This window comes from Leptosomus discolor, unplaced genomic scaffold, assembly GCF_034619465.1.
Source record: "Leptosomus discolor isolate bLepDis1 unplaced genomic scaffold, bLepDis1.hap2 HAP2_SCAFFOLD_27, whole genome shotgun sequence".
Lineage (NCBI taxonomy): Eukaryota > Metazoa > Chordata > Aves > Leptosomiformes > Leptosomidae > Leptosomus > Leptosomus discolor.
This window is the reverse complement of record NW_028237782.1, coordinates 3,695,766-3,767,854: the sequence shown is the minus strand read 5'-3', so window position 1 is coordinate 3,767,854 and position 72,089 is coordinate 3,695,766.

Below are 72,089 nucleotides of genomic sequence, written 5' to 3'. Positions count from 1 at the left end.
GATTTAAAGCCCAACATCTAGATTTAAAGCCCAAAGTCTAGATATAAAGCCCAACATCTATTTGTAAATCCCAACATCTGGAGGTAAAGCCTAACATCTAGAGGTAAAGCCCAACATCTAGAGGTAAAGCCAAAAATTTAGATTTAAACCCCAAAATCTAGAGGTAAAGCCCAATATCTAGAAGTAAATCCCAAAATCTAGATGTAAAGCCCAACATCTAGGGGTAAAGCCCAAAATCTAGAGGTAAAGCAAAACTTCTGATGTAAAGCTCAACATCTAGTCGGAAAGCCAAACGTCTATAGGTAAAGCCCAACTTCTAGAGGTGAAGCCAAACATCTAGATATAAAACCCAAAATCGGGAGGAAAAGCCCAACATATAGAAGTATAGCCCAAATTCTAGAGATAAATTCCAAAGTCTAGATAAAAAGCCCAACATCTAGAGGTTAGAGCCCAACATCTAGAGGTGAAGCAAAACATATAGAGGTATATCCCAACATCTAGAGATAAAGCCCAACATCTAGAGCTAAAGGCAAACATCTAGACGTAAAACCCTACATCTATGGGTAAAGCCCAACCTCTAGAGGTAAAGCCCAACTTCTTCAGGAAAAGCCAAAAATCTGAATTTCAAAACCCAAAATCTGGAGGTAAACCCCAACATCTAGAGCTAAAGCCCAAATTAGAGATGTAAAGCCGAATTTCTAGATCTAAAGCCAAAGATCTAGAGGTAAAGCCCAACATCTAGAGGTAAAGCCAAACATCTAGAGGTGAATTCCAAAATCTAGTGTTAAAGCCCGACACCTACAGTTAAAGCCAAACACCTAGATGTAAAATCCAACTTCTAGAGATAAAGCCCAATATCTAGAGTTGAAGCGCATCATCTAGAGATAAAGCCGAAAATCTAGAGGTAAAGCTCAACATCTAGAGGTAAAGCCCAACATCTAGAGGTAAAGCCCAACATCTAGAGGTAAAGCCGAACATCTAGAGATAAAGGCAAATATCTAGATGTAAAACCCCAAATCTAGAGGTAAAGCCCAACATGTAGAGGTATAGCCCAATTTCTAGAGGTAAAGTCCAACATCTAGATGTAAAGCCCAACATCTAGAGGTAAAGCCCAACATCTAGAGGTAAAGCCCAACATCTAGATATAAAGCCCAATGTCTAGATGAGAAGCCAAACCTCTAGAGGTGTATCCCAAGATCTAGAGGAAAAAACCAACATCTAGAAATAAAACCCAACATCTAGAGGTAAAGCCCAATATCTAGAGATGAAGCCCAACATCTAGAGGTAACAACCAAGTGATGTAAGGCCCAAAATCTAGAGGTAAAGCAGAATGTATTGAGGGGAAGCCAAACATCTAGATGTAAAGCCCAACACCTAGAGGTAAAGCCAAAAATCTAGATGTAAAACCCAACATCTTGAGGTAAAGACAAACATCTAGAGGTAAAGCAGGACATCTAGAGGTAAAGACGAAGCAATGCAAAGCCCAAAATCTAGAGGTAAATCTCAACATCTAGAGATAAAGCCGAAAATCTAGATGTAATCCCAATTTCTAGATCTAAAGCCAAACATCTAGAGGTAAAGCCCAATATCTAGAGGTAAAGACCAAAATCTAGATGTAAAGCCCAACTTCTAGATCTAAAGCCCAACATCTCGAGGTAAAGACCAGCATCTAGAGGTAAAGCCTAACAACTAGAGGTGAATTCCAAAATCTAAATGTAAAGCAAAATATCTAGATGTAAACCCCTACATCTAGAGGTAAAGTCCAATATCTAGACTTAAAGACCAACATCTAGAGGTAAAGCCCAATGTCTAGAGGTAATGACCAACTTCTAGAGGAAAAGCCAAAAATCTAGAATTAAAACCCAAAATCAAAAGTTAAAGCCCAAAATCTAGATTTAAAGCCCACAATCTACATGTAAATCCCACCATCTAGAGGTAAAACCCACCATCCAGAGGTAAAACCCAATGTCTAGAGGTAAACCCCAACATCTAGAGGTAAAGCCCAACGTCTGGAGGTAAAGCCCAGCTTCTAGAGAGAAGCCAAAAATCCAGATGGAAAACCCAAAATCTAGAAGCAAAGCTCAACATCTAGAGGTAAAGCCCAAAATCTAGACGTAAAGCCTAACATCTAGAGGTGAATTCCAAAATCCAATGTTAAGGCCCAACATCTAAAGTTAAAGACAGACATCTAGATGTAAAGCCCAACATCTAGAGGTAAAGCCCAATATCTAGAGATAAAGCCCAACATCTAGAGGTAAATCGCAAAATCTAGAGGTAAAGCCCAACATCTAGATATAAAGCCCCACATCTAGAGGAGAAGACCAACCTCTAGATATGAATCCCACATCTAGAGGAAAAACCCAACATCTAGAAGTAAAACCCAACATCTAGGGGTAAAGCCCAATATCTAGAGATAAAGCCCAAGATCTAGAGTTAAAAACAAGGCATGTAAGGCCCAAAAACTAGAGATAAAGCAGAAAATCTAGATTTAAAGCCCAACCTCTAGAGGTAAAGCAGAATGTATTGAGGGAAAGCCAAACATCTAGATGTAAAGCCCAACATCTGGAGGTGAAGCCCAAAACCTAAATGTAAAGCAAAACATCTAGATGTAAACCCCTACATCTAGAGGTAAAGTCCAATATCTAGACTTAAAGACCAACATCTAGAGGTAAAGCCCTACGTCTAGAGGTAATGACCAACTTCTAGAGGAAAAGCCAAAAATCTAGATTTGAAACCCAAAATCAAAAGTTAAAGCCCAAAATCTAGATTTAAAGCCCACAATCTACGTGTAAATCCCACCATCTAGAGGTAAAACCCACCATCCAGAGGTAAAACCCAATGTCTAGAGGTAAACCCCAACATCTAGAGGTAAAGCCCAACGTCTGGAGGTACAGCCCAGCTTCTAGAGAGAAGCCAAAAATCCAGATGGAAAACCCAAAATCTAGAAGTCAAGCTCAACATCTAGAGGTAAAGCCCAAAATCTAGACGTAAAGCCTAACATCTAGAGGTGAATTCCAAAATCCAATGTTAAGGCCCAACATCTAAAGTTAAAGACAGACATCTAGATGTAAAGCCCAACATCTAGAGGTAAAGCCCAATATCTAGAGATAAAGCCCAACATCTAGAGGTAAATCGCAAAATCTAGAGGTAAAGCCCAACATCTAGATATAAAGCCCCACATCTAGAGGAGAAGCCCAACCTCTAGATATGAATCCCACATCTAGAGGAAAAACCCAACATCTACAAGTAAAACCCAACATCTAGAGGTAAAGCCCAATATCTAGAGATAAAGCCCAACATCTAGAGGTAAAAACCAAGCGATGTAAGGCCTAAAATCTGGAGGTAAAGCAGAAAATCTAGATTTAAAGCCCAACATCTAGAGGTAAAGCAGAATGTATTGAGGGAAAGCCAAACATCTAGATGTAAAGCCCAACATCTAGAGGTAAAGCCAAAAATCTAGATGTATAACTCAAAATCTTGAGGTAAAGACAAACATCTAGAGGTAAAGCAGGACATCTAGAGGTAAAGACGAAGCAGTGCAAAGCCCAAAATCTAGAGGTAAACCCCAACGTCTAGATTTAAAGCCCAAAGTCTAGATATAAAGCCCAACATCTGGAGGTTATGACAAACATCTAGAGGTAAAGAAGGACATCCAGAGGTAAAGCCAAAGCAATGTAAAGCCCAACATCTAGAGTTAAAGCCCAACATCTAGATTTAAAGCCCAAAGTCTAGATATAAAGCCCAACATCTATTTGTAAATCCCAACATCTGGAGGTAAAGCCTAACATCTAGAGGTAAAGCCCAACATCTAGAGGTAAAGCCAAAAATTTAGATTTAAACCCCAAAATCTAGAGGTAAAGCCCAATATCTAGAGGTAAATCCCAAAATCTAGATGTAAAGCCCAACATCTAGGGGTAAAGCCCAAAATCTAGAGGTAAAGCAAAACTTCTGATGTAAAGCTCAACATCTAGTCGGAAAGCCAAATGTCTATAGGTAAAGCCCAACTTCTAGAGGTGAAGCCAAACATCTAGATATAAAACCCAAAATCGGGAGGAAAAGCCCAACATATAGAAGTATAGCCCAAATTCTAGAGATAAATTCCGAAGTCTAGATAAAAAGCCCAACATCTAGAGGTTAGAGCCCAACATCTAGAGGTGAAGCAAAACATATAGAGGTATATCCCAACATCTAGAGATAAAGACCAACATCTAGAGCTAAAGGCAAACATCTAGACGTAAAACCCTACATCTATGGGTAAAGCCCAACCTCTAGAGGTAAAGCCCAACTTCTTCAGGAAAAGCCAAAAATCTGAATTTCAAAACCCAAAATCTGGAGGTAAACCCCAACATCTAGAGCTAAAGCCCAAATTAGAGATGTAAAGCCGAATTTCTAGATCTAAAGCCAAAGATCTAGAGGTAAAGCCCAACATCTAGAGGTAAAGCCAAACATCTAGAGGTGAATTCCAAAATCTAGTGTTAAAGCCCGACACCTACAGTTAAAGCCAAACACCTAGATGTAAAATCCAACTTCTAGAGATAAAGCCCAATATCTAGAGTTGAAGCGCATCATCTAGAGATAAAGCCGAAAATCTAGAGGTAAAGCCCAACATCTAGAGGTAAAGCCCAACATCTAGAGGTAAAGCCCAACATCTAGAGATAAAGGCAAATATCTAGATGTAAAACCCCAAATCTAGAGGTAAAGCCCAACATGTAGAGGTATAGCCCAATTTCTAGAGGTAAAGTCCAACATCTAGATGTAAAGCCCAACATCTAGAGGTAAAGCCCAACATCTAGATATAAAGCCCAATGTCTAGATGAGAAGCCAAACCTCTAGAGGTGTATCCCAAGATCTAGAGGAAAAAACCAACATCTAGAAGTAAAACCCAACATCTAGAGGTAAAGCCCAATATCTAGAGATGAAGCCCAACATCTAGAGGTAACAACCAAGTGATGTAAGGCCCAAAATCTAGAGGTAAAGCAGAATGTATTGAGGGGAAGCCAAACATCTAGATGTAAAGCCCAACACCTAGAGGTAAAGCCAAAAATCTAGATGTAAAACCCAACATCTTGAGGTAAAGACAAACATCTAGAGGTAAAGCAGGACATCTAGAGGTAAAGACGAAGCAATGCAAAGCCCAAAATCTAGAGGTAAATCTCAACATCTAGAGATAAAGCCGAAAATCTAGATGTAATCCCAATTTCTAGATGTAAAGCCCAACTTCTAGATCTAAAGCCCAACATCTCGAGGTAAAGACCAGCATCTAGAGGTAAAGCCTAACAACTAGAGGTGAATTCCAAAATCTAAATGTAAAGCAAAATATCTAGATGTAAACCCCTACATCTAGAGGTAAAGTCCAATATCTAGACTTAAAGACCAACATCTAGAGGTAAAGCCCAATGTCTAGAGGTAATGACCAACTTCTAGAGGAAAAGCCAAAAATCTAGAATTAAAACCCAAAATCAAAAGTTAAAGCCCAAAATCTAGATTTAAAGCCCACAATCTACATGTAAATCCCACCATCTAGAGGTAAAACCCACCATCCAGAGGTAAAACCCAATGTCTAGAGGTAAACCCCAACATCTAGAGGTAAAGCCCAACGTCTGGAGGTAAAGCCCAGCTTCTAGAGAGAAGCCAAAAATCCAGATGGAAAACCCAAAATCTAGAAGCAAAGCTCAACATCTAGAGGTAAAGCCCAAAATCTAGACGTAAAGCCTAACATCTAGAGGTGAATTCCAAAATCCAATGTTAAGGCCCAACATCTAAAGTTAAAGACAGACATCTAGATGTAAAGCCCAACATCTAGAGGTAAAGCCCAATATCTAGAGATAAAGCCCAACATCTAGAGGTAAATCGCAAAATCTAGAGGTAAAGCCCAACATCTAGATATAAAGCCCCACATCTAGAGGAGAAGACCAACCTCTAGATATGAATCCCACATCTAGAGGAAAAACCCAACATCTAGAAGTAAAACCCAACATCTAGGGGTAAAGCCCAATATCTAGAGATAAAGCCCAAGATCTAGAGTTAAAAACAAGGCATGTAAGGCCCAAAAACTAGAGATAAAGCAGAAAATCTAGATTTAAAGCCCAACCTCTAGAGGTAAAGCAGAATGTATTGAGGGAAAGCCAAACATCTAGATGTAAAGCCCAACATCTGGAGGTGAAGCCCAAAACCTAAATGTAAAGCAAAACATCTAGATGTAAACCCCTACATCTAGAGGTAAAGTCCAATATCTAGACTTAAAGACCAACATCTAGAGGTAAAGCCCTACGTCTAGAGGTAATGACCAACTTCTAGAGGAAAAGCCAAAAATCTAGATTTGAAACCCAAAATCAAAAGTTAAAGCCCAAAATCTAGATTTAAAGCCCACAATCTACGTGTAAATCCCACCATCTAGAGGTAAAACCCACCATCCAGAGGTAAAACCCAATGTCTAGAGGTAAACCCCAACATCTAGAGGTAAAGCCCAACGTCTGGAGGTACAGCCCAGCTTCTAGAGAGAAGCCAAAAATCCAGATGGAAAACCCAAAATCTAGAAGTCAAGCTCAACATCTAGAGGTAAAGCCCAAAATCTAGACGTAAAGCCTAACATCTAGAGGTGAATTCCAAAATCCAATGTTAAGGCCCAACATCTAAAGTTAAAGACAGACATCTAGATGTAAAGCCCAACATCTAGAGGTAAAGCCCAATATCTAGAGATAAAGCCCAACATCTAGAGGTAAATCGCAAAATCTAGAGGTAAAGCCCAACATCTAGATATAAAGCCCCACATCTAGAGGAGAAGCCCAACCTCTAGATATGAATCCCACATCTAGAGGAAAAACCCAACATCTACAAGTAAAACCCAACATCTAGAGGTAAAGCCCAATATCTAGAGATAAAGCCCAACATCTAGAGGTAAAAACCAAGCGATGTAAGGCCTAAAATCTGGAGGTAAAGCAGAAAATCTAGATTTAAAGCCCAACATCTAGAGGTAAAGCAGAATGTATTGAGGGAAAGCCAAACATCTAGATGTAAAGCCCAACATCTAGAGGTAAAGCCAAAAATCTAGATGTATAACTCAAAATCTTGAGGTAAAGACAAACATCTAGAGGTAAAGCAGGACATCTAGAGGTAAAGACGAAGCAGTGCAAAGCCCAAAATCTAGAGGTAAACCCCAACGTCTAGATTTAAAGCCCAAAGTCTAGATATAAAGCCCAACATCTGGAGGTTATGACAAACATCTAGAGGTAAAGAAGGACATCCAGAGGTAAAGCCAAAGCAATGTAAAGCCCAACATCTAGAGTTAAAGCCCAACATCTAGATTTAAAGCCCAAAGTCTAGATATAAAGCCCAACATCTATTTGTAAATCCCAACATCTGGAGGTAAAGCCTAACATCTAGAGGTAAAGCCCAACATCTAGAGGTAAAGCCAAAAATTTAGATTTAAACCCCAAAATCTAGAGGTAAAGCCCAATATCTAGAGGTAAATCCCAAAATCTAGATGTAAAGCCCAACATCTAGGGGTAAAGCCCAAAATCTAGAGGTAAAGCAAAACTTCTGATGTAAAGCTCAACATCTAGTCGGAAAGCCAAATGTCTATAGGTAAAGCCCAACTTCTAGAGGTGAAGCCAAACATCTAGATATAAAACCCAAAATCGGGAGGAAAAGCCCAACATATAGAAGTATAGCCCAAATTCTAGAGATAAATTCCGAAGTCTAGATAAAAAGCCCAACATCTAGAGGTTAGAGCCCAACATCTAGAGGTGAAGCAAAACATATAGAGGTATATCCCAACATCTAGAGATAAAGACCAACATCTAGAGCTAAAGGCAAACATCTAGACGTAAAACCCTACATCTATGGGTAAAGCCCAACCTCTAGAGGTAAAGCCCAACTTCTTCAGGAAAAGCCAAAAATCTGAATTTCAAAACCCAAAATCTGGAGGTAAACCCCAACATCTAGAGCTAAAGCCCAAATTAGAGATGTAAAGCCGAATTTCTAGATCTAAAGCCAAAGATCTAGAGGTAAAGCCCAACATCTAGAGGTAAAGCCAAACATCTAGAGGTGAATTCCAAAATCTAGTGTTAAAGCCCGACACCTACAGTTAAAGCCAAACACCTAGATGTAAAATCCAACTTCTAGAGATAAAGCCCAATATCTAGAGTTGAAGCGCATCATCTAGAGATAAAGCCGAAAATCTAGAGGTAAAGCCCAACATCTAGAGGTAAAGCCCAACATCTAGAGGTAAAGCCCAACATCTAGAGATAAAGGCAAATATCTAGATGTAAAACCCCAAATCTAGAGGTAAAGCCCAACATGTAGAGGTATAGCCCAATTTCTAGAGGTAAAGTCCAACATCTAGATGTAAAGCCCAACATCTAGAGGTAAAGCCCAACATCTAGATATAAAGCCCAATGTCTAGATGAGAAGCCAAACCTCTAGAGGTGTATCCCAAGATCTAGAGGAAAAAACCAACATCTAGAAGTAAAACCCAACATCTAGAGGTAAAGCCCAATATCTAGAGATGAAGCCCAACATCTAGAGGTAACAACCAAGTGATGTAAGGCCCAAAATCTAGAGGTAAAGCAGAATGTATTGAGGGGAAGCCAAACATCTAGATGTAAAGCCCAACACCTAGAGGTAAAGCCAAAAATCTAGATGTAAAACCCAACATCTTGAGGTAAAGACAAACATCTAGAGGTAAAGCAGGACATCTAGAGGTAAAGACGAAGCAATGCAAAGCCCAAAATCTAGAGGTAAATCTCAACATCTAGAGATAAAGCCGAAAATCTAGATGTAATCCCAATTTCTAGATGTAAAGCCCAACTTCTAGATCTAAAGCCCAACATCTCGAGGTAAAGACCAGCATCTAGAGGTAAAGCCTAACAACTAGAGGTGAATTCCAAAATCTAAATGTAAAGCAAAATATCTAGATGTAAACCCCTACATCTAGAGGTAAAGTCCAATATCTAGACTTAAAGACCGACATCTAGAGGTAAAGCCCAATGTCTAGAGGTAATGACCAACTTCTAGAGGAAAAGCCAAAAATCTAGAATTAAAACCCAAAATCAAAAGTTAAAGCCCAAAATCTAGATTTAAAGCCCACTATCTACATGTAAATCCCACAATCTAGAGGTAAAACCCACCATCCAGAGGTAAAACCCAATGTCTAGAGGTAAACCCCAACATCTAGAGGTAAAGCCCAACGTCTGGAGGTAAAGCCCAGCTTCTAGAGAGAAGCCAAAAATCCAGACGGAAAACCCAAAATCTAGAAGCAAAGCTCAACATCTAGAGGTAAAGCCCAGAATCTAGATGTAAAGCACAACTTCTAGATCTAAGCCCAACATCTAGAGGTGAAGCCCAAAATCTAGACGTAAAGCCTAACATCTAGAGGTGAATTCCAAAATCCAATGTTAAGGCCCAACATCTAGATATAAAGCCCCACATCTAGAGGAGAAGCCCAACCTCTAGATATGAATCCCACATCTAGAGGTAAACCCCAACATCTAGAGGTAAAGCCCAACGTCTGGAGGTAAAGCCCAGCTTCTAGAGAGAAGCCAAAAATCCAGATGGAAAACCCAAAATCTAGAAGCAAAGCTCAACATCTAGAGGTAAAGCCCAGAATCTAGATGTAAAGCACAACTTCTAGATCTAAGCCCAACATCTAGAGGTGAAGCCCAAAATCTAGACGTAAAGCCTAACATCTAGAGGTGAATTCCAAAATCCAATGTTAAGGCCCAACATCTAGATATAAAGCCCCACATCTAGAGGAGAAGCCCAACCTCTAGATATGAATCCCACATCTAGAGGAAAAACCCAACATCTAGAAGTAAAACCCAACATCTAGGGGTAAAGCCCAATATCTAGAGATAAAGCCCAACATCTAGAGTTAAAAACAAGGCATGTAAGGCCCAAAATCTAGAGGTAAAGCAGAAAATCTAGATTTAAAGCCCAACATCTAGAGGTAAAGCAGAATGTATTGAGGGAAAGCCAAACATCTAGATGTAAAGCCCAACATCTAGAGGTGAAGCCCAAAATCTAAATGTAAAGCAAAACATCTAGATGTAAACCCCTACATCTAGAGGTAAAATCCAATATCTAGACTTAAAGACCAACATCTAGAGGTAAAGCCCTACGTCTAGAGGTAATGACCAACTTCTGGAGGAAAAGCCAAAAATCTAGATTTAAAACCCAAAATCAAAAGATAAAGCCCAAAATGTAGATTTAAAGCCCACAATCTACGTGTAAATCCCACCACCTAGAGGTAAAACCCACCATCTAGAGGTGAATTCCAAAATCCAATGTTAAGGCCCAACATCTAGATATAAAGCCCCACATCTAGAGGAGAAGCCCAACCTCTAGATATGAATCCCACATCTAGAGGAAAAACCCAACATCTAGAAGTAAAACCCAACATCTAGGGGTAAAGCCCAATATCTAGAGATAAAGCCCAACATCTAGAGTTAAAAACAAGGGATGTAAGGCCCAAAAACTAGAGGTAAAGCAGAAAATCTAGATTTAAAGCCCAACATCTAGAGGTAAAGCAGAATGTATTGAGGGAAAGCCAAACATCTAGATGTAAAGCCCAACATCTGGAGGTGAAGCCCAAAACCTAAATGTAAAGCAAAACATCTAGATGTAAACCCCTACATCTAGAGGTAAAGTCCAATATCTAGACTTAAAGACCAACATCTAGAGGTAAAGCCCTACGTCTAGAGGTAATGACCAACTTCTAGAGGAAAAGCCAAAAATCTAGATTTAAAACCCAAAATCAAAAGTTAAAGCCCAAAATCTAGATTTAAAGCCCACAATCTACATGTAAATCCCACCATCTAGAGGTAAAACCCACCATCCAGAGGTAAAAACCAATGTCTAGAGGTAAACCCCAACATCTAGAGGTAAAGCCCAACGTCTGGAGGTACAGCCCAGCTTCTAGAGAGAAGCCAAAAATCAGATGGAAAACCCAAAATCTAGAAGTCAAGCTCAACATCTAGAGGTAAAGCCCAAAATCTACACATAAAGCCTAACATCTAGAGGTGAATTCCAAAATCCAATGTTAAGGCCCAACATCTAAAGTTAAAGACAGACATCTAGATGTAAAGCCCAACATCTAGAGGTAAAGCCCAATATCTAGAGATAAAGCCCAACATCTAGAGGTAAATCGCAAAATCTAGAGGTAAAGCCCAACATCTAGATATAAAGCCCCACATCTAGAGGAGAAGCCCAACCTCTAGATATGAATCCCACATCTAGAGGAAAAACCCAACATCTAGAAGTAAAACCCAACATCTAGAGGTAAAGCCCAATATCTAGAGATAAAGCCCAACATCTAGAGGTAAAAACCAAGCCATGTAAGGCCTAAAATCTAGAGGTAAAGCAGAAAATCTAGATTTAAAGCCCAACATCTAGAGGTAAAGCAGAATGTATTGAGGGAAAGCCAAACATCTAGATGTAAAGCCCAACATCTAGAGGTAAAGCCAAAAATCTAGATGTATAACCCAAAATCTTGAGGTAAAGACAAACATCTAGAGGTAAAGCAGGACATCTAGAGGTAAAGACGAAGCAGTGCAAAGCCCAAAATCTAGAGGTAAACCCCAACGTCTAGATTTAAAGCCCAAAGTCTAGATATAAAGCCCAACATCTGGAGGTTATGACAAACATCTAGAGGTAAAGAAGGACATCCAGAGGTAAAGCCAAAGCAATGTAAAGCCCAACATCTAGAGTTAAAGCCCAACGTCTAGATTTAAAGCCCAAAGTCTAGATATAAAGCCCAACATCTATTTGTAAATCCCAACATCTGGAGGTAAAGCCTAACATCTAGAGGTAAAGCCCAACATCTAGAGGTAAAGCCAAAAATTTAGATTTAAACCCCAAAATCTAGAGGTAAAGCCCAATATCTAGAGGTAAATCCCAAAATCTAGAGGTAAAGCAAAACTTCTGATGTAAAGCTCAACATCTAGTCGGAAAGCCAAATGTCTATAGGTAAAGCCCAACTTCTAGAGGTGAAGCCAAACATCTAGATATAAAACCCAAAATCGGGAGGAAAAGCCCAACATATAGAAGTATAGCCCAAATTCTAGAGATAAATTCCAAAGTCTAGATAAAAAGCCCAACATCTAGAGGTTAGAGCCCAACATCTAGAGGTGAAGCAAAACATATAGAGGTATATCCCAACATCTAGAGATAAAGCCCAACATCTAGAGCTAAAGGCAAACATCTAGACGTAAAACCCTACATCTATGGGTAAAGCCCAACCTCTAGAGGTAAAGCCCAACTTCTTCAGGAAAAGCCAAAAATCTGAATTTCAAAACCCAAAATCTGGAGGTAAACCCCAACATCTAGAGCTAAAGCCCAAATTAGAGATGTAAAGCCGAATTTCTAGATCTAAAGCCAAAGATCTAGAGGTAAAGCCCAACATCTAGAGGTAAAGCCAAACATCTAGAGGTGAATTCCAAAATCTAGTGTTAAAGCCCGACACCTACAGTTAAAGCCAAACACCTAGATGTAAAATCCAACTTCTAGAGATAAAGCCCAATATCTAGAGTTGAAGCGCATCATCTAGAGATAAAGCCGAAAATCTAGAGGTAAAGCCCAACATCTAGAGGTAAAGCCCAACATCTAGAGGTAAAGCCCAAAATCTAGAGGTAAAGCCGAACATCTAGAGATAAAGGCAAATATCTAGATGTAAAACCCCAGATCTAGAGGTAAAGCCCAACATGTAGAGGTATAGCCCAATTTCTAGAGGTAAAGTCCAACATCTAGATGTAAAGCCCAACATCTAGAGGTAAAGCCCAACATCTAGAGGTAAAGCCCAACATCTAGATATAAAGCCCAATGTCTAGATGAGAAGCCAAACCTCTAGAGGTGTATCCCAAGATCTAGAGGAAAAAACCAACATCTAGAAGTAAAACCCAACATCTAGAGGTAAAGCCCAATATCTAGAGATGAAGCCAAACATCTAGAGGTAACAACCAAGTGATGTAAGGCCCAAAATCTAGAGGTAAAGCAGAATGTATTGAGGGGAAGCCAAACATCCAGATGTAAAGCCCAACACCTAGAGGTAAAGCCAAAAATCTAGATGTAAAACCCAACATCTTGAGGTAAAGACAAACATCTAGAGGTAAAGCAGGACATCTAGAGGTAAAGACGAAGCAATGCAAAGCCCAAAATCTAGAGGTAAATCTCAACATCTAGAGATAAAGCCGAAAATCTAGATGTAATCCCAATTTCTAGATCTAAAGCCAAACATCTAGAGGTAACGCCCAATATCTAGAGGTAAAGACCAAAATCTAGATGTAAAGCCCAACTTCTAGATCTAAAGCCCAACATCTCGAGGTAAAGACCAGCATCTAGAGGTAAAGCCTAACAACTAGAGGTGAATTCCAAAATCTAAATGTAAAGCAAAATATCTAGATGTAAACCCCTACATCTAGAGGTAAAGTCCAATATCTAGACTTAAAGACCAACATCTAGAGGTAAAGCCCAATGTCTAGAGGTAATGACCAACTTCTAGAGGAAAAGCCAAAAATCTAGATTTAAAACCCAAAATCAAAAGTTAAAGCCCAAAATCTAGATTTAAAGCCCACAATCTACATGTAAATCCCACCATCTAGAGGTAAAACCCACCATCCAGAGGTAAAACCCAATGTCTAGAGGTAAACCCCAACATCTAGAGGTAAAGCCCAACGTCTGGAGGTAAAGCCCAGCTTCTAGAGAGAAGCCAAAAATCCAGATGGAAAACCCAAAATCTAGAAGCAAAGCTCAACATCTAGAGGTAAAGCCCAGAATCTAGATGTAAAGCACAACTTCTAGATCTAAGCCCAACATCTAGAGGTGAAGCCCAAAATCTAGACGTAAAGCCTAACATCTAGAGGTGAATTCCAAAATCCAATGTTAAGGCCCAACATCTAGATATAAAGCCCCACATCTAGAGGAGAAGCCCAACCTCTAGATATGAATCCCACATCTAGAGGAAAAACCCAACATCTAGAAGTAAAACCCAACATCTAGGGGTAAAGCCCAATATCTAGAGATAAAGCCCAACATCTAGAGTTAAAAACAAGGCATGTAAGGCCCAAAATCTAGAGGTAAAGCAGAAAATCTAGATTTAAAGCCCAACATCTAGAGGTAAAGCAGAATGTATTGAGGGAAAGCCAAACATCTAGATGTAAAGCCCAACATCTGGAGGTGAAGCCCAAAACCTAAATGTAAAGCAAAACATCTAGATGTAAACCCCTACATCTAGAAGTAAAGTCCAATATCTAGACTTAAAGACCAACATCTAGAGGTAAAGCCCTACGTCTAGAGGTAATGACCAACTTCTAGAGGAAAAGCCAAAAATCTAGATTTAAAACCCAAAATCAAAAGTTAAAGCCCAAAATCTAGATTTAAAGCCCACAATCTACATGTAAATCCCACCATCTAGAGGTAAAACCCACCATCCAGAGGTAAAACCCAATGTCTAGAGGTAAACCCCAACATCTAGAGGTAAAGCCCAACGTCTGGAGGTACAGCCCAGCTTCTAGAGAGAAGCCAAAAATCAGATGGAAAACCCAAAATCTAGAAGTCAAGCTCAACATCTAGAGGTAAAGCCCAAAATCTAGACGTAAAGCCTAACATCTAGAGGTGAATTCCAAAATCCAATGTTAAGGCCCAACATCTAAAGTTAAAGACAGACATCTAGATGTAAAGCCCAACATCTAGAGGTAAAGCCCAATATCTAGAGATAAAGCCCAACATCTAGAGGTAAATCGCAAAATCTAGAGGTAAAGCCCAACATCTAGATATAAAGCCCCACATCTAGAGGAGAAGCCCAACCTCTAGATATGAATCCCACATCTAGAGGAAAAACCCAACATCTAGAAGTAAAACCCAACATCTAGAGGTAAAGCCCAATATCTAGAGATAAAGCCCAACATCTAGAGGTAAAAACCAAGCGATGTAAGGCCTAAAATCTGGAGGTAAAGCAGAAAATCTAGATTTAAAGCCCAACATCTAGAGGTAAAGCAGAATGTATTGAGGGAAAGCCAAACATCTAGATGTAAAGCCCAACATCTAGAGGTAAAGCCAAAAATCTAGATGTATAACTCAAAATCTTGAGGTAAAGACAAACATCTAGAGGTAAAGCAGGACATCTAGAGGTAAAGACGAAGCAGTGCAAAGCCCAAAATCTAGAGGTAAACCCCAACGTCTAGATTTAAAGCCCAAAGTCTAGATATAAAGCCCAACATCTGGAGGTTATGACAAACATCTAGAGGTAAAGAAGGACATCCAGAGGTAAAGCCAAAGCAATGTAAAGCCCAACATCTAGAGTTAAAGCCCAACATCTAGATTTAAAGCCCAAAGTCTAGATATAAAGCCCAACATCTATTTGTAAATCCCAACATCTGGAGGTAAAGCCTAACATCTAGAGGTAAAGCCCAACATCTAGAGGTAAAGCCAAAAATTTAGATTTAAACCCCAAAATCTAGAGGTAAAGCCCAATATCTAGAGGTAAATCCCAAAATCTAGATGTAAAGCCCAACATCTAGGGGTAAAGCCCAAAATCTAGAGGTAAAGCAAAACTTCTGATGTAAAGCTCAACATCTAGTCGGAAAGCCAAATGTCTATAGGTAAAGCCCAACTTCTAGAGGTGAAGCCAAACATCTAGATATAAAACCCAAAATCGGGAGGAAAAGCCCAACATATAGAAGTATAGCCCAAATTCTAGAGATAAATTCCAAAGTCTAGATAAAAAGCCCAACATCTAGAGGTTAGAGCCCAACATCTAGAGGTGAAGCAAAACATATAGAGGTATATCCCAACATCTAGAGATAAAGCCCAACATCTAGAGCTAAAGGCAAACATCTAGACGTAAAACCCTACATCTATGGGTAAAGCCCAACCTCTAGAGGTAAAGCCCAACTTCTTCAGGAAAAGCCAAAAATCTGAATTTCAAAACCCAAAATCTGGAGGTAAACCCCAACATCTAGAGCTAAAGCCCAAATTAGAGATGTAAAGCCGAATTTCTAGATCTAAAGCCAAAGATCTAGAGGTAAAGCCCAACATCTAGAGGTAAAGCCAAACATCTAGAGGTGAATTCCAAAATCTAGTGTTAAAGCCCGACACCTACAGTTAAAGCCAAACACCTAGATGTAAAATCCAACTTCTAGAGATAAAGCCCAATATCTAGAGTTGAAGCGCATCATCTAGAGATAAAGCCGAAAATCTAGAGGTAAAGCCCAACATCTAGAGGTAAAGCCCAACATCTAGAGGTAAAGCCCAAAATCTAGAGGTAAAGCCGAACATCTAGAGATAAAGGCAAATATCTAGATGTAAAACCCCAGATCTAGAGGTAAAGCCCAACATGTAGAGGTATAGCCCAATTTCTAGAGGTAAAGTCCAACATCTAGATGTAAAGCCCAACATCTAGAGGTAAAGCCCAACATCTAGAGGTAAAGCCCAACATCTAGATATAAAGCCCAATGTCTAGATGAGAAGCCAAACCTCTAGAGGTGTATCCCAAGATCTAGAGGAAAAAACCAACATCTAGAAGTAAAACCCAACATCTAGAGGTAAAGCCCAATATCTAGAGATGAAGCCAAACATCTAGAGGTAACAACCAAGTGATGTAAGGCCCAAAATCTAGAGGTAAAGCAGAATGTATTGAGGGGAAGCCAAACATCCAGATGTAAAGCCCAACACCTAGAGGTAAAGCCAAAAATCTAGATGTAAAACCCAACATCTTGAGGTAAAGACAAACATCTAGAGGTAAAGCAGGACATCTAGAGGTAAAGACGAAGCAATGCAAAGCCCAAAATCTAGAGGTAAATCTCAACATCTAGAGATAAAGCCGAAAATCTAGATGTAATCCCAATTTCTAGATCTAAAGCCAAACATCTAGAGGTAACGCCCAATATCTAGAGGTAAAGACCAAAATCTAGATGTAAAGCCCAACTTCTAGATCTAAAGCCCAACATCTCGAGGTAAAGACCAGCATCTAGAGGTAAAGCCTAACAACTAGAGGTGAATTCCAAAATCTAAATGTAAAGCAAAATATCTAGATGTAAACCCCTACATCTAGAGGTAAAGTCCAATATCTAGACTTAAAGACCAACATCTAGAGGTAAAGCCCAATGTCTAGAGGTAATGACCAACTTCTAGAGGAAAAGCCAAAAATCTAGATTTAAAACCCAAAATCAAAAGTTAAAGCCCAAAATCTAGATTTAAAGCCCACAATCTACATGTAAATCCCACCATCTAGAGGTAAAACCCACCATCCAGAGGTAAAACCCAATGTCTAGAGGTAAACCCCAACATCTAGAGGTAAAGCCCAACGTCTGGAGGTAAAGCCCAGCTTCTAGAGAGAAGCCAAAAATCCAGATGGAAAACCCAAAATCTAGAAGCAAAGCTCAACATCTAGAGGTAAAGCCCAGAATCTAGATGTAAAGCACAACTTCTAGATCTAAGCCCAACATCTAGAGGTGAAGCCCAAAATCTAGACGTAAAGCCTAACATCTAGAGGTGAATTCCAAAATCCAATGTTAAGGCCCAACATCTAGATATAAAGCCCCACATCTAGAGGAGAAGCCCAACCTCTAGATATGAATCCCACATCTAGAGGAAAAACCCAACATCTAGAAGTAAAACCCAACATCTAGGGGTAAAGCCCAATATCTAGAGATAAAGCCCAACATCTAGAGTTAAAAACAAGGCATGTAAGGCCCAAAATCTAGAGGTAAAGCAGAAAATCTAGATTTAAAGCCCAACATCTAGAGGTAAAGCAGAATGTATTGAGGGAAAGCCAAACATCTAGATGTAAAGCCCAACATCTGGAGGTGAAGCCCAAAACCTAAATGTAAAGCAAAACATCTAGATGTAAACCCCTACATCTAGAAGTAAAGTCCAATATCTAGACTTAAAGACCAACATCTAGAGGTAAAGCCCAATGTCTAGAGGTAATGACCAACTTCTAGAGGAAAAGCCAAAAATCTAGAATTAAAACCCAAAATCAAAAGTTAAAGCCCAAAATCTAGATTTAAAGCCCACAATCTACATGTAAATCCCACCATCTAGAGGTAAAACCCACCATCCAGAGGTAAAACCCAATGTCTAGAGGTAAACCCCAACATCTAGAGGTAAAGCCCAACGTCTGGAGGTAAAGCCCAGCTTCTAGAGAGAAGCCAAAAATCCAGACGGAAAACCCAAAATCTAGAAGCAAAGCTCAACATCTAGAGGTAAAGCCCAGAATCTAGATGTAAAGCACAACTTCTAGATCTAAGCCCAACATCTAGAGGTGAAGCCCAAAATCTAGACGTAAAGCCTAACATCTAGAGGTGAATTCCAAAATCCAATGTTAAGGCCCAACATCTAGATATAAAGCCCCACATCTAGAGGAGAAGCCCAACCTCTAGATATGAATCCCACATCTAGAGGAAAAACCCAACATCTAGAAGTAAAACCCAACATCTAGGGGTAAAGCCCAATATCTAGAGATAAAGCCCAACTTCGGATGTAAAGCTGAACATCTAGTCGTAAAGCCAAATGTCTATAGGGAAAGCCCAACTTCTAGAGGTAAAGGCAAACATCTAGATATAAAACCCAAAATCGAGAGGTAAAGCCTAACAATTAGAAGTATAGCCCAAATTCTAGAGATAAATTCCGAAGTCTAGATAAAAAGCCCAACATCTAGAGGTTAGAGCCCAACATCTAGAGGTGAAGCAAAACATATAGAGGTATATCCCAACATCTAGAGATAAAGCCCAAAAACTAAATGTAAATCAAAACATCTAGATGTAAACCCCTACATCTAGAGGTAAAGTCCGATATCTAGACTTAAAGACCAACATCTAGAGGTAAAGCCCAACGTCCAGAGGTAATGACCAACTTCTAGAGGAAAAGCCAAAAATCTAGATTTAAAACCCAAAATCAAAAGGTAAAGCCCAAAATCTAGATTTAAAGCCCACAATCTACATGTAAATCCCACCATCTAGAGGTAAAACCCACCATCCAGAGGTAAAACCCAACGTCTAGAGGTAAAACCCAACATCTAGAGGTAAAGCCCAGAATCTAGACGTAAAGCCTAACATCTAGAGGTGAATTCCAAATCCAATGTTAAGACCCAACATCTAAAGTTAAAGACAGACATCTAGATCTAAAACCCAACATCTAGAGGTAAAGCCCAACATCTAGACGTAAAGCCTTACATCTAGAGGTGAATTCCAAAATCTAACTTTAAGGCCCAACATCTAAAGATAAGACAGACATCTAGCGGTAAATCCCAAAATCTAGAGGTAAGGCCCAATATCTAGAGGAAAAACCCAACATCTAGAGGTAAATCCCAAAATCTAGAGGTAAAGCCCAACATCTAAATATAAAGCCCCACATCTAGAGGAGAAGCCCAACCTCTAGATATGAATCCCACATCTAGAGGAAAAAACCCAACATCTAGAAGGAAAACCCAACATCTAGAGGTAAAGCCCAATATCTAGAGATAAAGCCCAACATCTAGAGGTAACAACCAAGTGATGTAAGGCCCAAAGTCTAGAGCTAAAGCAGAAAGTCTAGATTTAAAGCCCAACATCTAGAGGTAAAGCAGAATGTATTGAGGGGAAGCCAAACATCTAGATGTAAAGCCCAACATCTAGAGGTAAAGCCAAAAATCTAGATGTAAAACCCAACATCTTGTGGTAAAGACAAACATCTAGAGGTAAAGCAGGACATCTAGAGGTAAAGACGAAGCAATGCAAAGCCCAAAATCTAGAGGTAAATCTCAACATCTAGAGATAAAGCCGAAAATCTAGATGTAATCCCAATTTCTAGATCTAATGCCAAACATCTAGAGGTAAAGACCAAAATCTAGATGTAAAGCCCAACTTCTAGATCTAAAGCCCAACATCTCGAGGTAAAGGCCAGCATCTAGAGGTAAAGCCTAACAACTAGAGGTGAATTCCAAAATCTAGTGTTAAAGCCCGACACCTACAGTTAAAGCCAAACACCTAGATGTAAAACCCAAACTTCTAGAGGTAAAGCCCAATATCTAAAGTTAAAGCGCATCATTTAGAGTTAAAGCCCAAAGTCTAGAGGTAAAGCTTAAAATCTAGAGGTAAAGCCCAAACATCTAGATGTAAAGCTCAACGTCTAGAGGTAAGGACCAACTTCTAGAGGAAAAGCCAAAGATTTATATTTAAAACCCAAAATCTAAAGGTAAAGCCCAAAATCTAGATTTAAAGCCCAACACCTAGAGTTAGAGCCCAAAATACAGAGGTAAAGCCCAACATCTAGAGGTAAAGACAGATATCTAGAGTTAAAGCGCAACATCTAGAGGAAAAGCCAAATATATAGATTTAAAAACCAAAATCTAGAGGTAAAGCCCAACATCTAGAGCTAAAGCCCACAATCTACATGTAAATCCCAAATTCTAGATCTAAAGCCAATATCTAGAGGTATAGCCCAACATCTAGACGTAAAGCCCAATGTCTACATATAAATATCAACTTCTAGAGGTAAAGTCCAACGTCTAGATGTAAAGCCCAACATCTAGAGGTGAAGCCCAAAATCTAAATGTAAAGCAAAACATCTAGATGTAAACCCCTACATCTAGCGGTAAAGTCCAATATTTAGACTTAAAGACCAACATCTAGAGGTAAAGCCCAATGTCCAGAGGTAATGACCAACTTCTAGAGGAAAAGCCAAAATCTAGATTTAAAACCCAAAATCAAAAGGTAAAGCCCAAAATCTAGATTTAAAGCCCACAATCTACATGTAAATCCCACCATCTAGAGGTAAAACCCACCATCCAGAGGTAAAACCCAACGTCTAGAGGTAAAACCCAACATCTAGAGGTAAAGCCCAACGTCTGGAGGTAAAGCCCAGCTTCTAGAGAGAAGCCAAAAATCCAGATGGAAAACCCAAAATCTAGAAGTAAAGCTCAACATCTAGAGGTAAAGCCCAGAATCTAGACGTAAAGCCTAACATCTAGAGGTGAATTCCAAATCCAATGTTAAGACCCAACACCTAAAGATAAGACAGACATCTAGAGGTAAATCCCAAAATCTAGAGGTAAGGCCCAATATCTAGAGGAAAAACCCAACATCTAGAGGTAAATCCCAAAATCTAGAGGTAAAGCCCAACATCTAAATATAAAGCCCCACATCTAGAGGAGAAGCCCAACCTCTAGATATGAATCCCACATCTAGAGGAAAAAACCCAACATCTAGAAGTAAAACCCAACATCTAGAGGTAAAGCCCAATATCTAGAGATAAAGCCCAACATCTAGAGGTAACAACCAAGCGATGTAAGGCCCAAAGTCTAGAGCTAAAGCAGAAAATCTAGATTTAAATCCCAACATCTAGAGGTAAAGTAGAATGTATTGAGGGAAAGCCAAACATCTAGATGTAAAGCCCAACATCTAGAGGTAAAGCCAAATATCTAGATGTATAACCCAAAAACTTGAGGTAAAGAAAAACATCAAGAGGTAAAGCAGGACATCTAGAGGTAAAGAAGAAGCAGTGCAATGCCCAAAATCTAGAGGTAAACCCCAACGTCTAGATTTAAAGCCCAAAGCCTAGATATAAAGCCCAACATCTGGAGGTTATGACAAACATCTAGAGGTAAAGAAGAACATGTAGAGCTAAAGCCGAAGCAATGTAAAGCCCAACATCTAGAGTTAAAGCCCTACGTCTAGATTTAAAGCCCAAAGTCTAGATATAAAGCCCAACATCTATTTGTAAATCCCAAAATCTGGAGGTAAAGCCTAACATCTATGTTTAAAGCCCAACATCTAGAGGTAAAGCCCAACTTCGGATGTAAAGCTGAACATCTAGTCGTAAAGCCAAATGTCTATAGGGAAAGCCCAACTTCTAGAGGTAAAGGCAAACATCTAGATATAAAACCCAAAATCGAGAGGTAAAGCCCAACATATAGAAGTATAGCCCAAATTGTAGAGATAAATTCCGAAGTCTAGATAAAAAGCCCAACATCTAGAGGTTAGAGCCCAACATCTAGAGGTGAAGCAAAACATATAGAGGTATATCCCAACATCTAGAGGTGAAGCCCAAAATCTAAATGTAAAGCAAAACATCTAGATGTAAACCCCTACATCTAGAGGTAAAGTCCAATATCTAGACTTAAAGACCAACATCTAGAGGTAAAGCCCAACGTCCAGAGGTAATGACCAACTTCTAGAGGAAAAGCCAAAAATCTAGATTTAAAACCCAAAATCAAAAGGTAAAGCCCAAAATCTAGTTTTAAAGCCCACAATCTACATGTAAATCCCACCATCTAGAGGTAAAACCCACCATCCAGAGGTAAAACCCAACATCTAGAGGTAAAGCCCAAGGTCTGGAGGTAAAGCCCAGCTTCTAGAGAGAAGCCAAAAATCCAGATGGAAAACCCAAAATCTAGAAGTAAAGCTCAACATCTAGAGGTAAAGCCCAGAATCTAGATGTAAAGCACAACTTCTAGATCTAAGCCCAACATCTAGAGGTGAAGCCCAAAATCTAGACCTAAATCCTAACATCTAGAGGTGAATTCCAAAATCCAATGTTAAGGCCCAACATCTAAACTTAAAGACAGACATCTAGATGTAAAACCCAACATCTAGAGGTAAAGCCCAACATCTAGACGTAAAGCCTTACATCTAGAGGTGAATTCCAAAATCTAACTTTAAGGCCCAACATCTAAAGATAAGACAGATATCTAGCGGTAAATCCCAAAATCTAGAGGTAAGGCCCAATATCTAGAGGAAAAACCCAACATCTAGAGGTAAATCCAAAAAACTAGAGGTAAAGCCCAACATCTAAATATAAAGCCCCACATCTAGAGGAGAAGCCCAACCTCTAGATATGAATCCCACATCTAGAGGAAAAAACCCAACATCTAGAAGTAAAACCCAACATCCAGAGGTAAAGCCCAATATCTAGAGATAAAGCCCAATATCTAGAGATGAAGCCCAACATCTAGAGGTAACAACCAAGTGATGTAAGGCCCAAAGTCTAGAGCTAAAGCAGAAAATCTAGATTTAAAGCCCAACATCTACAGGTAAAGCAGAATGTATTGAGGGCAAGCCAAACATCTAGATGTAAAGCCCAACATCTAGAGGTAAAGCCAAAAATCTAGATGTAAATCCCAACATCTTGAGGTAAAGACAAACATCTAGACGTAAAGCAGGACATCTAGAGGTAAAGACGAAGCAATGCAAAGCCCAAAATCTAGAGGTAAATCTCAACATCTAGAGATAAAGCCGAAAATCTAGATGTAATCCCAATTTCTAGATCTAAAACCAAACATCTAGAGGTAAAGACCAAAATCTAGATGTAAAGCCCAACTTCTAGATCTAAAGCCCAACATCTCGAGGTAAAGACCAGCATCTAGAGGTAAAGCCTAAGAACTAGAGGTGAATTCCAAAATCTAGTGTTAAAGCCCGACACCTACAGTTAAAGCCAAACACCTAGATGTAAAACCCAAACTTCTAGAGGTAAAGCCCAATATCTAAAGTTAAAGCGCATCATTTAGAGTTAAAGCCCAAAGTCTAGAGGTAAAGCTTAAAAACTAGAGGTAAAGACCAACATCTAGAGGTAAAGCCCAACGTCCAGAGGTAATGACCAACTTCTAGAGGAAAAGCCAAAAATCTGGATTTAAAACCCAAAATCAAAAGGTAAAGCCCAAAATCTAGATTTAAAGCCCACAATCTACATGTAAATCCCACCATCTAGAGGTAAAACCCACCATCCAGAGGTAAAACCCAACGTCTAGAGGTAAAACCCAACATCTAGAGGTAAAGCCCAACGTCTGGAGGTAAAGCCCAGCTTCTAGAGAGAAGCCAAAAATCCAGATGGAAAACCCAAAATCTAGAAGTAAAGCTCAACATCTAGAGGTAAAGCCCAGAATCTAGACGTAAAGCCTAACATCTAGAGGTGAATTCCAAATCCAATGTTAAGACCCAACACCTAAAGATAAGACAGACATCTAGAGGTAAATCCCAAAATCTAGAGGTAAGGCCCAATATCTAGAGGAAAAACCCAACATCTAGAGGTAAATCCCAAAATCTAGAGGTAAAGCCCAACATCTAAATATAAAGCTCCACATCTAGAGGAGAAGCCCAACCTCTAGATATGAATCCCACATCTAGAGGAAAAAACAACATCTAGAAGAAAAACCCAACATCTAGATGTAAAGCCCAATATCTAGAGATGAAGCCCAACATCTAGAGGTAAAAAACAAGCGATGTAAGGCCCAAAGTCTAGAGCTAAAGCAGAAAATCTAGATTTAAAGCCCAATATCTAGAGGTAAAGTAGAATGTATTGAGGGAAAGCCAAACATCTAGATGTAAAGCCCAACATCTAGAGGTAAAGCCAAAAATCTAGATGTATAACCCAAAAACTTGAGGTAAAGAAAAACATCAAGAGGTAAAGCAGGACATCTAGAGGTAAAGACGAAGCAGTGCAATGCCCAAAATCTAGAGGTAAACCCCAACGTCTAGATTTAAAGCCCAAAGCCTAGATATAAAGCCCAACATCTGGAGGTTATGACAAACATCTAGAGGTAAAGAAGAACATGTAGAGGTAAAGCCGAAGCAATGTAAAGCCCAACATCTAGAGTTAAAGCCCTACGTCTAGATTTAAAACCCAAAGTCTAGATATAAAGCCCAACATCTATTTGTAAATCCCAAAATCTGGAGGTAAAGCCTAACATCTAGAGGTAAAGCCCAACATCTAGAGCTAAAACCAAAAATTTAGATTTAAAACTCAAAATCTAGAGGTAAAGCCCAATATCTAGAGGTAAATCCCAAAATCTAGAGGTAAAGCCCAACATCTAGGGGTAAAGCCCAAAATCTAGAAGTAAAGCCCAACTTCGGATGTAAAGCTGAACATCTAGTCGTAAAGCCAAATGTCTATAGGGAAAGCCCAACTTCTAGAGGTAAAGGCAAACATCTAGATATAAAACCCAAAATCGAGAGGTAAAGCCTAACAATTAGAAGTATAGCCCAAATTCTAGAGATAAATTCCGAAGTCTAGATAAAAAGCCCAACATCTAGAGGTTAGAGCCCAACATCTAGAGGTGAAGCAAAACATATAGAGGTATATCCCAACATCTAGAGATAAAGCCCAAAATCTAAATGTAAAGCAAAACATCTAGATGTAAACCCCTACATCTAGAGGTAAAGTCCAATATCTAGACTTAAAGACCAACATCTAGAGGTAAAGCCCAACGTCCAGAGGTAATGACCAACTTCTAGAGGAAAAGCCAAAAATCTAGATTTAAAACCCAAAATCAAAAGGTAAAGCCCAAAATCTAGTTTTAAAGCCCACAATCTACATGTAAATCCCACCATCTAGAGGTAAAACCCACCATCCAGAGGTAAAACCCAACGTCTAGAGGTAAAACCCAACATCTAGAGGTAAAGCCCAAGGTCTGGAGGTAAAGCCCAGCTTCTAGAGAGAAGCCAAAAATCCAGATGGAAAACCCAAAATCTAGAAGTAAAGCTCAACATCTAGAGGTAAAGCCCAGAATCTAGACGTAAAGCCTAACATCTAGAGGTGAATTCCAAATCCAATGTTAAGACCCAACATCTAAAGTTAAAGACAGACATCTAGATCAAAAACCCAACATCTAGAGGTAAAGCCCAACATCTAGACGTAAAGCCTTACATCTAGAGGTGAATTGCAAAATCTAACTTTAAGGCCCAACATCTAAAGATAAGACAGACATCTAGCGGTAAATCCCAAAATCTAGAGGTAAGGCCCAATATCTAGAGGAAAAACCCAACATCTAGAGGTAAATCCCAAAATCTAGAGGTAAAGCCCAACATCTAAATATAAAGCCCCACATCTAGAGGAGAAGCCCAACCTCTAGATATGAATCCCACATCTAGAGGAAAAAACCCAACATCTAGAAGTAAAACCCAACATCTAGAGGTAAAGCCCAATATCTAGAGATAAAGCCCAACACCTAGAGGTAACAACCAAGTGATGTAAGGCCCAAAGTCTAGAGCTAAAGCAGAAAATCTAGATTTAAAGCCCAACATTTAGAGGTAAAGCAGAATGTATTGAGGGGAAGCCAAACATCTAGATGTAAAGCCCAACATCTAGAGGTAAAGCCAAAAATCTAGATTTAAAACCCAAAATCAAAAGGTAAAGCCCAAAATCTAGATTTAAAGCCCACAATCTACATGTAAATCCCACCATCTAGAGGTAAAACCCACCATCCAGAGGTAAAACCCAACGTCTAGAGGTAAAACCCAACATCTAGAGGTAAAGCCCAACGTCTGGAGGTAAAGCCCAGCTTCTAGAGAGAAGCCAAAAATCCAGATGGAAAACCCAAAATCTAGAAGTAAAGCTCAACATCTAGAGGTAAAGCCCAGAATCTAGACGTAAAGCCTAACATCTAGAGGTGAATTCCAAATCCAATGTTAAGACCCAACACCTAAAGATAAGACAGACATCTAGAGGTAAATCCCAAAATCTAGAGGTAAGGCCCAATATCTAGAGGAAAAACCCAACATCTAGAGGTAAATCCCAAAATCTAGAGGTAAAGCCCAACATCTAAATATAAAGCCCCACATCTAGAGGAGAAGCCCAACCTCTAGATATGAATCCCACATCTAGAGGAAAAAACCCAACATCTAGAAGTAAAACCCAACATCTAGAGGTAAAGCCCAATATCTAGAGATAAAGCCCAACATCTAGAGGTAAAAAACAAGCGATGTAAGGCCCAAAGTCTAGAGCTAAAGCAGAAAATCTAGATTTAAATCCCAACATCTAGAGGTAAAGTAGAATGTATTGAGGGAAAGCCAAACATCTAGATGTAAAGCCCAACATCTAGAGGTAAAGCCAAAAATCTAGATGTATAACCCAAAAACTTGAGGTAAAGAAAAACATCAAGAGGTAAAGCAGGACATCTAGAGGTAAAGACGAAGCAGTGCAATGCCCAAAATCTAGAGGTAAACCCCAACGTCTAGATTTAAAGCCCAAAGCCTAGATATAAAGCCCAACATCTGGAGGTTATGACAAACATCTAGAGTTAAGAAGAACATGTAGAGCTAAAGCCGAAGCAATGTAAAGCCCAACATCTAGAGTTAAAGCCCTACGTCTAGATTTAAAGCCCAAAGTCTAGATATAAAGCCCAACATCTATTTGTAAATCCCAAAATCTGGAGGTAAAGCCTAACATCTATGTTTAAAGCCCAACATCTAGAGGTAAAGCCCAACTTCGGATGTAAAGCTGAACATCTAGTCGTAAAGCCAAATGTCTATAGGGAAAGCCCAACTTCTAGAGGTAAAGGCAAACATCTAGATATAAAACCCAAAATCGAGAGGTAAAGCCCAACATATAGAAGTATAGCCCAAATTGTAGAGATAAATTCCGAAGTCTAGATAAAAAGCCCAACATCTAGAGGTTAGAGCCCAACATCTAGAGGTGAAGCAAAACATATAGAGGTATATCCCAACATCTAGAGGTGAAGCCCAAAATCTAAATGTAAAGCAAAACATCTAGATGTAAACCCCTACATCTAGAGGTAAAGTCCAATATCTAGACTTAAAGACCAACATCTAGAGGTAAAGCCCAACGTCCAGAGGTAATGACCAACTTCTAGAGGAAAAGCCAAAAATCTAGATTTAAAACCCAAAATCAAAAGGTAAAGCCCAAAATCTAGTTTTAAAGCCCACAATCTACATGTAAATCCCACCATCTAGAGGTAAAACCCACCATCCAGAGGTAAAACCCAACGTCTAGAGGTAAAACCCAACATCTAGAGGTAAAGCCCAACGTCTGGAGGTAAAGCCCAGCTTCTAGAGAGAAGCCAAAAATCCAGATGGAAAACCCAAAATCTAGAAGTAAAGCTCAACATCTAGAGGTAAAGCCCAGAATCTAGACGTAAAGCCTAACATCTAGAGGTGAATTCCAAATCCAATGTTAAGACCCAACATCTAAAGTTAAAGACAGACATCTAGATCAAAAACCCAACATCTAGAGGTAAAGCCCAACATCTAGACGTAAAGCCTTACATCTAGAGGTGAATTGCAAAATCTAACTTTAAGGCCCAACATCTAAAGATAAGACAGACATCTAGCGGTAAATCCCAAAATCTAGAGGTAAGGCCCAATATCTAGAGGAAAAACCCAACATCTAGAGGTAAATCCCAAAATCTAGAGGTAAAGCCCAACATCTAAATATAAAGCCCCACATCTAGAGGAGAAGCCCAACCTCTAGATATGAATCCCACATCTAGAGGAAAAAACCCAACATCTAGAAGTAAAACCCAACATCTAGAGGTAAAGCCCAATATCTAGAGATAAAGCCCAACATCTAGAGGTAACAACCAAGTGATGTAAGGCCCAAAGTCTAGAGCTAAAGCAGAAAATCTAGATTTAAAGCCCAACATTTAGAGGTAAAGCAGAATGTATTGAGGGGAAGCCAAACATCTAGATGTAAAGCCCAACATCTAGAGGTAAAGCCAAAAATCTAGATTTAAAACCCAAAATCAAAAGGTAAAGCCCAAAATCTAGATTTAAAGCCCACAATCTACATGTAAATCCCACCATCTAGAGGTAAAACCCACCATCCAGAGGTAAAACCCAACGTCTAGAGGTAAAACCCAACATCTAGAGGTAAAGCCCAAGGTCTGGAGGTAAAGCCCAGCTTCTAGAGAGAAGCCAAAAATCCAGATGGAAAACCCAAAATCTAGAAGTAAAGCTCAACATCTAGAGGTAAAGCCCAGAATCTAGACGTAAAGCCTAACATCTAGAGGTGAATTCCAAATCCAATGTTAAGACCCAACACCTAAAGATAAGACAGACATCTAGAGGTAAATCCCAAAATCTAGAGGTAAGGCCCAATATCTAGAGGAAAAACCCAACATCTAGAGGTAAATCCCAAAATCTAGAGGTAAAGCCCAACATCTAAATATAAAGCCCCACATCTAGAGGAGAAGCCCAACCTCTAGATATGAATCCCACATCTAGAGGAAAAAACCCAACATCTAGAAGTAAAACCCAACATCTAGAGGTAAAGCCCAATATCTAGAGATAAAGCCCAATATCTAGAGATAAAGCCCAACATCTAGAGGTAAAAAACAAGCGATGTAAGGCCCAAAGTCTAGAGCTAAAGCAGAAAATCTAGATTTAAATCCCAACATCTAGAGGTAAAGTAGAATGTATTGAGGGAAAGCCAAACATCTAGATGTAAAGCCCAACATCTAGAGGTAAAGCCAAATATCTAGATGTATAACCCAAAAACTTGAGGTAAAGAAAAACATCAAGAGGTAAAGCAGGACATCTAGAGGTAAAGAAGAAGCAGTGCAATGCCCAAAATCTAGAGGTAAACCCCAACGTCTAGATTTAAAGCCCAAAGCCTAGATATAAAGCCCAACATCTGGAGGTTATGACAAACATCTAGAGGTAAAGAAGAACATGTAGAGCTAAAGCCGAAGCAATGTAAAGCCCAACATCTAGAGTTAAAGCCCTACGTCTAGATTTAAAGCCCAAAGTCTAGATATAAAGCCCAACATCTATTTGTAAATCCCAAAATCTGGAGGTAAAGCCTAACATCTATGTTTAAAGCCCAACATCTAGAGGTAAAGCCCAACTTCGGATGTAAAGCTGAACATCTAGTCGTAAAGCCAAATGTCTATAGGGAAAGCCCAACTTCTAGAGGTAAAGGCAAACATCTAGATATAAAACCCAAAATCGAGAGGTAAAGCCCAACATATAGAAGTATAGCCCAAATTGTAGAGATAAATTCCGAAGTCTAGATAAAAAGCCCAACATCTAGAGGTTAGAGCCCAACATCTAGAGGTGAAGCAAAACATATAGAGGTATATCCCAACATCTAGAGGTGAAGCCCAAAATCTAAATGTAAAGCAAAACATCTAGATGTAAACCCCTACATCTAGAGGTAAAGTCCAATATCTAGACTTAAAGACCAACATCTAGAGGTAAAGCCCAACGTCCAGAGGTAATGACCAACTTCTAGAGGAAAAGCCAAAAATCTAGATTTAAAACCCAAAATCAAAAGGTAAAGCCCAAAATCTAGTTTTAAAGCCCACAATCTACATGTAAATCCCACCATCTAGAGGTAAAACCCACCATCCAGAGGTAAAACCCAACATCTAGAGGTAAAGCCCAAGGTCTGGAGGTAAAGCCCAGCTTCTAGAGAGAAGCCAAAAATCCAGATGGAAAACCCAAAATCTAGAAGTAAAGCTCAACATCTAGAGGTAAAGCCCAGAATCTAGATGTAAAGCACAACTTCTAGATCTAAGCCCAACATCTAGAGGTGAAGCCCAAAATCTAGACCTAAATCCTAACATCTAGAGGTGAATTCCAAAATCCAATGTTAAGGCCCAACATCTAAACTTAAAGACAGACATCTAGATGTAAAACCCAACATCTAGAGGTAAAGCCCAACATCTAGACGTAAAGCCTTACATCTAGAGGTGAATTCCAAAATCTAACTTTAAGGCCCAACATCTAAAGATAAGACAGACATCTAGAGGTAAATCCCAAAATCTAGAGGTAAGGCCCAATATCTAGAGGAAAAACCCAACATCTAGAGGCAAATCCCAAAATCTAGAGGTAAAGCCCAACATCTAAATATAAAGCCCCACATCTAGAGGAGAAGCCCAACCTCTAGATATGAATCCCACATCTAGAGGAAAAAACCCAACATCTAGAAGTAAAACCCAACATCCAGAGGTAAAGCCCAATATCTAGAGATAAAGCCCAATATCTAGAGATGAAGCCCAACATCTAGAGGTAACAACCAAGTGATGTAAGGCCCAAAGTCTAGAGCTAAAGCAGAAAATCTAGATTTAAAGCCCAACATCTACAGGTAAAGCAGAATGTATTGAGGGCAAGCCAAACATCTAGATGTAAAGCCCAACATCTAGAGGTAAAGCCAAAAATCTAGATGTAAATCCCAACATCTTGAGGTAAAGACAAACATCTAGACGTAAAGCAGGACATCTAGAGGTAAAGACGAAGCAATGCAAAGCCCAAAATCTAGAGGTAAATCTCAACATCTAGAGATAAAGCCGAAAATCTAGATGTAATCCCAATTTCTAGATCTAAAACCAAACATCTAGAGGTAAAGACCAAAATCTAGATGTAAAGCCCAACTTCTAGATCTAAAGCCCAACATCTCGAGGTAAAGACCAGCATCTAGAGGTAAAGCCTAAGAACTAGAGGTGAATTCCAAAATCTAGTGTTAAAGCCCGACACCTACAGTTAAAGCCAAACACCTAGATGTAAAACCCAAACTTCTAGAGGTAAAGCCCAATATCTAAAGTTAAAGCGCATCATTTAGAGTTAAAGCCCAAAGTCTAGAGGTAAAGCTTAAAAACTAGAGGTAAAGACCAACATCTAGAAGTAAAGCCCAACGTCCAGAGGTAATGACCAACTTCTAGAGGAAAAGCCAAAAATCTGGATTTAAAACCCAAAATCAAAAGGTAAAGCCCAAAATCTAGATTTAAAGCCCACAATCTACATGTAAATCCCACCATCTAGAGGTAAAACCCACCATCCAGAGGTAAAACCCAACGTCTAGAGGTAAAACCCAACATCTAGAGGTAAAGCCCAACGTCTGGAGGTAAAGCCCAGCTTCTAGAGAGAAGCCAAAAATCCAGATGGAAAACCCAAAATCTAGAAGTAAAGCTCAACATCTAGAGGTAAAGCCCAGAATCTAGACGTAAAGCCTAACATCTAGAGGTGAATTCCAAATCCAATGTTAAGACCCAACACCTAAAGATAAGACAGACATCTAGAGGTAAATCCCAAAATCTAGAGGTAAGGCCCAATATCTAGAGGAAAAACCCAACATCTAGAGGTAAATCCCAAAATCTAGAGGTAAAGCCCAACATCTAAATATAAAGCTCCACATCTAGAGGAGAAGCCAAACCTCTAGATATGAATCCCACATCTAGAGGAAAAAACAACATCTAGAAGAAAAACCCAACATCTAGATGTAAAGCCCAATATCTAGAGATGAAGCCCAACATCTAGAGGTAAAAAACAAGCGATGTAAGGCCCAAAGTCTAGAGCTAAAGCAGAAAATCTAGATTTAAAGCCCAATATCTAGAGGTAAAGTAGAATGTATTGAGGGAAAGCCAAACATCTAGATGTAAAGCCCAACATCTAGAGGTAAAGCCAAAAATCTAGATGTATAACCCAAAAACTTGAGGTAAAGAAAAACATCAAGAGGTAAAGCAGGACATCTAGAGGTAAAGACGAAGCAGTGCAATGCCCAAAATCTAGAGGTAAACCCCAACGTCTAGATTTAAAGCCCAAAGCCTAGATATAAAGCCCAACATCTGGAGGTTATGACAAACATCTAGAGGTAAAGAAGAACATGTAGAGGTAAAGCCGAAGCAATGTAAAGCCCAACATCTAGAGTTAAAGCCCTACGTCTAGATTTAAAACCCAAAGTCTAGATATAAAGCCCAACATCTATTTGTAAATCCCAAAATCTGGAGGTAAAGCCTAACATCTAGAGGTAAAGCCCAACATCTAGAGCTAAAACCAAAAATTTAGATTTAAAACTCAAAATCTAGAGGTAAAGCCCAATATCTAGAGGTAAATCCCAAAATCTAGAGGTAAAGCCCAACATCTAGGGGTAAAGCCCAAAATCTAGAAGTAAAGCCCAACTTCGGATGTAAAGCTGAACATCTAGTCGTAAAGCCAAATGTCTATAGGGAAAGCCCAACTTCTAGAGGTAAAGGCAAACATCTAGATATAAAACCCAAAATCGAGAGGTAAAGCCTAACAATTAGAAGTATAGCCCAAATTCTAGAGATAAATTCCGAAGTCTAGATAAAAAGCCCAACATCTAGAGGTTAGAGCCCAACATCTAGAGGTGAAGCAAAACATATAGAGGTATATCCCAACATCTAGAGATAAAGCCCAAAATCTAAATGTAAAGCAAAACATCTAGATGTAAACCCCTACATCTAGAGGTAAAGTCCAATATCTAGACTTAAAGACCAACATCTAGAGGTAAAGCCCAACGTCCAGATGTAATGACCAACTTCTAGAGGAAAAGCCAAAAATCTAGATTTAAAACCCAAAATCAAAAGGTAAAGCCCAAAATCTAGTTTTAAAGCCCACAATCTACATGTAAATCCCACCATCTAGAGGTAAAACCCACCATCCAGAGGTAAAACCCAACGTCTAGAGGTAAAACCCAACATCTAGAGGTAAAGCCCAACGTCTGGAGGTAAAGCCCAGCTTCTAGAGAGAAGCCAAAAATCCAGATGGAAAACCCAAAATCTAGAAGTAAAGCTCAACATCTAGAGGTAAAGCCCAGAATCTAGACGTAAAGCCTAACATCTAGAGGTGAATTCCAAATCCAATGTTAAGACCCAACATCTAAAGTTAAAGACAGACATCTAGATCAAAAACCCAACATCTAGAGGTAAAGCCCAACATCTAGACGTAAAGCCTTACATCTAGAGGTGAATTGCAAAATCTAACTTTAAGGCCCAACATCTAAAGATAAGACAGACATCTAGCGGTAAATCCCAAAATCTAGAGGTAAGGCCCAATATCTAGAGGAAAAACCCAACATCTAGAGGTAAATCCCAAAATCTAGAGGTAAAGCCCAACATCTAAATATAAAGCCCCACATCTAGAGGAGAAGCCCAACCTCTAGATATGAATCCCACATCTAGAGGAAAAAACCCAACATCTAGAAGTAAAACCCAACATCTAGAGGTAAAGCCCAATATCTAGAGATAAAGCCCAACATCTAGAGGTAACAACCAAGTGATGTAAGGCCCAAAGTCTAGAGCTAAAGCAGAAAATCTAGATTTAAAGCCCAACATTTAGAGGTAAAGCAGAATGTATTGAGGGGAAGCCAAACATCTAGATGTAAAGCCCAACATCTAGAGGTAAAGCCAAAAATCTAGATGTAAAACCCAACATCTTGTGGTAAAGACAAACATCTAGAGGTAAAGCAGGACATCTAGAGGTAAAGACTAAGCAATGCAAAGCCCAAAATCTAGAGGTAAATCTCAACATCTAGAGATAAAGCCGAAAATCTAGATGTAATCCCAATTTCTAGATCTAAAGCCAAACATCTAGAGGTAAAGACCAAAATCTAGATGTAAAGCCCAACTTCTAGATCTAAAGCCCAACATCTCGAGGTAAAGACCAGCATCTAGAGGTAAAGCCTAACAACTAGAGGTGAATTCCAAAATCTAGTGTTAAAGCCCGACACCTACAGTTAAAGCCAAACACCTAGATGTAAAACCCAAACTTCTAGAGGTAAAGCCCAATATCTAAAGTTAAAGCGCATCATTTAGAGTTAAAGCCCAAAGTCTAGAGGTAAAGCTTAAAATCTAGAGGTAAAGCCCAAACATCTAGATGTAAAGCTCAACGTCTAGAGGTAAGGACCAACTTCTAGAGGAAAAGCCAAAGATTTATATTTAAAACCCAAAATCTAAAGGTAAAGCCCAAAATCTAGATTTAAAGCCCAACACCTAGAGTTAGAGCCCAAAATACAGAGGTAAAGCCCAACATCTAGAGGTAAAGACAGATATCTAGAGTTAAAGCGCAACATCTAGAGGAAAAGCCAAATATATAGATTTAAAAACCAAAATCTAGAGGTAAAGCCCAACATCTAGAGCTAAAGCCCACAATCTACATGTAAATCCCAAATTCTAGATCTAAAGCCAATATCTAGAGGTATAGCCCAACATCTAGACGTAAAGCCCAATGTCTACATATAAATATCAACTTCTAGAGGTAAAGTCCAACGTCTAGATGTAAAGCCCAACATCTAGAGGTGAAGCCCAAAATCTAAATGTAAAGCAAAACATCTAGATGTAAACCCCTACATCTAGAGGTAAAGTCCAATATCTAGACTTAAAGCCCAACATCTAGACGTAAAGCCTTACATCTAGAGGTGAATTCCAAAATCTAACTTTAAGGCCCAACATCTAAAGATAAGACAGACATCTAGCGGTAAATCCCAAAATCTAGAGGTAAGGCCCAATATCTAGAGGAAAAACCCAACATCTAGAGGTAAATCCCAAAATCTAGAGGTAAAGCCCAACATCTAAATATAAAGCCCCACATCTAGAGGAGAAGCCCAACCTCTAGATATGAATCCCACATCTAGAGGAAAAAACCCAACATCTAGAAGTAAAACCCAACATCTAGAGGTAAAGCCCAATATCTAGAGATAAAGCCCAATATCTAGAGATGAAGCCCAACATCTAGAGGTAACAACCAAGTGATGTAAGGCCCAAAGTCTAGAGCTAAAGCAGAAAATCTAGATTTAAAGCCCAACATCTACAGGTAAAGCAGAATGTATTGAGGGCAAGCCAAACATCTAGATGTAAAGCCCAACATCTAGAGGTAAAGCCAAAAATCTAGATGTAAATCCCAACATCTTGAGGTAAAGACAAACATCTAGACGTAAAGCAGGACATCTAGAGGTAAAGACGAAGCAATGCAAAGCCCAAAATCTAGAGGTAAATCTCAACATCTAGAGATAAAGCCGAAAATCTAGATGTAATCCCAAATTCTAGATCTAAAGCCAAACATCTAGAGGTAAAGACCAAAATCTAGATGTAAAGCCCAACTTCTAGATCTAAAGCCAACATCTCGAGGTAAAGACCAGCATCTAGAGGTAAAGCCTAACAACTAGAGGTGAATTCCAAAATTGAGTGTTAAAGCCCGACACCTACAGTTAAAGCCAAACACCTAGATGTAAAACCCAAACTTCTAGAGGTAAAGCCCAATATATAAAGTTAAAGCGCATCATTTAGAGTTAAAGCCCAAAGTCTAGAGGTAAAGCTTAAAATCTAGAGGTAAAGACCAACATCTAGAGGTAAAGCCCAACGTCCAGAGGTAATGACCAACTTCTAGAGGAAAAGCCAAAAATCTGGATTTAAAACCCAAAATCAAAAGGTAAAGCCCAAAATCTAGATTTAAAGCCCACAATCTACATGTAAATCCCACCATCTAGAGGTAAAACCCACCATCCAGAGGTAAAACCCAACGTCTAGAGGTAAAACCCAACATCTAGAGGTAAAGCCCAACGTCTGGAGGTAAAGCCCAGCTTCTAGAGAGAAGCCAAAAATCCAGATGGAAAACCCAAAATCTAGAAGTAAAGCTCAACATCTAGAGGTAAAGCCCAGAATCTAGACGTAAAGCCTAACATCTAGAGGTGAATTCCAAATCCAATGTTAAGACCCAACACCTAAAGATAAGACAGACATCTAGAGGTAAATCCCAAAATCTAGAGGTAAGGCCCAATATCTAGAGGAAAAACCCAACATCTAGAGGTAAATCCCAAAATCTAGAGGTAAAGCCCAACATCTAAATATAAAGCCCCACATCTAGAGGAGAAGCCCAACCTCTAGATATGAATCCCACATCTAGAGGAAAAAACAACATCTAGAAGAAAAACCCAACATCTAGATGTAAAGCCAAATATCTAGAGATGAAGCCCAACATCTAGAGGTAAAAAACAAGCGATGTAAGGCCCAAAGTCTAGAGCTAAAGCAGAAAATCTAGATTTAAAGCCCAATATCTAGAGGTAAAGTAGAATGTATTGAGGGAAAGCCAAACATCTAGATGTAAAGCCCAACATCTAGAGGTAAAGCCAAAAATCTAGATGTATAACCCAAAAACTTGAGGTAAAGAAAAACATCAAGAGGTAAAGCAGGACATCTAGAGGTAAAGACGAAGCAGTGCAATGCCCAAAATCTAGAGGTAAACCCCAACGTCTAGATTTAAAGCCCAAAGCCTAGATATAAAGCCCAACATCTGGAGGTTATGACAAACATCTAGAGGTAAAGAAGAACATGTAGAGCTAAAGCCGAAGCAATGTAAAGCCCAACATCTAGAGTTAAAGCCCTACGTCTAGATTTAAAGCCCAAAGTCTAGATATAAAGCCCAACATCTATTTGTAAATCCCAACATCTGGAGGTAAAGCCTAACATCTAGAGGTAAAGCCCAACATCTAGAGCTAAAACCAAAAATTTAGATTTAAAACTCAAAATCTAGAGGTAAAGCCCAATATCTAGAGGTAAATCCCAAAATCTAGAGGTAAAGCCCAACATCTAGGGGTAAAGCCCAATATCTAGAGATAAAGCCCAACTTCGGATGTAAAGCTGAACATCTAGTCGTAAAGCCAAATGTCTATAGGGAAAGCCCAACTTCTAGAGGTAAAGGCAAACATCTAGATATAAAACCCAAAATCGAGAGGTAAAGCCTAACAATTAGAAGTATAGCCCAAATTCTAGAGATAAATTCCGAAGTCTAGATAAAAAGCCCAACATCTAGAGGTTAGAGCCCAACATCTAGAGGTGAAGCAAAACATATAGAGGTATATCCCAACATCTAGAGATAAAGCCCAAAATCTAAATGTAAAGCAAAACATCTAGATGTAAACCCCTACATCTAGAGGTAAAGTCCAATATCTAGACTTAAAGACCAACATCTAGAGGTAAAGCCCAACGTCCAGAGGTAATGACCAACTTCTAGAGGAAAAGCCAAAAATCTAGATTTAAAACCCAAAATCAAAAGGTAAAGCCCAAAATCTAGATTTAAAGCCCACAATCTACATGTAAATCCCACCATCTAGAGGTAAAACCCACCATCCAGAGGTAAAACCCAACGTCTAGTGGTAAAACCCAACATCTAGAGGTAAAGCCCAAGGTCTGGAGGTAAAGCCCAGCTTCTAGAGAGAAGCCAAAAATCCAGATGGAAAACCCAAAATCTAGAAGTAAAGCTCAACATCTAGAGGTAAAGCCCAGAATCTAGATGTAAAGCCTAACATCTAGAGGTGAATTCCAAATCCAATGTTAAGACCCAACATCTAAAGTTAAAGACAGATATCTAGATCTAAAACCCAACATCTAGAGGTAAAGCCCAACATCTAGACGTAAAGCCTTACATCTAGAGGTGAATTGCAAAATCTAACTTTAAGGCCCAACATCTAAAGATAAGACAGACATCTAGCGGTAAATCCCGAAATCTAGAGGTAAGGCCCAATATCTAGAGGAAAAACCCAACATCTAGAGGTAAATCCCAAAATCTAGAGGTAAAGCCCAACATCTAAATATAAAGCCCCACATCTAGAGGAGAAGCCCAACCTCTAGATATGAATCCCACATCTAGAGGAAAAAAACCCAACATCTAGAAGTAAAACCCAACATCTAGAGGTAAAGCCCAATATCTAGAGATAAAGCCCAACATCTAGAGGTAACAACCAAGTGATGTAAGGCCCAAAGTCTAGAGCTAAAGCAGAAAATCTAGATTTAAAGCCCAACATTTAGAGGTAAAGCAGAATGTATTGAGGGGAAGCCAAACATCTAGATGTAAAGCCCAACATCTAGAGTTAAAGCCCAAAGTCTAGATTAAAAGCCCAAAGTCTAGATATAAAGCCCAACATCTATTTGTAAATCCCAAAATCTGGAGGTAAAGCCTAACATCTAGGGTTAAAGCCCAACATCTAGAGGTAAAGCCCAACTTCGGATGTAAAGCTGAACATCTAGTCGTAAAGCGAAATGTCTATAGGGAAAGCCCAACTTCTAGAGGTAAAGGCAAACATCTAGATATAAAACCCAAAATCGAGAGGTAAAGCCCAACATATAGAAGTATAGCCCAAATTCTAGAGATAAATTCCGAAGTCTAGATAAAAAGCCAAACATCTAGAGGTTAGAGCCCAACATCTAGAGGTGAAGCAAAACATATAGAGGTATATCCCAACATCTAGAGGTGAAGCCCAAAATCTAAATGTAAAGCAAAACATCTAGATGTAAACCCCTACATCTAGAGGTAAAGTCCAATATCTAGACTTAAAGACCAACATCTAGAGGTAAAGCCCAACGTCCAGAGGTAATGACCAACTTCTAGAGGAAAAGCCAAAAATCTAGATTTAAAACCCAAAATCAAAAGGTAAAGCCCAAAATCTAGTTTTAAAGCCCACAATCTACATGTAAATCCCACCATCTAGAGGTAAAACCCACCATCCAGAGGTAAAACCCAACGTCTAGAGGTAAAACCCAACATCTAGAGGTAAAGCCCAAAGTCTGGAGGTAAAGCCCAACATCTAGAGGAAAAGCCAAATATATAGATTTAACCCCAAAATCTAGAGATAAAGCCCAACATCTAAATGTAAAGCAAATCCTCTAGATGTAAAACATCACATCTAGAGGTAAAGTCCAATATCTAGATTTAAAGACCAACATCTAGAGGTAAAACCCAACATACAGAGGTAAAGCCCACCGTCTAGAGGTAAAACCCACCATCCAGAGGTAAAACCCAATGTCTAGAGGTAAACCCCAACATCTAGAGGTAAAGCCCAACGTCTGGAGGTAAAGCCCAGCTTCTAGAGAGAAGCCAAAAATCCAGATGGAAAACCCAAAATCTAGAAGTAAAGCTCAACATCTAGAGGTAAAGCCCAGAATCTAGATGTAAAGCACAACTTCTAGATCTAAGCCCAACATTTAGAGGTGAAGCCCAAAATCTAGACCTAAATCCTAACATCTAGAGGTGAATTCCAAAATCCAATGTTAAGGCCCAACATCTAAACTTAAAGACAGACATCTAGATGTAAAACCCAACATCTAGAGGTAAAGCCCAACATCTAGACGTAAAGCCTTACATCTAGAGGTGAATTCCAAAATCTAACTTTAAGGCCCAACATCTAAAGATAAGACAGATATCTAGCGGTAAATCCCAAAATCTAGAGGTAAGGCCCAATATCTAGAGGAAAAACCCAACATCTAGAGGTAAATCCCAAAATCTAGAGGTAAAGCCCAACATCTAAATATAAAGCCCCACATCTAGAGGAGAAGCCCAACCTCTAGATATGAATCCCACATCTAGAGGAAAAAACCCAACATCTAGAAGTAAAACCCAACATCCAGAGGTAAAGCCCAATATCTAGAGATAAAGACCAATATCTAGAGATGAAGCCCAACATCTAGAGGTAACAACCAAGTGATGTAAGGCCCAAAGTCTAGAGCTAAAGCAGAAAATCTAGATTTAAAGCCCAACATCTACAGGTAAAGCAGAATGTATTGAGGGCAAGCCAAACATCTAGATGTAAAGCCCAACATCTAGAGGTAAAGCCAAAAATCTAGATCTAAATCCCAACATCTTGTGGTAAAGACAAACATCTAGAGGTAAAGCAGGACATCTAGAGGTAAAGACTAAGCAATGCAAAGCCCAAAATCTAGAGGTAAATCTCAACATCTAGAGATAAAGCCGAAAATCTAGATGTAATCCCAATTTCTAGATCTAAAGCCAAACATCTAGAGGTAAAGACCAAAATCTAGATGTAAAGCCCAACTTCTAGATCTAAAGCCCAACATCTCGAGGTAAAGACCAGCATCTAGAGGTAAAGCCTAACAACTAGAGGTGAATTCCAAAATCTAGTGTTAAAGCCCGACACCTACAGTTAAAGCCAAACACCTAGATGTAAAACCCAAACTTCTAGAGGTAAAGCCCAATATCTAAAGTTAAAGCGCATCATTTAGAGTTAAAGCCCAAAGTCTAGAGGTAAAGCTTAAAATCTAGAGGTAAAGCCCAAACATCTAGATGTAAAGCTCAACGTCTAGAGGTAAGGACCAACTTCTAGAGGAAAAGCCAAAGATTTATATTTAAAACCCAAAATCTAAAGGTAAAGCCCAAAATCTAGATTTAAAGCCCAACACCTAGAGTTAGAGCCCAAAATACAGAGGTAAAGCCCAACATCTAGAGGTAAAGACAGATATCTAGAGTTAAAGCGCAACATCTAGAGGAAAAGCCAAATATATAGATTTAAAAACCAAAATCTAGAGGTAAAGCCCAACATCTAGAGCTAAAGCCCACAATCTACATGTAAATCCCAAATTCTAGATCTAAAGCCAATATCTAGAGGTATAGCCCAACATCTAGACGTAAAGCCCAATGTCTACATATAAATATCAACTTCTAGAGGTAAAGTCCAACGTCTAGATGTAAAGCCCAACATCTAGAGGTGAAGCCCAAAATCTAAATGTAAAGCAAAACATCTAGATGTAAACCCCTACATCTAGAGGTAAAGTCCAATATCTAGACTTAAAGCCCAACATCTAGACGTAAAGCCTTACATCTAGAGGTGAATTCCAAAATCTAACTTTAAGGCCCAACATCTAAAGATAAGACAGACATCTAGCGGTAAATCCCAAAATCTAGAGGTAAGGCCCAATATCTAGAGGAAAAACCCAACATCTAGAGGTAAATCCCAAAATCTAGAGGTAAAGCCCAACATCTAAATATAAAGCCCCACATCTAGAGGAGAAGCCCAACCTCTAGATATGAATCCCACATCTAGAGGAAAAAACCCAACATCTAGAAGTAAAACCCAACATCTAGAGGTAAAGCCCAATATCTAGAGATAAAGCCCAATATCTAGAGATGAAGCCCAACATCTAGAGGTAACAACCAAGTGATGTAAGGCCCAAAGTCTAGAGCTAAAGCAGAAAATCTAGATTTAAAGCCCAACATCTACAGGTAAAGCAGAATGTATTGAGGGCAAGCCAAACATCTAGATGTAAAGCCCAACATCTAGAGGTAAAGCCAAAAATCTAGATGTAAATCCCAACATCTTGAGGTAAAGACAAACATCTAGACGTAAAGCAGGACATCTAGAGGTAAAGACGAAGCAATGCAAAGCCCAAAATCTAGAGGTAAATCTCAACATCTAGAGATAAAGCCGAAAATCTAGATGTAATCCCAAATTCTAGATCTAAAGCCAAACATCTAGAGGTAAAGACCAAAATCTAGATGTAAAGCCCAACTTCTAGATCTAAAGCCAACATCTCGAGGTAAAGACCAGCATCTAGAGGTAAAGCCTAACAACTAGAGGTGAATTCCAAAATCTAGTGTTAAAGCCCGACACCTACAGTTAAAGCCAAACACCTAGATGTAAAACCCAAACTTCTAGAGGTAAAGCCCAATATATAAAGTTAAAGCGCATCATTTAGAGTTAAAGCCCAAAGTCTAGAGGTAAAGCTTAAAATCTAGAGGTAAAGACCAACATCTAGAGGTAAAGCCCAACGTCCAGAGGTAATGACCAACTTCTAGAGGAAAAGCCAAAAATCTGGATTTAAAACCCAAAATCAAAAGGTAAAGCCCAAAATCTAGATTTAAAGCCCACAATCTACATGTAAATCCCACCATCTAGAGGTAAAACCCACCATCCAGAGGTAAAACCCAACGTCTAGAGGTAAAACCCAACATCTAGAGGTAAAGCCCAACGTCTGGAGGTAAAGCCCAGCTTCTAGAGAGAAGCCAAAAATCCAGATGGAAAACCCAAAATCTAGAAGTAAAGCTCAACATCTAGAGGTAAAGCCCAGAATCTAGACGTAAAGCCTAACATCTAGAGGTGAATTCCAAATCCAATGTTAAGACCCAACACCTAAAGATAAGACAGACATCTAGAGGTAAATCCCAAAATCTAGAGGTAAGGCCCAATATCTAGAGGAAAAACCCAACATCTAGAGGTAAATCCCAAAATCTAGAGGTAAAGCCCAACATCTAAATATAAAGCCCCACATCTAGAGGAGAAGCCCAACCTCTAGATATGAATCCCACATCTAGAGGAAAAAACAACATCTAGAAGAAAAACCCAACATCTAGATGTAAAGCCAAATATCTAGAGATGAAGCCCAACATCTAGAGGTAAAAAACAAGCGATGTAAGGCCCAAAGTCTAGAGCTAAAGCAGAAAATCTAGATTTAAAGCCCAATATCTAGAGGTAAAGTAGAATGTATTGAGGGAAAGCCAAACATCTAGATGTAAAGCCCAACATCTAGAGGTAAAGCCAAAAATCTAGATGTATAACCCAAAAACTTGAGGTAAAGAAAAACATCAAGAGGTAAAGCAGGACATCTAGAGGTAAAGACGAAGCAGTGCAATGCCCAAAATCTAGAGGTAAACCCCAACGTCTAGATTTAAAGCCCAAAGCCTAGATATAAAGCCCAACATCTGGAGGTTATGACAAACATCTAGAGGTAAAGAAGAACATGTAGAGCTAAAGCCGAAGCAATGTAAAGCCCAACATCTAGAGTTAAAGCCCTACGTCTAGATTTAAAGCCCAAAGTCTAGATATAAAGCCCAACATCTATTTGTAAATCCCAACATCTGGAGGTAAAGCCTAACATCTAGAGGTAAAGCCCAACATCTAGAGCTAAAACCAAAAATTTAGATTTAAAACTCAAAATCTAGAGGTAAAGCCCAATATCTAGAGGTAAATCCCAAAATCTAGAGGTAAAGCCCAACATCTAGGGGTAAAGCCCAATATCTAGAGATAAAGCCCAACTTCGGATGTAAAGCTGAACATCTAGTCGTAAAGCCAAATGTCTATAGGGAAAGCCCAACTTCTAGAGGTAAAGGCAAACATCTAGATATAAAACCCAAAATCGAGAGGTAAAGCCTAACAATTAGAAGTATAGCCCAAATTCTAGAGATAAATTCCGAAGTCTAGATAAAAAGCCCAACATCTAGAGGTTAGAGCCCAACATCTAGAGGTGAAGCAAAACATATAGAGGTATATCCCAACATCTAGAGATAAAGCCCAAAATCTAAATGTAAAGCAAAACATCTAGATGTAAACCCCTACATCTAGAGGTAAAGTCCAATATCTAGACTTAAAGACCAACATCTAGAGGTAAAGCCCAACGTCCAGAGGTAATGACCAACTTCTAGAGGAAAAGCCAAAAATCTAGATTTAAAACCCAAAATCAAAAGGTAAAGCCCAAAATCTAGATTTAAAGCCCACAATCTACATGTAAATCCCACCATCTAGAGGTAAAACCCACCATCCAGAGGTAAAACCCAACGTCTAGTGGTAAAACCCAACATCTAGAGGTAAAGCCCAAGGTCTGGAGGTAAAGCCCAGCTTCTAGAGAGAAGCCAAAAATCCAGATGGAAAACCCAAAATCTAGAAGTAAAGCTCAACATCTAGAGGTAAAGCCCAGAATCTAGATGTAAAGCCTAACATCTAGAGGTGAATTCCAAATCCAATGTTAAGACCCAACATCTAAAGTTAAAGACAGATATCTAGATCTAAAACCCAACATCTAGAGGTAAAGCCCAACATCTAGACGTAAAGCCTTACATCTAGAGGTGAATTGCAAAATCTAACTTTAAGGCCCAACATCTAAAGATAAGACAGACATCTAGCGGTAAATCCCGAAATCTAGAGGTAAGGCCCAATATCTAGAGGAAAAACCCAACATCTAGAGGTAAATCCCAAAATCTAGAGGTAAAGCCCAACATCTAAATATAAAGCCCCACATCTAGAGGAGAAGCCCAACCTCTAGATATGAATCCCACATCTAGAGGAAAAAAACCCAACATCTAGAAGTAAAACCCAACATCTAGAGGTAAAGCCCAATATCTAGAGATAAAGCCCAACATCTAGAGGTAACAACCAAGTGATGTAAGGCCCAAAGTCTAGAGCTAAAGCAGAAAATCTAGATTTAAAGCCCAACATTTAGAGGTAAAGCAGAATGTATTGAGGGGAAGCCAAACATCTAGATGTAAAGCCCAACATCTAGAGTTAAAGCCCAAAGTCTAGATTAAAAGCCCAAAGTCTAGATATAAAGCCCAACATCTATTTGTAAATCCCAAAATCTGGAGGTAAAGCCTAACATCTAGGGTTAAAGCCCAACATCTAGAGGTAAAGCCCAACTTCGGATGTAAAGCTGAACATCTAGTCGTAAAGCGAAATGTCTATAGGGAAAGCCCAACTTCTAGAGGTAAAGGCAAACATCTAGATATAAAACCCAAAATCGAGAGGTAAAGCCCAACATATAGAAGTATAGCCCAAATTCTAGAGATAAATTCCGAAGTCTAGATAAAAAGCCAAACATCTAGAGGTTAGAGCCCAACATCTAGAGGTGAAGCAAAACATATAGAGGTATATCCCAACATCTAGAGGTGAAGCCCAAAATCTAAATGTAAAGCAAAACATCTAGATGTAAACCCCTACATCTAGAGGTAAAGTCCAATATCTAGACTTAAAGACCAACATCTAGAGGTAAAGCCCAACGTCCAGAGGTAATGACCAACTTCTAGAGGAAAAGCCAAAAATCTAGATTTAAAACCCAAAATCAAAAGGTAAAGCCCAAAATCTAGTTTTAAAGCCCACAATCTACATGTAAATCCCACCATCTAGAGGTAAAACCCACCATCCAGAGGTAAAACCCAACGTCTAGAGGTAAAACCCAACATCTAGAGGTAAAGCCCAAAGTCTGGAGGTAAAGCCCAACATCTAGAGGAAAAGCCAAATATATAGATTTAACCCCAAAATCTAGAGATAAAGCCCAACATCTAAATGTAAAGCAAATCCTCTAGATGTAAAACATCACATCTAGAGGTAAAGTCCAATATCTAGATTTAAAGACCAACATCTAGAGGTAAAACCCAACATACAGAGGTAAAGCCCACCGTCTAGAGGTAAAACCCACCATCCAGAGGTAAAACCCAATGTCTAGAGGTAAACCCCAACATCTAGAGGTAAAGCCCAACGTCTGGAGGTAAAGCCCAGCTTCTAGAGAGAAGCCAAAAATCCAGATGGAAAACCCAAAATCTAGAAGTAAAGCTCAACATCTAGAGGTAAAGCCCAGAATCTAGATGTAAAGCACAACTTCTAGATCTAAGCCCAACATTTAGAGGTGAAGCCCAAAATCTAGACCTAAATCCTAACATCTAGAGGTGAATTCCAAAATCCAATGTTAAGGCCCAACATCTAAACTTAAAGACAGACATCTAGATGTAAAACCCAACATCTAGAGGTAAAGCCCAACATCTAGACGTAAAGCCTTACATCTAGAGGTGAATTCCAAAATCTAACTTTAAGGCCCAACATCTAAAGATAAGACAGATATCTAGCGGTAAATCCCAAAATCTAGAGGTAAGGCCCAATATCTAGAGGAAAAACCCAACATCTAGAGGTAAATCCCAAAATCTAGAGGTAAAGCCCAACATCTAAATATAAAGCCCCACATCTAGAGGAGAAGCCCAACCTCTAGATATGAATCCCACATCTAGAGGAAAAAACCCAACATCTAGAAGTAAAACCCAACATCCAGAGGTAAAGCCCAATATCTAGAGATAAAGACCAATATCTAGAGATGAAGCCCAACATCTAGAGGTAACAACCAAGTGATGTAAGGCCCAAAGTCTAGAGCTAAAGCAGAAAATCTAGATTTAAAGCCCAACATCTACAGGTAAAGCAGAATGTATTGAGGGCAAGCCAAACATCTAGATGTAAAGCCCAACATCTAGAGGTAAAGCCAAAAATCTAGATCTAAATCCCAACATCTTGAGGTAAAGACAAACATCTAGACGTAAAGCAGGACATCTAGAGGAAAAGACGAAGCAATGCAAAGCCCAAAATCTAGAGGTAAATCTCAACATCTAGAGATAAAGCCGAAAATCTAGATGTAATCCCAATTTCTAGATCTAAAGCCAAACATCTACAGGTAAAGCCCAATATCTATAGGTAAAGACCAAAATCTAGATGTAAAGCCCAACTTCTAGATCTAAAGCCCAACATCTCGAGGTAAAGACCAGCATCTAGAGGTAAAGCCTAACAACTAGAGGTGAATTCCAAAATCTAGTGTTAAAGCCCGACACCTACAGTTAAAGCCAAACACCTAGATGTAAAACCCAAATTCTTGATGTAAAGATAAACATCTAGAGGTAAAGCAGGACATCTAGAGGTAAAGACGAAGCAATGCAAAGCCCAAAATCTAGAGGTAAATCCCAACATCTAGAGGTAAAGCCCAGAATCTTGATGTAAAGCCTAACATCTAGAGGTGAATTCCAAATTCAATGTTAAGACCCAACATCTAAAGTTAAAGACAGACATCTAGATGTAAAACCCAACATCTAGAGGTAAAGCCCAACATCTAGACGTAAAGCCTTACATCTAGAGGTGAATTCCAAAATCTAAAGTTAAGGCCCAACATCTAAAGATAAGACAGATATCTAGATGTAAAACCCAAAATCTAGAGGTAAGGCCCAATATCTAGAGGAAAAACCCAACATCTAGAGGTAAATCCCAAAATCTAGAGGTAAAGCCCAACATCTAAATATAAAGCCCCACATCTAGAGGAGAAGCCCAACCTCTAGATATGAATCCCACATCTAGAGGAAAAAACAACATCTAGAAGGAAAACCCAACATCTAGAGGTAAAGCCCAATATCTAGAGATGAAGCCCAACATCTAGAGGTAACAACCAAGTGATGTAAGGCCCAAAGTCTAGAGCTAAAGCAGAAAATCTAGATTTAAAGCCCAACATCTACAGGTAAAGCAGAATGTATTGAGGGCAAGCCAAACATCTAGATGTAAAGCCCAACATCTAGAGGTAAAGCCAAAAATCTAGATCTAAATCCCAACATCTTGAGGTAAAGACAAACATCTAGACGTAAAGCAGGACATCTAGAGGTAAAGACGAAGCAATGCAAAGCCCAAAATCTAGAGGTAAATCTCAACATCTAGAGATAAAGCCGAAAATCTAGATGTAATCCCAATTTCTAGATCTAAAGCCAAACATCTAGAGGTAAAGACCAAAATCTAGATGTAAAGCCCAACTTCTAGATCTAAAGCCCAACATCTCGAGGTAAAGACCAGCATCTAGAGGTAAAGCCTAACAACTAGAGGTGAATTCCAAAATCTAGTGTTAAAGCCCGACACCTACAGTTAAAGCCAAACACCTAGATGTAAAACCCAAACTTCTAGAGGTAAAGCCCAATATCTAAAGTTAAAGCGCATCATTTAGAGTTAAAGCCCAAAGTCTAGAGGTAAAGCTTAAAATCTAGAGGTAAAGCCCAAACATCTAGATGTAAAGCTCAACGTCTAGAGGTAAGGACCAACTTCTAGAGGAAAAGCCAAAGATTTATATTTAAAACCCAAAATCTAAAGGTAAAGCCCAAAATCTAGATTTAAAGCCCAACACCTAGAGTTAGAGCCCAAAATACAGAGGTAAAGCCCAACATCTAGAGGTAAAGACAGATATCTAGAGTTAAAGCGCAACATCTAGAGGAAAAGCCAAATATATAGATTTAAAAACCAAAATCTAGAGGTAAAGCCCAACATCTAGAGCTAAAGCCCACAATCTACATGTAAATCCCAAATTCTAGATCTAAAGCCAATATCTAGAGGTATAGCCCAACATCTAGACGTAAAGCCTAACATCTAGAGACGAATTCCAAAATCTAGTGTTAAAGCCCGACACCTACAGTTAAAGCCAAACACCTAGATGTAAATCCCAACTTCTAGAGGTAAACCCCAATATCTAGAGTTAAAGCACATCATCTAGAGGTAAAGCCCAAAGTCTAGAGGTAAAGCCCAATGTCTAGAATAAAAGCTTAACATCTAGAGGTAAAGCCCAATATCTAGAGGTAAATCTTAACATCTAGAGGTGAATAGCAAAATCTAGAATTAAACCCTGAGATCTACAGGTAAAACCAAACATCTAAATGTAAAAGTCTACATCTAGAGTTAAAGACAATGTCTAGAGGTAAAGCCCAACATCTAGAGGTAAAGCCCAAAATCTAGACGTAAAGCCCAACTTCTAGATCTAAAGCCCAACATCTCGAGGTAAAGACCAGCATCTATAGGTAAAGCCCAATGTCTACATATAAATATCAACTTCTAGAGGTAAAGTCCAAGGTCTAGATGTAAAGCCCAACATCTAGAGGTGAAGCCCAAAATCTAAATGTAAAGCAAAACATCTAGATGTAAACCCCTACATCTAGAGGTAAAGTCCAATATCTAGACTTAAAGACCAACATCTAGAGGTAAAGCCCAACGTCCAGAGGTAATGACCAACTTCTAGAGGAAAAGCCAAAAATCTAGATTTAAAACCCAAAATCAAAAGGTAAAGCCCAAAATCTAGTTTTAAAGCCCACAATCTACATGTAAATCCCACCATCTAGAGGTAAAACCCACCATCCAGAGGTAAAACCCAACGTCTAGAGGTAAAACCCAACATCTAGAGGTAAAGCCCAACGTCTGGAGGTAAAGCCCAGCTTCTAGAGAGAAGCCAAAAATCCAGATGGAAAACCCAAAATCTAGAAGTAAAGCTCAACATCTAGAGGTAAAGCCCAGAATCTAGACGTAAAGCCTAACATCTAGAGGTGAATTCCAAATCCAATGTTAAGACCCAACATCTAAAGTTAAAGACAGACATCTAGATGTAAAACCCAACATCTAGAGGTAAAGCCCAACATCTAGACGTAAAGCCTTACATCTAGAGGTGAATTCCAAAATCTAACTTTAAGGCCCAACATCTAAAGATAAGACAGACATCTAGCGGTAAATCCCAAAATCTAGAGGTAAGGCCCAATATCTAGAGGAAAAACCCAACAGCTAGAGGTAAATCCCAAAATCTAGAGGTAAAGCCCAACATCTAAATATAAAGCCCCACATCTAGAGGAGAAGCCCAACCTCTAGATATGAATCCCACATCTAGAGGAAAAAACCCAACATCTAGAAGTAAAACCCAACATCTAGAGGTAAAGCCCAATATCTAGAGATAAAGCCCAATATCTAGAGATGAAGCCCAACATCTAGAGGTAACAACCAAGTGATGTAAGGCCCAAAGTCTAGAGCTAAAGCAGAAAATCTAGATTTAAAGCCCAACATCTACAGGTAAAGCAGAATGTATTGAGGGCAAGCCAAACATCTAGATGTAAAGCCCAACATCTAGAGGTAAAGCCAAAAATCTAGATGTAAATCCCAACATCTTGAGGTAAAGACAAACATCTAGACGTAAAGCAGGACATCTAGAGGTAAAGACGAAGCAATGCAAAGCCCAAAATCTAGAGGTAAATCTCAACATCTAGAGATAAAGCCGAAAATCTAGATGTAATCCCAATTTCTAGATCTAAAGCCAAACATCTAGAGGTAAAGACCAAAATCTAGATGTAAAGCCCAACTTCTAGATCTAAAGCCCAACATCTCGAGGTAAAGACCAGCATCTAGAGGTAAAGCCTAACAACTAGAGGTGAATTCCAAAATCTAGTGTTAAAGCCCGACACCTACAGTTAAAGCCAAACACCTAGATGTAAACCCCAAACTTCTAGAGGTAAAGCCCAATATCTAAAGTTAAAGCGCATCATTTAGAGTTAAAGCCCAAAGTCTAGAGGTAAAGCTTAAAATCTAGAGGTAAAGACCAACATCTAGAGGTAAAGCCCAACGTCCAGAGGTAATGACCAACTTCTAGAGGAAAAGCCAAAAATCTGGATTTAAAACCCAAAATCAAAAGGTAAAGCCCAAAATCTAGATTTAAAGCCCACAATCTACATGTAAATCCCACCATCTAGAGGTAAAACCCATCATCCAGAGGTAAAACCCAACGTCTAGAGGTAAAACCCAACATCTAGAGGTAAAGCCCAACGTCTGGAGGTAAAGCCCAGCTTCTAGAGAGAAGCCAAAAATCCAGATGGAAAACCCAAAATCTAGAAGTAAAGCTCAACATCTAGAGGTAAAGCCCAGAATCTAGACGTAAAGCCTAACATCTAGAGGTGAATTCCAAATCCAATGTTAAGACCCAACACCTAAAGATAAGACAGACATCTAGAGGTAAATCCCAAAATCTAGAGGTAAGGCCCAATATCTAGAGGAAAACCCCAACATCTAGAGGTAAATCCCAAAATCTAGAGGTAAAGCCCAACATCTAAATATAAAGCCCCACATCTAGAGGAGAAGCCCAACCTCTAGATATGAATCCCACATCTAGAGGAAAAAACAACATCTAGAAGAAAAACCCAACATCTAGATGTAAAGCCAAATATCTAGAGATGAAGCCCAACATCTAGAGGTAAAAAACAAGCGATGTAAGGCCCAAAGTCTAGAGCTAAAGCAGAAAATCTAGATTTAAAGCCCAATATCTAGAGGTAAAGTAGAATGTATTGAGGGAAAGCCAAACATCTAGATGTAAAGCCCAACATCTAGAGGTAAAGCCAAAAATCTAGATGTATAACCCAAAAACTTGAGGTAAAGAAAAACATCAAGAGGTAAAGCAGGACATCTAGAGGTAAAGACGAAGCAGTGCAATGCCCAAAATCTAGAGGTAAACCCCAACGTCTAGATTTAAAGCCCAAAGCCTAGATATAAAGCCCAACATCTGGAGGTTATGACAAACATCTAGAGGTAAAGAAGAACATGTAGAGCTAAAGCCGAAGCAATGTAAAGCCCAACATCTAGAGTTAAAGCCCTACGTCTAGATTTAAAGCCCAAAGTCTAGATATAAAGCCCAACATCTATTTGTAAATCCCAAAATCTGGAGGTAAAGCCTAACATCTAGAGGTAAAGCCCAACATCTAGAGCTAAAACCAAAAATTTAGATTTAAAACTCAAAATCTAGAGGTAAAGCCCGATATCTAGAGGTAAATCCCAAAATCTAGAGGTAAAGCCCAACATCTAGGGGTAAAGCCCAAAATCTAGAGGTAAAGCCCAACTTCGGATGTAAAGCTGAACATCTAGTCGTAAAGCCAAATGTCTATAGGGAAAGCCCAACTTCTAGAGGTAAAGGCAAACATCTAGATATAAAACCCAAAATCGAGAGGTAAAGCCTAACAATTAGAAGTATAGCCCAAATTCTAGAGATAAATTCCGAAGTCTAGATAAAAAGCCCAACATCTAGAGGTTAGAGCCCAACATCTAGAGGTGAAGCAAAACATATAGAGGTATATCCCAACATCTAGAGATAAAGCCCAAAATCTAAATGTAAAGCAAAACATCTAGATGTAAACCCCTACATCTAGAGGTAAAGTCCAATATCTAGACTTAAAGACCAACATCTAGAGGTAAAGCCCAACGTCCAGAGGTAATGACCAACTTCTAGAGGAAAAGCCAAAAATCTAGATTTAAAACCCAAAATCAAAAGGTAAAGCCCAAAATCTAGATTTAAAGCCCACAATCTACATGTAAATCCCACCATCTAGAGGTAAAACCCACCATCCAGAGGTAAAACCCAACGTCTAGAGGTAAAACCCAACATCTAGAGGTAAAGCCCAACGTCTGGAGGTAAAGCCCAGCTTCTAGAGAGAAGCCAAAAATCCAGATGGAAAACCCAAAATCTAGAAGTAAAGCTCAACATCTAGAGGTAAAGCCCAGAATCTAGATGTAAAGCCTAACATCTAGAGGTGAATTCCAAATCCAATGTTAAGACCCAACACCTAAAGATAAGACAGACATCTAGAGGTAAATCCCAAAATCTAGAGGTAAGGCCCAATATCTAGAGGAAAAACCCAACATCTAGAGGTAAATCCCAAAATCTAGAGGTAAAGCCCAACATCTAAATATAAAGCCCCACATCTAGAGGAGAAGCCCAACCTCTAGATATGAATCCCACATCTAGAGGAAAAAACAACATCTAGAAGAAAAACCCAACATCTAGATGTAAAGCCCAATATCTAGAGGTAACAACCAAGTGATGTAAGGCCCAAAGTCTAGAGCTAAAGCAGAAAATCTAGATTTAAAGCCCAACATTTAGAGGTAAAGCAGAATGTATTGAGGGAAAGCCAAACATCTAGATGTAAAGCCCAACATCTAGAGGTAAAGCCAAAAATCTAGATGTAAAACCCAACATCTTGTGGTAAAGACAAGCATCTAGAGGTAAAGCAGGACATCTAGAGGTAAAGACGAAGCAATGCAAAGCCCAAAATCTAGAGGTAAATCTCAACATCTAGAGATAAAGCCGAAAATCTAGATGTAATCCCAATTTCTAGATCTAAAGCCAAACATCTAGAGGTAAAGACCAAAATCTAGATGTAAAGCCCAACTTCTAGATCTAAAGCCCAACATCTCGAGGTAAAGACCAGCATCTAGAGGTAAAGCCTAACAACTAGAGGTGAATTCCAAAATCTAGTGTTAAAGCCCGACACCTACAGTTAAAGCCAAACACCTAGATGTAAAACCCAAACTTCTAGAGGTAAAGCCCAATATCTAAAGTTAAAGCGCATCATTTAGAGTTAAAGCCCAAAGTCTAGAGGTAAAGCTTAAAATCTAGAGGTAAAGCCCAAACATCTAGATGTAAAGCTCAACGTCTAGAGGTAAGGACCAACTTCTAGAGGAAAAGCCAAAGATTTATATTTAAAACCCAAAATCTAAAGGTAAAGCCCAAAATCTAGATTTAAAGCCCAACACCTAGAGTTAGAGCCCAAAATACAGAGGTAAAGCCCAACATCTAGAGGTAAAGACAGATATCTAGAGTTAAAGCGCAACATCTAGAGGAAAAGCCAAATATATAGATTTAAAAACCAAAATCTAGAGGTAAAGCCCAACATCTAGAGCTAAAGCCCACAATCTACATGTAAATCCCAAATTCTAGATCTAAAGCCAATATCTAGAGGTATAGCCCAACATCTAGACGTAAAGCCCAATGTCTACATATAAATATCAACTTCTAGAGGTAAAGTCCAACGTCTAGATATAAAGCCCAACATCTAGAGGTGAAGCCCAAAATCTAAATGTAAAGCAAAACATCTAGATGTAAACCCATACATCTAGAGGTAAAGTCCAATATCTAGACTTAAAGCCCAACATCTAGACGTAAAGCCTTACATCTAGAGGTGAATTCCAAAATCTAACTTTAAGGCCCAACATCTAAAGATAAGACAGACATCTAGCGGTAAATCCCAAAATCTAGATGTAAGGCCCAATATCTAGAGGAAAAACCCAACATCTAGAGGTAAATCCCAAAATCTAGAGGTAAAGCCCAACATCTAAATATAAAGCCCCACATCTAGAGGAGAAGCCCAACCTCTAGATATGAATCCCACATCTAGAGGAAAAAACCCAACATCTAGAAGTAAAACCCAACTTCCAGAGGTAAAGCCCAATATCTAGAGATAAAGCCCAATATCTAGAGATGAAGCCCAACATCTAGAGGTAACAACCAAGTGATGTAAGGCCCAAAGTCTAGAGCTAAAGCAGAAAATCTAGATTTAAAGCCCAACATCTACAGGTAAAGCAGAATGTATTGAGGGGAAGCCAAACATCTAGATGTAAAGCCCAACATCTAGAGGTAAAGCCAAAAATCTAGATGTAAATCCCAACATCTTGAGGTAAAGACAAACATCTAGACGTAAAGCAGGACATCTAGAGGTAAAGACGAAGCAATGCAAAGCCCAAAATCTAGAGGTAAATCTCAACATCTAGAGATAAAGCCGAAAATCTAGATGTAATCCCAAATTCTAGATCTAAAGCCAAACATCTAGAGGTAAAGACCAAAATCTAGATGTAAAGCCCAACTTCTAGATCTAAAGCCCAACATCTCGAGGTAAAGACCAGCATCTAGAGGTAAAGCCTAACAACTAGAGGTGAATTCCAAAATCTAGTGTTAAAGCCCGACACCTACAGTTAAAGCCAAACACCTAGATGTAAACCCCAAACTTCTAGAGGTAAAGCCCAATATCTAAAGTTAAAGCGCATCATTTAGAGTTAAAGCCCAAAGTCTAGAGGTAAAGCTTAAAATCTAGAGGTAAAGACCAACATCTAGAGGTAAAGCCCAACGTCCAGAGGTAATGACCAACTTCTAGAGGAAAAGCCAAAAATCTAGATTTAAAACCCAAAATCAAAAGGTAAAGCCCAAAATCTAGATTTAAAGCCCACAATCTACATGTAAATCCCACCATCTAGAGGTAAAACCCACCATCCAGAGGTAAAACCCAACGTCTAGAGGTAAAACCCAACATCTAGAGGTAAAGCCCAACGTCTGGAGGTAAAGCCCAGCTTCTAGAGAGAAGCCAAAAATCCAGATGGAAAACCCAAAATCTAGAAGTAAAGCTCAACATCTAGAGGTAAAGCCCAGAATCTAGACGTAAAGCCTAACATCTAGAGGTGAATTCCAAATCCAATGTTAAGACCCAACACCTAAAGATAAGACAGACATCTAGAGGTAAATCCCAAAATCTAGAGGTAAGGCCCAATATCTAGAGGAAAAACCCAACATCTAGAGGTAAATCCCAAAATCTAGAGGTAAAGCCCAACATCTAAATATAAAGCCCCACATCTAGAGGAGAAGCCCAACCTCTAGATATGAATCCCACATCTAGAGGAAAAAACAACATCTAGAAGAAAAACCCAACATCTAGATGTAAAGCCAAATATCTAGAGATGAAGCCCAACATCTAGAGGTAAAAAACAAGCGATGTAAGGCCCAAAGTCTAGAGCTAAAGCAGAAAATCTAGATTTAAAGCCCAATATCTAGAGGTAAAGTAGAATGTATTGAGGGAAAGCCAAACATCTAGATGTAAAGCCCAACATCTAGAGGTAAAGCCAAAAATCTAGATGTATAACCCAAAAACTTGAGGTAAAGAAAAACATCAAGAGGTAAAGCAGGACATCTAGAGGTAAAGACGAAGCAGTGCAATGCCCAAAATCTAGAGGTAAACCCCAACGTCTAGATTTAAAGCCCAAAGCCTAGATATAAAGCCCAACATCTGGAGGTTATGACAAACATCTAGAGGTAAAGAAGAACATGTAGAGCTAAAGCCGAAGCAATGTAAAGCCCAACATCTAGAGTTAAAGCCCAAAGTCTAGATTAAAAGCCCAAAGTCTAGATATAAAGCCCAACATCTATTTGTAAATCCCAAAATCTGGAGGTAAAGCCTAACATCTAGAGGTAAAGCCCAACATCTAGAGCTAAAACCAAAAATTTAGATTTAAAACTCAAAATCTAGAGGTAAAGCCCAATATCTAGAGGTAAATCCCAAAATCTAGAGGTAAAGCCCAACATCTACGGGTAAAGCCCAAAATCTAGAGGTAAAGCCCAACTTCGGATGTAAAGCTGAACATCTAGTCGTAAAGCCAAATGTCTATAGGGAAAGCCCAACTTCTAGAGGTAAAGGCAAACATCTAGATATAAAACCCAAAATCGAGAGGTAAAGCCTAACAATTAGAAGTATAGCCCAAATTCTAGAGATAAATTCCGAAGTCTACATAAGAAGCCCAACATCTAGAGGTTAGAGCCCAACATCTAGAGGTGAAGCAAAACATATAGAGGTATATCCCAACATCTAGAGATAAAGCCCAAAATCTAAATGTAAAGCAAAACATCTAGATGTAAACCCCTACATCTAGAGGTAAAGTCCAATATCTAGACTTAAAGACCAACATCTAGAGGTAAAGCCCAACGTCCAGAGGTAATGACCAACTTCTAGAGGAAAAGCCAAAAATCTAGATTTAAAACCCAAAATCAAAAGGTAAAGCCCAAAATCTAGTTTTAAAGCCCACAATCTACATGTAAATCCCACCATCTAGAGGTAAAACCCACCATCCAGAGGTAAAACCCAACGTCTAGAGGTAAAACCCAACATCTAGAGGTAAAGCCCAACATCTAGAGGTAAAGCCCAACGTCTGGAGGTAAAGCCCAGCTTCTAGAGAGAAGCCAAAAATCCAGATGGAAAACCCAAAATCTAGAAGTAAAGCTCAACATCTAGAGGTAAAGCCCAGAATCTAGACGTAAAGCCTAACATCTAGAGGTGAATTCCAAATCCAATGTTAAGACCCAACATCTAAAGTTAAAGACAGACATCTAGATCTAAAACCCAACATCTAGAGGTAAAGCCCAACATCTAGACGTAAAGCCTTACATCTAGAGGTGAATTGCAAAATCTAACTTTAAGGCCCAACATCTAAAGATAAGACAGACATCTAGCGGTAAATCCCAAAATCTAGAGGTAAGGCCCAATATCTAGAGGAAAAACCCAACATCTAGAGGTAAATCCCAAAATCTAGAGGTAAAGCCCAACATCTAAATATAAAGCCCCACATCTAGAGGAGAAGCCCAACCTCTAGATATGAATCCCACATCTAGAGGAAAAAACCCAACATCTAGAAGTAAAACCCAACATCTAGAGGTAAAGCCCAATATCTAGAGATAAAGCCCAACATCTAGAGGTAACAACCAAGTGATGTAAGGCCCAAAGTCTAGAGCTAAAGCAGAAAATCTAGATTTAAAGCCCAACATTTAGAGGTAAAGCAGAATGTATTGAGGGGAAGCCAAACATCTAGATGTAAAGCCCAACATCTAGAGGTAAAGCCAAAAATCTAGATGTAAAACCCAACATCTTGTGGTAAAGACAAACATCTAGAGGTAAAGCAGGACATCTAGAGGTAAAGACTAAGCAATGCAAAGCCCAAAATCTAGAGGTAAATCTCAACATCTAGAGATAAAGCCGAAAATCTAGATGTAATCCCAATTTCTAGATCTAAAGCCAAACATCTAGAGGTAAAGACCAAAATCTAGATGTAAAGCCCAACTTCTAGATCTAAAGCCCAACATCTCGAGGTAAAGACCAGCATCTAGAGGTAAAGCCTAACAACTAGAGGTGAATTCCAAAATCTAGTGTTAAAGCCCGACACCTACAGTTAAAGCCAAACACCTAGATGTAAAACCCAAACTTCTAGAGGTAAAGCCCAATATCTAAAGTTAAAGCGCATCATTTAGAGTTAAAGCCCAAAGTCTAGAGGTAAAGCTTAAAATCTAGAGGTAAAGCCCAAACATCTAGATGTAAAGCTCAACGTCTAGAGGTAAGGACCAACTTCTAGAGGAAAAGCCAAAGATTTATATTTAAAACCCAAAATCTAAAGGTAAAGCCCAAAATCTAGATTTAAAGCCCAACACCTAGAGTTAGAGCCCAAAATACAGAGGTAAAGCCCAACATCTAGAGGTAAAGACAGATATCTAGAGTTAAAGCGCAACATCTAGAGGAAAAGCCAAATATATAGATTTAAAAACCAAAATCTAGAGGTAAAGCCCAACATCTAGAGCTAAAGCCCACAATCTACATGTAAATCCCAAATTCTAGATCTAAAGCCAATATCTAGAGGTATAGCCCAACATCTAGACGTAAAGCCCAATGTCTACATATAAATATCAACTTCTAGAGGTAAAGTCCAACGTCTAGATGTAAAGCCCAACATCTAGAGGTGAAGCCCAAAATCTAAATGTAAAGCAAAACATCTAGATGTAAACCCCTACATCTAGAGGTAAAGTCCAATATCTAGACTTAAAGCCCAACATCTAGACGTAAAGCCTTACATCTAGAGGTGAATTCCAAAATCTAACTTTAAGGCCCAACATCTAAAGATAAGACAGACATCTAGCGGTAAATCCCGAAATCTAGAGGTAAGGCCCAATATCTAGAGGAAAAACCCAACATCTAGAGGTAAATCCCAAAATCTAGAGGTAAAGCCCAACATCTAAATATAAAGCCCCACATCTAGAGGAGAAGCCCAACCTCTAGATATGAATCCCACATCTAGAGGAAAAAACCCAACATCTAGAAGTAAAACCCAACTTCCAGAGGTAAAGCCCAATATCTAGAGATAAAGCCCAATATCTAGAGATGAAGCCCAACATCTAGAGGTAACAACCAAGTGATGTAAGGCCCAAAGTCTAGAGCTAAAGCAGAAAATCTAGATTTAAAGCCCAACATTTAGAGGTAAAGCAGAATGTATTGAGGGGAAGCCAAACATCTAGATGTAAAGCCCAACATCTAGAGGTAAAGCCAAAAATCTAGATGTAAATCCCAACATCTTGAGGTAAAGACAAACATCTAGACGTAAAGCAGGACATCTAGAGGTAAAGACGAAGCAATGCAAAGCCCAAAATCTAGAGGTAAATCTCAACATCTAGAGATAAAGCCGAAAATCTAGATGTAATCCCAAATTCTAGATCTAAAGCCAAACATCTAGAGGTAAAGACCAAAATCTAGATGTAAAGCCCAACTTCTAGATCTAAAGCCCAACATCTCGAGGTAAAGACCAGCATCTAGAGGTAAAGCCTAACAACTAGAAGTGAATTCCAAAATCTAGTGTTAAAGCCCGACACCTACAGTTAAAGCCAAACACCTAGATGTAAAACCCAAACTTCTAGAGGTAAAGCCCAATATCTAAAGTTAAAGCGCATCATTTAGAGTTAAAGCCCAAAGTCTAGAGGTAAAGCTTAAAATCTAGAGGTAAAGACCAACATCTAGAGGTAAAGCCCAACGTCCAGAGGTAATGACCAACTTCTAGAGGAAAAGCCAAAAATCTGGATTTAAAACCCAAAATCAAAAGGTAAAGCCCAAAATCTAGATTTAAAGCCCACAATCTACATGTAAATCCCACCATCTAGAGGTAAAACCCACCATCCAGAGGTAAAACCCTACGTCTAGAGGTAAAACCCAACATCTAGAGGTAAAGCCCAACGTCTGGAGGTAAAGCCCAGCTTCTAGAGAGAAGCCAAAAATCCAGATGGAAAACCCAAAATCTAGAAGTAAAGCTCAACATCTAGAGGTAAAGCCCAGAATCTAGACGTAAAGCCTAACATCTAGAGGTGAATTCCAAATCCAATGTTAAGACCCAACACCTAAAGATAAGACAGACATCTAGAGGTAAATCCCAAAATCTAGAGGTAAGGCCCAATATCTAGAGGAAAAACCCAACATCTAGAGGTAAATCCCAAAATCTAGAGGTAAAGCCCAACATCTAAATATAAAGCCCCACATCTAGAGGAGAAGCCCAACCTCTAGATATGAATCCCACATCTAGAGGAAAAAACAACATCTAGAAGAAAAACCCAACATCTAGATGTAAAGCCCAATATCTAGAGATGAAGCCCAACATCTAGAGGTAAAAAACAAGCGATGTAAGGCCCAAAGTCTAGAGCTAAAGCAGAAAATCTAGATTTAAAGCCCAATATCTAGAGGTAAAGTAGAATGTATTGAGGGAAAGCCAAACATCTAGATGTAAAGCCCAACATCTAGAGGTAAAGCCAAAAATCTAGATGTATAACCCAAAAACTTGTGGTAAAGAAAAACATCAAGAGGTAAAGCAGGACATCTAGAGGTAAAGACGAAGCAGTGCAATGCCCAAAATCTAGAGGTAAACCCCAACGTCTAGATTTAAAGCCCAAAGCCTAGATATAAAGCCCAACATCTGGAGGTTATGACAAACATCTAGAGGTAAAGAAGAACATGTAGAGCTAAAGCCGAAGCAATGTAAAGCCCAACATCTAGAGTTAAAGCCCAACGTCTAGATTTAAAGCCCAAAGTCTAGATATAAAGCCCAACATCTATTTGTAAATCCCAAAATCTGGAGGTAAAGCCTAACATCTAGAGGTAAAGCCCAACATCTAGAGCTAAAACCAAAAATTTAGATTTAAAACTCAAAATCTAGAGGTAAAGCCCAATATCTAGAGGTAAATCCCAAAATCTAGAGGTAAAGCCCAACATCTAGGGGTAAAGCCCAAAATCTAGAGGTAAAGCCCAACTTCGGATGTAAAGCTGAACATCTAGTCGTAAAGCCAAATGTCTATAGGGAAAGCCCAACTTCTAGAGGTAAAGGCAAACATCTAGATATAAAACCCAAAATCGAGAGGTAAAGCCTAACAATTAGAAGTATAGCCCAAATTCTAGAGATAAATTCCGAAGTCTACATAAGAAGCCCAACATCTAGAGGTTAGAGCCCAACATCTAGAGGTGAAGCAAAACATCTAGAGGTATATCCCAACATCTAGAGATAAAGCCCAAAATCTAAATGTAAAGCAAAACATCTAGATGTAAACCCCTACATCTAGAGGTAAAGTCCAGTATCTAGACTTAAAGACCAACATCTAGAGGTAAAGCCCAACGTCCAGAGGTAATGACCAACTTCTAGAGGAAAAGCCAAAAATCTAGATTTAAAACCCAAAATCAAAAGGTAAAGCCCAAAATCTAGATTTAAAGCCCACAATCTACATGTAAATCCCACCATCTAGAGGTAAAACCCACCATCCAGAGGTAAAACCCAACGTCTAGAGGTAAAACCCAACATCTAGAGGTAAAGCCCAACGTCTGGAGGTAAAGCCCAGCTTCTAGAGAGAAGCCAAAAATCCAGATGGAAAACCCAAAATCTAGAAGTAAAGCTCAACATCTAGAGGTAAAGCCCAGAATCTAGACGTAAAGCCTAACATCTAGAGGTGAATTCCAAATCCAATGTTAAGACCCAACATCTAAAGTTAAAGACAGACATCTAGATGTAAAACCCAACATCTAGAGGTAAAGCCCAACATCTAGACGTAAAGCCTTACATCTAGAGGTGAATTGCAAAATCTAACTTTAAGGCCAAACATCTAAAGATAAGACAGACATCTAGCGGTAAATCCCAAAATCTAGAGGTAAGGCCCAATATCTAGAGGAAAAACCCAACATCTAGAGGTAAATCCCAAAATCTAGAGGTAAAGCCCAACATCTAAATATAAAGCCCCACATCTAGAGGAGAAGCCCAACCTCTAGATATGAATCCCACATCTAGAGGAAAAAACCCAACATCTAGAAGTAAAACCCAACTTCCAGAGGTAAAGCCCAATATCTAGAGATAAAGCCCAATATCTAGAGATGAAGCCCAACATCTAGAGGTAACAACCAAGTGATGTAAGGCCCAAAGTCTAGAGCTAAAGCAGAAAATCTAGATTTAAAGCCCAACATTTAGAGGTAAAGCAGAATGTATTGAGGGGAAGCCAAACATCTAGATGTAAAGCCCAACATCTAGAGGTAAAGCCAAAAATCTAGATGTAAATCCCAACATCTTGAGGTAAAGACAAACATCTAGACGTAAAGCAGGACATCTAGAGGTAAAGACGAAGCAATGCAAAGCCCAAAATCTAGAGGTAAATCTCAACATCTAGAGATAAAGCCGAAAATCTAGATGTAATCCCAAATTCTAGATCTAAAGCCAAACATCTAGAGGTAAAGACCAAAATCTAGATGTAAAGCCCAACTTCTAGATCTAAAGCCCAACATCTCGAGGTAAAGACCAGCATCTAGAGGTAAAGCCTAACAACTAGAAGTGAATTCCAAAATCTAGTGTTAAAGCCCGACACCTACAGTTAAAGCCAAACACCTAGATGTAAAACCCAAACTTCTAGAGGTAAAGCCCAATATCTAAAGTTAAAGCGCATCATTTAGAGTTAAAGCCCAAAGTCTAGAGGTAAAGCTTAAAATCTAGAGGTAAAGACCAACATCTAGAGGTAAAGCCCAACGTCCAGAGGTAATGACCAACTTCTAGAGGAAAAGCCAAAAATCTGGATTTAAAACCCAAAATCAAAAGGTAAAGCCCAAAATCTAGATTTAAAGCCCACAATCTACATGTAAATCCCACCATCTAGAGGTAAAACCCACCATCCAGAGGTAAAACCCTACGTCTAGAGGTAAAACCCAACATCTAGAGGTAAAGCCCAACGTCTGGAGGTAAAGCCCAGCTTCTAGAGAGAAGCCAAAAATCCAGATGGAAAACCCAAAATCTAGAAGTAAAGCTCAACATCTAGAGGTAAAGCCCAGAATCTAGACGTAAAGCCTAACATCTAGAGGTGAATTCCAAATCCAATGTTAAGACCCAACACCTAAAGATAAGACAGACATCTAGAGGTAAATCCCAAAATCTAGAGGTAAGGCCCAATATCTAGAGGAAAAACCCAACATCTAGAGGTAAATCCCAAAATCTAGAGGTAAAGCCCAACATCTAAATATAAAGCCCCACATCTAGAGGAGAAGCCCAACCTCTAGATATGAATCCCACATCTAGAGGAAAAAACAACATCTAGAAGAAAAACCCAACATCTAGATGTAAAGCCCAATATCTAGAGATGAAGCCCAACATCTAGAGGTAAAAAACAAGCGATGTAAGGCCCAAAGTCTAGAGCTAAAGCAGAAAATCTAGATTTAAAGCCCAATATCTAGAGGTAAAGTAGAATGTATTGAGGGAAAGCCAAACATCTAGATGTAAAGCCCAACATCTAGAGGTAAAGCCAAAAATCTAGATGTATAACCCAAAAACTTGTGGTAAAGAAAAACATCAAGAGGTAAAGCAGGACATCTAGAGGTAAAGACGAAGCAGTGCAATGCCCAAAATCTAGAGGTAAACCCCAACGTCTAGATTTAAAGCCCAAAGCCTAGATATAAAGCCCAACATCTGGAGGTTATGACAAACATCTAGAGGTAAAGAAGAACATGTAGAGCTAAAGCCGAAGCAATGTAAAGCCCAACATCTAGAGTTAAAGCCCAACGTCTAGATTTAAAGCCCAAAGTCTAGATATAAAGCCCAACATCTATTTGTAAATCCCAAAATCTGGAGGTAAAGCCTAACATCTAGAGGTAAAGCCCAACATCTAGAGCTAAAACCAAAAATTTAGATTTAAAACTCAAAATCTAGAGGTAAAGCCCAATATCTAGAGGTAAATCCCAAAATCTAGAGGTAAAGCCCAACATCTAGGGGTAAAGCCCAAAATCTAGAGGTAAAGCCCAACTTCGGATGTAAAGCTGAACATCTAGTTGTAAAGCCAAATGTCTATAGGGAAAGCCCAACTTCTAGAGGTAAAGGCAAACATCTAGATATAAAACCCAAAATCGAGAGGTAAAGCCTAACAATTAGAAGTATAGCCCAAATTCTAGAGATAAATTCCGAAGTCTACATAAGAAGCCCAACATCTAGAGGTTAGAGCCCAACATCTAGAGGTGAAGCAAAACATCTAGAGGTATATCCCAACATCTAGAGATAAAGCCCAAAATCTAAATGTAAAGCAAAACATCTAGATGTAAACCCCTACATCTAGAGGTAAAGTCCAGTATCTAGACTTAAAGACCAACATCTAGAGGTAAAGCCCAACGTCCAGAGGTAATGACCAACTTCTAGAGGAAAAGCCAAAAATCTAGATTTAAAACCCAAAATCAAAAGGTAAAGCCCAAAATCTAGATTTAAAGCCCACAATCTACATGTAAATCCCACCATCTAGAGGTAAAACCCACCATCCAGAGGTAAAACCCAACGTCTAGAGGTAAAACCCAACATCTAGAGGTAAAGCCCAACGTCTGGAGGTAAAGCCCAGCTTCTAGAGAGAAGCCAAAAATCCAGATGGAAAACCCAAAATCTAGAAGTAAAGCTCAACATCTAGAGGTAAAGCCCAGAATCTAGACGTAAAGCCTAACATCTAGAGGTGAATTCCAAATCCAATGTTAAGACCCAACATCTAAAGTTAAAGACAGACATCTAGATGTAAAACCCAACATCTAGAGGTAAAGCCCAACATCTAGACGTAAAGCCTTACATCTAGAGGTGAATTGCAAAATCTAACTTTAAGGCCAAACATCTAAAGATAAGACAGACATCTAGCGGTAAATCCCAAAATCTAGAGGTAAGGCCCAATATCTAGAGGAAAAACCCAACATCTAGAGGTAAATCCCAAAATCTAGAGGTAAAGCCCAACATCTAAATATAAAGCCCCACATCTAGAGGAGAAGCCCAACCTCTAGATATGAATCCCACATCTAGAGGAAAAAACCCAACATCTAGAAGTAAAACCCAACATCTAGAGGTAAAGCCCAATATCTAGAGATAAAGCCCAACATCTAGAGGTAACAATCAAGTGATGTAAGGCCCAAAGTCTAGAGCTAAAGCAGAAAATCTAGATTTAAAGCCCAACATTTAGAGGTAAAGCAGAATGTATTGAGGGGAAGCCAAACATCTAGATGTAAAGCCCAACATCTAGAGGTAAAGCCAAAAATCTAGATGTAAAACCCAACATCTTGTGGTAAAGACAAACATCTAGAGGTAAAGCAGGACATCTAGAGGTAAAGACTAAGCAATGCAAAGCCCAAAATCTAGAGGTAAATCTCAACATCTAGAGATAAAGCCGAAAATCTAGATGTAATCCCAATTTCTAGATCTAAAGCCAAACATCTAGAGGTAAAGACCAAAATCTAGATGTAAAGCCCAACTTCTAGATCTAAAGCCCAACATCTCGAGGTAAAGACCAGCATCTAGAGGTAAAGCCTAACAACTAGAGGTGAATTCCAAAATCTAGTGTTAAAGCCCGACACCTACAGTTAAAGCCAAACACCTAGATGTAAACCCCAAACTTCTAGAGGTAAAGCCCAATATCTAAAGTTAAAGCGCATCATTTAGAGTTAAAGCACAAAGTCTAGAGGTAAAGCTTAAAATCTAGAGGTAAAGCCCAAACATCTAGATGTAAAGCTCAACGTCTAGAGGTAAGGACCAACTTCTAGAGGAAAAGCCAAAGATTTATATTTAAAACCCAAAATCTAAAGGTAAAGCCCAAAATCTAGATTTAAAGCCCAATACCTAGAGTTAGAGCCCAAAATACAGAGGTAAAGCCCAACATCTAGAGGTAAAGACAGATATCTAGAGTTAAAACGCAACATCTAGAGTAAAAGCCAAATATATAGATTTAAAAACCAAAATCTAGAGGTAAAGCCCAACATCTAGAGCTAAAGCCCACAATCTACATGTAAATCCCAAATTCTAGATCTAAAGCCAATATCTAGAGGTATAGCCCAACATCTAAACGTAAAGCCCAATGTCTACATATAAATATCAACTTCTAGAGGTAAAGTCCAACGTCTAGATGTAAAGCCCAACATCTAGAGGTGAAGCCCAAAATCTAAATGTAAAGCAAAACATCTAGATGTAAACCCCTACATCTAGAGTTAAAGTCCAATATCTAGACTTAAAGACCAACATCTAGAGGTAAAGCCCAATGTCCAGAGGTAATGACCAACTTCTAGAGGAAAAGCCAAAATCTAGATTTAAAACCCAAAATCAAAAGGTAAAGCCCAAAATCTAGATTTAAAGCCCACAATCTACATGTAAATCCCACCATCTAGAGGTAAAACCCACCATCCAGAGGTAAAACCCAACGTCTAGAGGTAAAACCCAACATCTAGAGGTAAAGCCCAACGTCTGGAGGTAAAGCCCAGCGTCTAGAGAGAAGCCAAAAATCCAGATGGAAAACCCAAAATCTAGAAGTAAAGCTCAACATCTAGAGGTAAAGCCCAGAATCTAGACGTAAAGCCTAACATCTAGAGGTGAATTCCAAATCCAATGTTAAGACCCAACACCTAAAGATAAGACAGACATCTAGAGGTAAATCCCAAAATCTAGAGGTAAGGCCCAATATCTAGAGGAAAAACCCAACATCTAGAGGTAAATCCCAAAATCTAGAGGTAAAGCCCAACATCTAAATATAAAGCCCCACATCTAGAGGAGAAGCCCAACCTCTAGATATGAATCCCACATCTAGAGGAAAAAACAACATCTAGAAGTAAAACCCAACATCTAGAGCTAAAGCCCAATATCTAGAGATAAAGCCCAACATCTAGAGGTAAAAAACAAGCGATGTAAGGCCCAAAGTCTAGAGCTAAAGCAGAAAATCTAGATTTAAATCCCAACATCTAGAGGTAAAGTAGAATGTATTGAGGGAAAGCGAAACATCTAGATGTAAAGCCCAACATCTAGAGGTAAAGCCAAAAATCTAGATGTATAACCCAAAATCTTGAGGTAAAGAAAAACATCAAGAGGTAAAGCAGGACATCTAGAGGTAAAGAAGAAGCAGTGCAATGCCCAAAATCTAGAGGTAAACCCCAACGTCTAGATTTAAAGACCAAAGCCTAGATATAAAGCCCAACATCTGGAGGTTATGACAAACATCTAGAGGTAAAGAAGAACATGTAGAGCTAAAGCCGAAGCAATGTAAAGCCCAACATCTAGAGTTAAAGCCCAAAGTCTAGATTAAAAGCCCAAAGTCTAGATATAAAGCCCAACATCTATTTGTAAATCCCAAAATCTGGAGGTAAAGCCTAACATCTAGGGTTAAAGCCCAACATCTAGAGGTTAAGCCCAACTTCGGATGTAAAGCTGAACATCTAGTCGTAAAGCGAAATGTCTATAGGGAAAGCCCAACTTCTAGAGGTAAAGGCAAACATCTAGATATAAAACCCAAAATCGAGAGGTAAAGCCCAACATATAGAAGTATAGCCCAAATTGTAGAGATAAATTCCGAAGTCTAGATAAAAAGCCCAACATCTAGAGGTTAGAGCCCAACATCTAGAGGTGAAGCAAAACATATAGAGGTATATCCCAACATCTAGAGGTGAAGCCCAAAATCTAAATGTAAAGCAAAACATCTAGATGTAAACCCCTACATCTAGAGGTAAAGTCCAATATCTAGACTTAAAGACCAACATCTAGAGGTAAAGCCCAACGTCCAGAGGTAATGACCAACTTCTAGAGGAAAAGCCAAAAATCTAGATTTAAAACCCAAAATCAAAAGGTAAAGCCCAAAATCTAGATTTAAAGCCCACAATCTACATGTAAATCCCACCATCTAGAGGTAAAACCCACCATCCAGAGGTAAAACCCAACGTCTAGAGGTAAAACCCAACATCTAGAGGTAAAGCCCAACGTCTGGAGGTAAAGCCCAGCTTCTAGAGAGAAGCCAAAAATCCAGATGGAAAACCCAAAATCTAGAAGTAAAGCTCAACATCTAGAGGTAAAGCCCAGAATCTAGACGTAAATCCTAACATCTAGAGGTGAATTCCAAAATCCAATGTTAAGGCCCAACATCTAAAGTTAAAGACAGACATCTAGATGTAAAACCCAACATCTAGAGGTAAAGCCCAACATCTAGACGTAAAGCCTTACATCTAGAGGTGAATTCCAAAATCTAACTTTAAGGCCCAACATCTAAAGATAAGACAGACATCTAGCGGTAAATCCCAAAATCTAGAGGTAAGGCCCAATATCTAGAGGAAAAACCCAACATCTAGAGGTAAATCCCAAAATCTAGAGGTAAAGCCCAACATCTAAATATAAAGCCCCACATCTAGAGGAGAAGCCCAACCTCTAGATATGAATCCCACATCTAGAGGAAAAAACAACATCTAGAAGGAAAACCCAACATCTAGAGGTAAAGCCCAATATCTAGAGATGAAGCCCAACATCTAGAGGTAACAACCAAGTGATGTAAGGCCCAAAGTCTAGAGCTAAAGCAGAAAATCTAGATTTAAAGCCCAACATCTAGAGGTAAAGCAGAATGTATTGAGGGGAAGCCAAACATCTAGATGTAAAGCCCAACATCTAGAGGTAAAGCCAAAAATCTAGATGTAAAACCCAACATCTTGTGGTAAAGACAAACATCTAGAGGTAAAGCAGGACATCTAGAGGTAAAGACTAAGCAATGCAAAGCCCAAAATCTAGAGGTAAATCTCAACATCTAGAGATAAAGCCGAAAATCTAGATGTAATCCCAATTTCTAGATCTAAAGGCAAATATCTAGAGGTAAAGACCAAAATCTTGATGTAAAGCCCAACTTCTAGATCTAAAGCCCAACATCTCGAGGTAAAGACCAGCATCTAGAGGTAAAGCCTAACAACTAGAGGTGAATTCCAAAATCTAGTGTTAAAGCCCGACACCTACAGTTAAAGCCAAACACCTAGATGTAAAACCCAAACTTCTAGAGGTAAAGCCCAATATCTAAAGTTAAAGCGCATCATTTAGAGTTAAAGCCCAAAGTCTAGAGGTAAAGCTTAAAATCTAGAGGTAAAGCCCAAACATCTAGATGTAAAGCTCAACGTCTAGAGGTAAGGACCAACTTCTAGAGGAAAAGCCAAAGATTTATATTTAAAACCCAAAATCTAAAGGTAAAGCCCAAAATCTAGATTTAAAGCCCAACACCTAGAGTTAGAGCCCAAAATACAGAGGTAAAGCCCAACATCTAGAGGTAAAGACAGATATCTAGAGTTAAAGCGCAACATCTAGAGGAAAAGCCAAATATATAGATTTAAAAACCAAAATCTAGAGGTAAAGCCCAACATCTAGAGCTAAAGCCCACAATCTACATGTAAATCCCAAATTCTAGATCTAAAGCCAATATCTAGAGGTATAGCCCAACATCTAGACGTAAAGCCTAACATCTAGAGACGAATTCCAAAATCTAGTGTTAAAGCCCGACACCTACAGTTAAAGCCAAACACCTAGATGTAAACCCCAACTTCTAGAGGTAAACCCCAATATCTAGAGTTAAAGCACATCATCTAGAGGTAAAGCCCAAAGTCTAGAGGTAAAGCCCAATGTCTAGAATAAAAGCTTAACATCTAGAGGTAAAGCCCAATATCTAGAGGTAAATCTTAACATCTAGAGGTGAATAGCAAAATCTAGAATTAAACCCTGAGATCTACAGGTAAAACCAAACATCTAAATGTAAAAGTCTACATCTAGAGTTAAAGACAATGTCTAGAGGTAAAGCCCAACATCTAGAGGTAAAGACAGATATCTAGAGTTAAAACGCAACATCTAGAGTAAAAGCCAAATATATAGATTTAAAAACCAAAATCTAGAGGTAAAGCCCAACATACAGAGGTAAAGCCCACAATCTACATGTAAATCCCAAATTCTAGATCTAAAGCCAATATCTAGAGGTATAGCCCAACATCTAAACGTAAAGCCCAATGTCTACATATAAATATCAACTTCTAGAGGTAAAGTCCAACGTCTAGATGTAAAGCCCAACATCTAGAGGTGAAGCCCAAAATCTAAATGTAAAGCAAAACATCTAGATGTAAACCCCTACATCTAGAGGTAAAGTCCAATATCTAGACTTAAAGACCAACATCTAGAGGTAAAGCCCAATGTCCAGAGGTAATGACCAACTTCTAGAGGAAAAGCCAAAATCTAGATTTAAAACCCAAAATCAAAAGGTAAAGCCCAAAATCTAGATTTAAAGCCCACAATCTACATGTAAATCCCACCATCTAGAGGTAAAACCCACCATCCAGAGGTAAAACCCAACGTCTAGAGGTAAAACCCAACATCTAGAGGTAAAGCCCAACGTCTGGAGGTAAAGCCCAGCTTCTAGAGAGAAGCCAAAAATCCAGATGGAAAACCCAAAATCTAGAAGTAAAGCTCAACATCTAGAGGTAAAGCCCAGAATCTAGACGTAAAGCCTAACATCTAGAGGTGAATTCCAAATCCAATGTTAAGACCCAACACCTAAAGATAAGACAGACATCTAGAGGTAAATCCCAAAATCTAGAGGTAAGGCCCAATATCTAGAGGAAAAACCCAACATCTAGAGGTAAATCCCAAAATCTAGAGGTAAAGCCCAACATCTAAATATAAAGCCCCACATCTAGAGGAGAAGCCCAACCTCTAGATATGAATCCCACATCTAGAGGAAAAAACAACATCTAGAAGTAAAACCCAACATCTAGAGCTAAAGCCCAATATCTAGAGATAAAGCCCAACATCTAGAGGTAAAAAACAAGCGATGTAAGGCCCAAAGTCTAGAGCTAAAGCAGAAAATCTAGATTTAAATCCCAACATCTAGAGGTAAAGTAGAATGTATTGAGGGAAAGCCAAACATCTAGATGTAAAGCCCAACATCTAGAGGTAAAGCCAAAAATCTAGATGTATAACCCAAAATCTTGAGGTAAAGAAAAACATCAAGAGGTAAAGCAGGACATCTAGAGGTAAAGAAGAAGCAGTGCAATGCCCAAAATCTAGAGGTAAACCCCAACGTCTAGATTTAAAGACCAAAGCCTAGATATAAAGCCCAACATCTGGAGGTTATGACAAACATCTAGAGGTAAAGAAGAACATGTAGAGGTAAAGCCGAAGCAATGTAAAGCCCAACATCTAGAGTTAAAGCCCTACGTCTAGATTTAAAGCCCAAAGTCTAGATATAAAGCCCAACATCTATTTGTAAATCCCAAAATCTGGAGGTAAAGCCTAACATCTATGTTTAAAGCCCAACATCTAGAGGTAAAGCCCAACTTCGGATGTAAAGCTGAACATCTAGTCGTAAAGCGAAATGTCTATAGGGAAAGCCCAACTTCTAGAGGTAAAGGCAAACATCTAGATATAAAACCCAAAATCGAGAGGTAAAGCCCAACATATAGAAGTATAGCCCAAATTCTAGAGATAAATTCCGAAGTCTAGATAAAAAGCCCAACATCTAGAGGTTAGAGCCCAACATCTAGAGGTGAAGCAAAACATATAGAGGTATATCCCAACATCTAGAGGTGAAGCCCAAAATCTAAATGTAAAGCAAAACATCTAGATGTAAACCCCTACATCTAGAGGTAAAGTCCAATATCTAGACTTAAAGACCAACATCTAGAGGTAAAGCCCAACGTCCAGAGGTAATGACCAACTTCTAGAGGAAAAGCCAAAAATCTAGATTTAAAACCCAAAATCAAAAGGTAAAGCCCAAAATCTAGATTTAAAGCCCACAATCTACATGTAAATCCCACCATCTAGAGGTAAAACCCACCATCCAGAGGTAAAACCCAACGTCTAGAGGTAAAACCCAACATCTAGAGGTAAAGCCCAACGTCTGGAGGTAAAGCCCAGCTGCTAGAGAGAAGCCAAAAATCCAGATGGAAAACCCAAAATCTAGAAGTAAAGCTCAACATCTAGAGGTAAAGCCCAGAATCTAGACGTAAAGCCTAACATCTAGAGGTGAATTCCAAAATCCAATGTTAAGGCCCAACATCTAAAGTTAAAGACAGACATCTAGATGTAAAACCCAACATCTAGAGGTAAAGCCCAACATCTAGACGTAAAGCCTTACATCTAGAGGTGAATTCCAAAATCTAACTTTAAGGCCCAACATCTAAAGATAAGACAGACATCTAGCGGTAAATCCCAAAATCTAGAGGTAAGGCCCAATATCTAGAGGAAAAACCCAACATCTAGAGGTAAATCCCAAAATCTAGAGGTAAAGCCCAACATCTAAATATAAAGCCCCACATCTAGAGGAGAAGCCCAACCTCTAGATATGAATCCCACATCTAGAGGAAAAAACCCAACATCTAGAAGTAAAACCCAACATCCAGAGGTAAAGCCCAATATCTAGAGATAAAGCCCAATATCTAGAGATGAAGCCCAACATCTAGAGGTAACAACCAAGTGATGTAAGGCCCAAAGTCTAGAGCTAAAGCAGAAAATCTAGATTTAAAGCCCAACATCTACAGGTAAAGCAGAATGTATTGAGGGGAAGCCAAACATCTAGATGTAAAGCCCAACATCTAGAGGTAAAGCCAAAAATCTAGATCTAAATCCCAACATCTTGAGGTAAAGACAAACATCTAGACGTAAAGCAGGACATCTAGAGGTAAAGACGAAGCAATGCAAAGCCCAAAATCTAGAGGTAAATCTCAACATCTAGAGATAAAGCCGAAAATCTAGATGTAATCCCAATTTCTAGATCTAAAGCCAAACATCTAGAGGTAAAGAACAAAATCTAGAGGTAAAGACCAAAATCTAGATGTAAAGCCCAACTTCTAGATCTAAAGCCCAACATCTCGAGGTAA